Source organism: Lactuca saligna, chromosome 1 (genome assembly GCF_052625555.1).
Source record: "Lactuca saligna cultivar CGN05327 chromosome 1, ASM5262555v1, whole genome shotgun sequence".
NCBI classification, from domain to species: Eukaryota; Viridiplantae; Streptophyta; class Magnoliopsida; order Asterales; family Asteraceae; genus Lactuca; species Lactuca saligna.
This window is the reverse complement of record NC_136417.1, coordinates 174,375,278-174,447,366: the sequence shown is the minus strand read 5'-3', so window position 1 is coordinate 174,447,366 and position 72,089 is coordinate 174,375,278. Positions and strand designations below refer to the sequence as shown.

At 36.8% G+C, this 72,089-nt stretch overlaps 1 protein-coding gene and 1 long non-coding RNA gene across 7 annotated transcripts; both read left to right on the top strand.

The window, feature by feature from the left end:
• The first annotated feature begins 36,060 nt into the window (after positions 1–36,060).
• LOC145046281 (secretory carrier-associated membrane protein 3-like) lies at positions 36,061–41,306 on the top strand. The gene is made up of 13 exons (XM_078994576.1): positions 36,061–36,279; positions 37,793–37,858; positions 38,119–38,223; positions 38,746–38,808; positions 38,908–38,941; positions 39,055–39,177; positions 39,996–40,058; positions 40,164–40,257; positions 40,411–40,456; positions 40,538–40,605; positions 40,714–40,762; positions 40,914–40,979; positions 41,066–41,306. Exons 1-13 carry the CDS (start codon positions 36,220–36,222, stop codon positions 41,150–41,152), a joined length of 924 nt encoding a protein of 307 aa, XP_078850702.1. The 5' UTR covers positions 36,061–36,219; the 3' UTR covers positions 41,153–41,306.
• Positions 41,307–42,729: 1,423 nt separating this feature from the next.
• Positions 42,730–49,234, top strand: LOC145046269 (uncharacterized). 6 transcript variants are annotated; one of them, XR_013681985.1, is made up of 8 exons: positions 42,732–43,292; positions 43,428–43,466; positions 43,551–43,746; positions 43,860–43,956; positions 44,055–44,142; positions 44,215–44,885; positions 44,990–45,079; positions 45,487–49,234. It is a non-coding gene; the product is annotated as an uncharacterized LOC145046269 (long non-coding RNA). The 6 variants fall into 6 exon arrangements; XR_013681989.1 differs by having other exon boundaries at positions 42,733–43,292; positions 44,215–44,281; XR_013681987.1 differs by having other exon boundaries at positions 42,730–43,292; positions 43,860–43,961; positions 44,215–45,079.
• The last annotated feature ends 22,855 nt before the right edge of the window (positions 49,235–72,089 follow it).

Genomic DNA, 72,089 nt, shown 5'->3' with positions numbered 1-72,089 from the left:
ACTCCCAATATGGAAACATTTCCATACTTACCATATGACTGTTGGATAAGGTGTCTAAGTCCATAACTATTTCTGGTATGTACTTGACCCGACCCGGCATGGTCCATTTGGGTTGCATTGCACCATGCAATTGGATAGACTAAATGAGAGAAATAACATTTGGAGATTATTAATATATTATAAGTTCTAATATATTAATAATATTATTTGATTAGTTTGATCAAGAATTAATTTAAAATTAATTAAGTGATCAAAAGATAACTAATTAAATATATGGGTTGATTATGTAAATCATCCATATCTTGTATAGTGGGCTAAGAGGCTCCATGGATTATCAAGTTGGGTTCCACCCATATGATGCTCCATGGATGCTCCATGGGAGTTACATACCCATGGGTCATGGAAATGAAGAGTCATGACACATTAGGTTTTACATGGTGTAACCCTAGATGTCTCAACACTATATAAGGATCCCATTCTCCACCAAAATCGGCTACACATATGAAACAAGAGGGCTAGGCCGATTTCAAGAAGTGTGTATTCTCTCAAAATTCTTTCCAAGAGCATTTGGTGTTGTGTGAAACATTTGAGGCATCACACTTGGGGTGCTAGGCTCACAAGGTTTCAAGGATCATAAGCAACAACAAGGTAAGTTATTCTATCTATCATTCAAGTTAAAAAATTGTTCCCCATGTATGCTAGATAGGAATATAGCCTTGGAATTCAACTTTGCATGATAATTAGACAAACATAGATCCAAGGTTATTAGGGTTGCATGTACACTTAGGAAGTGTTAGAATGCTCAAAACCCATTAGTGGAATCAGAGCCTAGGCTTGTTTGTTTGTTATTTGTGCTAAAAAGTTGAAAAAAAGTCGAAAAAACTTGTTGTCTGATTGCTGGACTCGTCGAGTCCATGGGGGGACTCGTCGAGTTCACTTGTATCTTCAACCTACTTGTCGAGTAGGATCATGCACTCGGCGAGTAGGGTCGACAGAGTGCAGATTTTCGACTTTAGTTGCTGGAAATGGATTAGAAACATTACCCTAAACTATTTTGGTACTTGAAAACTTGTTTTAGATGGTGTAATGTCTTTGCTAATTCATTTACAACAACTGGTTATCAAAATTACAAAGCTTTAAGTGTAATTTTGATTTATGATAGTGTTCATATTCATGTTCTTGTTCTTATGATGTTTAGATGATGATAGGAATTGTTTGTAACCTATGTGGTAGATTAATTCTTGATCATAATGTGTTTTAATGGAGTCCATAACTTGTCCTCAAGTTATGGAAAACCAAAAGTCACTTGAATTAAAAACCATTAAAAGAACACAAGAGTTAGAAAAATAAAGAGTCTTCATTTTTATTACTCTATTAAACTCATAAGTTACAAGAAATGAAAAGTTTTGAAAGTTTACAAAACTTGCCCTCAAGTTTTGGAACAAGTAAAGTCTTGTTAAAACTTTAGTTCCAACCCCTAGAATTTCAAAAGTTAAAATTCAACCCTTATACTTATATTATTATAATTTAATAATTATATATATATATATATATATATATATATATATATATATGTATGTATGTATGTATAAGAACAAAGTCGTCTTACCGCTAGTACGCCTCATTCACGAAGCCGGTCTATAAGGTGGGTATAAGGTTGTTGCCTGTAAAATGGCAACTTAATGGGTGTCCACTCTCACCCACCGTTCGCTTGACTGGTGGAGGGTCGTTAGCCGAACGGGTAAGACAAGGACTTATAAATTCTCATTAAAAGTATGATGAATATAATAAAGTAACTAAATGTTTTATTAAATTCCCAATCTTAGTTACTTTAGGAAAAATGTGAATAAGGTGCTAATCCATGAAATTACACTTTACACTTTGTTTAAGTCGTTGGTAGAGCGTGTGTGGTTAACCGACACACTAACTTGGACTTAACAAGGTAGGTAAAGGGTAACTTAAGGCTTATTATAGTATCGGTGGAGCGTGTGTGGTTTACCGGCACATCGATTGAGTGATAAACTTTAAGGGTACCAAGTAATTTGCATGGTTACTTCACACCTCGTTTTGTGATCCTCAGTATCCCAGTCACAAAACTTGGAGGGCACACTCGAGATTGAAACATGCCTTTGAAAAGTTCATTGAATCTCAAAGAATCTAGGAATATCTAAGAACCAATCAAAAACCTAATATCTAATATTTCGGTTTTTGTGGTGGAAATTCGTGAATCGTTATTCACCTACCTTTCAAATATGTTATAGCTTGGATTACGGCATACCTCTTCTAAGTTATAATATATTGTGATTGGATCCTATCCTTAATATTACATTTGGGTGTTTTATTAAGGACTCTCTTAATATCTAAACTAATCTTGTCCTCTTCCTTCAGATGTCTTCAAACAATGTTGCTTCTGGCTCTAATCCAAATGGCTCCTTTACCCTTATGAACTTGTGTGGGAAAGTCACTTTTGATGGATCCAACTTCAATGAGTGGATCAGAAACATCAGGATGATTACCTACTACGAGGACAAAGAATATGTCCTTGACAAGGAGCTTAAGGAGATTGATGAGACCACTGCAACCCTTCAGGAGATCGCTGAATTTCAGGCACATGAAAGGGATGCTACGAAAGTGGCATGTATCATGATGGCCACTATGACAGCGGAACTCCAAAAGTCCTATGAGGATTTCTACCCTTATGAAATGCACCAAGATTTGATGGAAAGATACCATCAAAGAGCACGACAAGAGAGGTATGAAATCATCTGTTCCGTGATAACAACCATGATGAAGGACGGGGATTTCTTCACGAGCCACATGCATAAAATGCAAAGGTATGTGGATCGATTGCTGAAGCTTAATGTGAACTTCCTTGAGGAGCTTGCAATAGATATCATTTTGCGCTCCTTACCATCGTGCTATGATTAATACCGCATGACATATCACATGAATAAGGAAGAGGTCACACTCAGCAAACTTCAGGGACTTCTCAAGACTGCTGAATTAGGTCTTAAGGGGAATTCGGTTGTTAACACTCCTACTCCAAACTCCACTCCAATTTTGGCAATCGATAAAAGTCGAGGGAAGAAGAGAAAGAGTTCTTCGAAGGGTACCAAGGTTCGGACCCTTGATGGCTCTTCTTCAAGTGGAACCAAGAAAGGTTTCTTCACTCCTTCTTCTGACCCAAAAGAGGCTGAATGCTTCTATTGCCATGAAAAATCACATTGGAAGCGGAACTGCCCAAAATACCAGCAAGATGTGAAGGATGGGAAAGTTAAACCCAACCATGCAGGTATTTACACTATCATTTCTAATAACTCACCCCATTCTAAATCTTGGGTCCTTGATACTGGTGTGGTATTCACATTTGTTGTGACTTGCTGGGACTAAGAAGAAGTGAGACTGTGGAGCAAGGAAGAATAAACTTAATCATGGGAAATAGGAAAGTTACACCTATCACCAAGATTGGAGTTTATACTTTATCGCTAAGTAGTGGGTTAAATTTAGATTTGAATAAATGTTGTTATTCGCCAGAAATGGCAAGAAATATTATTTCCTTTCATGCATTGTATAAACAAGGTTTCACCTTTTCATTTGATAATGAAGCTGGTTCGATTAATGCTTTCTTTAATAATGTTCTTTATTTTAAAGCATTACCTTGTGATGGTGTGTATGAAGCGGTATCTGTTGTAGATAACTTAGGAAATAATGTTTTGTGTATTGATTCTCTTAATAATAATAACATGGATAAAAGCATCATTATGGCATTGTCGTCTTGGACATATAAGCAAGAAACACAAAGGCCAACTCCAAAAGGATGGAGTCTTGGAGTCGTTTGACCTAAAGTCAAATGATAGTTGCGAATCATGCTTACTTGGAAATATGACAAAGTCACCATTCACAGGCTCGTGTGAGAGGGGTGAAGTTTTGTTGGACATTGTACACACGGATGTGTGTGGACCATTCAAACATGCCACAAGGGATGCTAATCGTTATTATTTGACTTTTACTGATGATTACAGTAGATATGGATATGTCTACTTAATCAAGCATAAGTCAGAGACTTTCGAAAGGTTTAAGGAATTTAAAAAAGAAGTCGAGAATCAATTGGGCAGGAACATTAAGATGCTTCGATCCGATCGAGGTGGTGAGTATCTTAGTTCTGAGTTCCTTGACTATCTAAGGGAATGTGGGATTGTCTCACAATTGACACCTCCCAGGACACCGCAGCTGAATGGTGTGGCTGAGAGGCGTAATCGAACCTTGTTAGACATGGTTCGTTCCATGATGAGTCGAGCTTCGCTACCAATCTCATTCTGGGGATATGCCTTAGAGATTGCCGCCAATATCCTTAATCTAGTCCCTACAAAGAAAGTTGCCAAACTCCTCACGAGATGTGGACTGGTAAAGTACCCAAACTAGACCACATCAAGATTTAGGGTTGCGAGGATTTCGTAAGACGCGAGACTCATGATAAGCTTGAAGCTCGAAGCAAGAGGTGTATTTTCATCGGCTACCCACATCAATCCTTTGGTTACCTCTTCTACAGACCTAGTGATAATGTGGTCTTTATAGCAAGAAGAGGAGTCTTTCGAGAAAGAGAGTTTATAAGCCAAGGAGACAGTAGGAGGCAATTTGATCTTGAAGAAATTCAAGAGTCAAGTGGTGAAGGAACTTCAAACACTAGCCCTCAACTTGAGGAGGAAACTCATGTTGAGCCAATTGACGAATCTGTACCTCTGAGGCATTCCACGAGAGTTAGGAGTGCACCTGAGCATTACTATGGTTTCCATATTACTGCAAAAGGTGAGACACCTATTAGTGATGGGACATTAGTAGGTCAAGATGACCCTAACAGCTACGAGGAAGCCATGGCAGGCCCCGAGTCTGCTAAATGGAAAGAGGCTATGGATAGTGAGATACAATCCATGTATGACAATCAAGTTTGGAACTTGGTTGAGAATGTACCAGGTCGTAAGACAGTAGGGTGAAAATGGATCTTCAAGAAGAAGACCGACATGGATGGTAATGTACACACTTATAAGGCTCGACTGGTCGCAAAGGGCTTCTCTCAAATTCCTGGAGTGGATTATGATGAGACCTTTTCTCCAGTAGCCAAGATTAAATCTATTAGGGTTATGTTAGCCATAGTTGCATTTCATGACTACGAAATTTGGCAAATGGATGTCAAAACCGCTTTCCTTAATGGAAAGTTGGCTGAAGATGTTTACATGAGTCAGCCAGAAGGTTTTGTCAGCAACGAGTACCCTAATAGAGTGTGCAAGCACCTCGCAGATGGAATCTTTGCTTTGATGAAAAGGTCAAAGAATTTGGCTTTTCTAGGAGTGAAGATGAATATTGTGTGTATGTCAAGGCTAGTGGGAGTATAGTTAGCTTTTTGGTATTGCATGTGGATGACATACTACTCATAGGAAACGACATCCCAACCCTGCAGGAAGTAAAGTCCTAGCTTGGGAAGTGTTTCGCTATGAAGGACCTTGGTGAAGCTACCTATATTCTAGGGATAAGGATCTTGAGAGATCAGAGTAAAAGACTAATTGGACTTAGTCAGAGTACCTACTTGGATAAGGTGCTGAAGAGATTCAGCATGCAGGACTCCAAGAACGGAGAGTTACCCATCCAGAGTAACGCCAGATTGAGTAAGACACAAAGCCCTAGCACTGACGCTGAGATAGCATAAATGAGTCGAATACCTTATGCTTCGGCTGTAGGATCAATCATGTATGCTATGATGTGTACTCGACCTGATGTAGCCATTGCCCTGAGCATTGTTAGCAGGTTTCAGGGGAACCCTGGCAAGGCACACTGGACTGCGGTAAAGAATATCCTCAAGTACCTACGAAGGACCAAGGACTGGGTCCTTACCCTCGGTGGGAGTGATGACTTGAGAGTTGTAGGGTATAGTCATGCTAGCTTCCAGACTGATAGGGATAATTTCCGCTCTCACTCGGACTGGGTCTTTACCCTAAACGGAGGAGAAATTTCTTGGAAACGTTCCAAGCAAGAGATAGTGGCTGATTCAACTTGCGAATCAGAGTATATTGCAGCGAGTGAGGCGGCAAAGGAGGCTATATGGCTAAAGAACTTCATCGGAGACCTTGGAGTTGTACCAGCTATTAAAGAGCCAATGGAAATTTTCTGTGATAGTGAAAGTGTTATTGCCTTAGACAAGGAACAAAGGGATCACGGGAGATCCAGACACATCGACAGAAAATACCATTTTATCAGACATCGAATAGAAGAAGGACTCCTCGTGGCAAAGAGGGTATTATTGGATGAGAACCCAGAAGATCCCCTCATGAAGGGACTGACTCAGGTTAAGCATCTCCAGCATGCTCAGAGCATAAGGCTGAAGGATGATATTAGATTTAGTAGTTAGATAACCTCGAAATTTGTAAAGTGTAATTGACATTAGATGATGAATAAAAGGTGTTCTATTTATGAGTAAAGTGTTGCTATCTCCTATCAATCGTTTACTATATTTCTTTTGCATGTTTTGACTTCCAGAATAATGTTGTTTGGAATAACATATTATTCAAACGGTCATATGTCGGAAGTAGGTATGAATCAAGACTGTCATGATTGGTTGCAGAGGTCTAAGGTGTTGGACAAGGCTACAACAATCATCAGTGCTCATAAGTTCTGAGTATTGGACTCAACCCATGCTCACTGGAATCACTTCATGGAATTCTATCTCGAGTGATCGTGAGACGGTAATATCATATAAGTCTTCAAACCTAGAGATATGATTTGTTACTTACAAGTTGCTTATGCATTGATTGTACGAAAACGCATTGGTAACTCGATGTCATAAAACGTGCTTTTGTGTATAATTTAATGAGTGGTAGAAAAAACATATGAGTCAAAGTTTATCTGTTCCTTCTTGGATTAGAAGCTGATATATGGGCCCCTCGATGATTTTGTTTTGACCTATGTACCGGGCCCGGTCAGAACTAAGTTGATGTGTTCAATTAAGTTCTTTGTCAAACAAATCGGAAATCGGGAAACAAACTGTTGGACAATAAGTAAGACATTGTTCCATGTATTTGTCCGACAGATATCTAGAACAGAGGATTATATGATCACTTATCTTAAATGGCGTACCATCATCTTCTCAGTTCCGAGAAACCTTGAAAAGAGCTACGATTACCGATCGGTTCCTGAAGTCATACTTGCAGTAATAGTTATTAGACTTATCCAAGTGGGAGACTGTTGGATAAGGTGTCTAAGTCCATAACTATTTTTGGTATGTACTTGACCCGACCCGACATGGTCCATTTGGGTTGCATGGCACCATGCAATTGGATAGACTAAATGAGAGAAATAACATTTGGAGATTATTAATATATTATAAGTTCTAATATATTAATAATATTATTTGATTAGTTTGATCAAGAATTAATTTAGAATTAATTAAGTGATCAAAAGATAACTAATTAAATATATGGGTTGATTATGTAAATCATCTATATCTTGTATAGTGGGCTAAGAGGCTCCATGGATTATCAAGTTGGGTTCCACCCATAGGATGCTCCATGGGAGTTTCAAATCCATGGGTCATGGAAATGAAGAGTCATGACACACTAGGGTTTACATGGTGTAACCCTTGATGTCTCAACACTATATAAGGATCCCATTCTCCACCAAAATCGGCTACACATATGAAACAAGAGGGCTAGGCCAATTTCAAGAAGTGTGTATTCTCTCAAAAGTCTTTCCAAGAGCATTTGGTGTTGTGTGAAGCATTTGAGGCATCACACTTGGGGTGCTAGGCTCACAAGGTTTCAAGGATCATAAGCAACAACAAGGTAAGTTATTCTATCTATCATTCAAGTTAAAAAATTGTTCCCCATGTATGCTAGATAGGAATATAGCCTTGGAATTCAACTTTGCATGATAATTAGACAAACAAAGATCCAAGGTTATTAGGGTTGCATATACACTTAGGAAGTGTTAGAATGCTCAAAACCCTGCAATGACAACTTATTCTTAATAGAATCTTATCTATTCATAATAGTGTCGATATGCTCCATCCAATATCATACTTCCAACTACTCACAAGCGACCAATCCTCAACCAGCTTTGGATCGTCTTTTGATAGTTGTTTAATTGTCTTAGTCAAAACCGATTCTTGTCCTTTTCCCTCTAAATGTCCTGGACATTTGGAAAATTTAGAATGGTCAAATATTATAGCATTTGCAATTGATCCTATACCTTTAGCGTATGGGACATGATGCATAATGTCTTACATGAAGATTTAATACTTTATCAATCTTCTGCCATAATATTTTATGTGCTACGTTCTCATAATTCGAACTATGAAGAGGAATTCTGTAATCATAATCGAAATTTAAGAACACACTATGTATCTTTGACCAAAAAATATTAACATTCCACAACCTAAGCCTTTAGATTTGAAATGAAGCATAATATTCTCTCCCTTAATTATAGAAAAACAACTTTACGTCCTTACTACTTTGCAAAGTATGACTCTTGTTTTCTATAATTAATACTTCTAACTTGCAATACTTGAATTAATAATCATATAATCATAACATTTATGCTCCCACTATCATGATGATTATTATAAACATAACACTTAAGCTCCCACTAGCTTTGACATGTATTCAGATACAACTTAACTTATAGAAAAACAATACTTATTGAATTTCTTAAGTTCATGTTTCTAATACCTAATGCTATGATAATCCTTTATCAAGGCTTCTTGATCTCATACACCTTTATCCAAGATAGCTCATATGTTTCTCTAAACAATTTAGACTAATTGCCAAATCTCACAATTCGAATCATCAAAAAGGATACCGTAATCATAATCGAAATCGAGAATACAATTTTACAATCACTATCTTCTTAAAATCTTTCTTAGTGAAAGCATTTCCTCACATCCATCTTCATGAAGGAGAAAATCTTATGACACTTAGATTTTAATGGTTTATGTGTTCCTATCCATGTGAATTTGTCAAAAACAAAGTTTTCGACAAATCCAAACTCTTATGGACCGAACTTTTTCAATCTTGGACTCTTGCCTTATGGTAACACGGCTGCCCACCATGTCTTCCAGGTAGTTAAGCATCTCACCCTTTCTTATCAATGTACTTTTCATTGATCAATGTGCTTGCCTTTTATGCATTCAAATAAGAACTCATAGGGCTCACATGCATAATTAACGACACAGAAACATGATAATGTCAACACGATAGGTTGTAAACCTCAATTCGTGTGCTAGTGATGATTGATAAGGTTTATTCTTGATTTGTTCTTGAAACCTTTCAATATCATTAAGACTCCCACTGACTCCTTGACATATAAGATTCTCTTGTCAATAAACATTTCTCGACAAATAAATGTTCAAGAGTTAGTGTAGCTTTTATCAAAACACTTCACAAAATTGGTCCTAGTTGGTCTTTGTCTTCTCCAAGACATCACAACTTTTCACATTTGGTGAATGTTATAAACTTTCTTAAGACTTATCTCTCAATGTCACAATCTTAGCTCTAAGACTTGTTTTGGAATGAAGTATGATTGACTTCTTGATTTAACCATTTCTTCAATTCTTGATTCTTCTTCTTAGACATACAATTGTCCTAAGACTTACTTAGAGTATCAATTGAGATATGGTTCTTAATCATTAAGACTTATCATAAAACATAATAAAAGGTACTCTCCCTTCTTCTTAGAATAGAGAAACTTTTATCTTTCTTCCTACTTGATTCTTCTTATTCGTTCTGCTATTGATTTAAACTTTTACAATCAACTAAGAATTACACTTAATCTCATAAGTGTAATCATATTTACTTAACCTTAGTGAATCATGACGAATATCTTTGTTACTCTTGTGGTAGAGTTGATCAACACATAACCTTGTGTACTCGATCTCCTAGTCCTTCACTTGACACTTTGTCGACGAATTAATCTAATTTCCAACTATGAAACTTCTCATTCATCATGCAATATTTTTTGTATGATTCCAAGTCTCTATCCAATTGAAACTTGGGCGATGAGAAACTTTCCCTATTTGGTAAATTCTCGTCATTAAGAATCACATCCATTTGTTGTAGAAATATGCAAACACCAATTTTTCAAAACGATTTCATTGCAAGGAAATAAATAAATAAATGAGTCAAACTAAAAATTTATTTTATTCATAAAAGCAGCGGAAAACATTTGTCCTTATAATGAAAAATCAACTGAAAAACTATGTAGTCAAATATTCCTAACAACTCTATTATAACTCTCTAAGCTCAAAATCTAATCTTCAAATCCATGCGACCGAGATCCATTTCTTCATGATTAAATTTATCTTGCTCTTTCATCAAGCTTCCTCTCTTTTCACTGATCCTGCAAAACATTCAAATACAATCTTATCACATTATGTATTAAGAATCAATGAATAGGAACTTAATCGAGTTAAATAGTGGATTATATCTGAAGTACAACCATACTTTTTGACTCTCCCATCTTCTGGACTCTTTAGGCTCTTAGGGCAGACTTGTATCCAACGCCCTTTCTCTTGGCAGCAAACGCAGGTTGGTTCTCCTAGAACGTCCTTGGAAGCATGGTTGGTTGACTCTCCCAACAAATATGCTCCATTGCTTTGCCAAACCATTTCTGATTCAGCAGCAATGAGCATGTAAGTTAGGTCAATGAGGTTTGCGTCATGATCCATCATATAATACTTTCTTTTGAACTCATTATATGATTCAGGGAGTGACTGTAGAACCCAACCTATAGCCAACTCATAAGGGAATGATGCACCCAACATTTTCAGCCTATCAAAGTGTGATTTCATTCCTAGAATGTGGGCACACACGGGTTTACCATCTTCATGTTTCATTTCCAATAGGGCTTTAGTAACATTGAACCTTTCAATTCTTCGATCTAGTGGGTTAAGGAGAACAACGGGAGGAGGAGGGGGAAGTGAAGCATGATTTCTTGTTCCTCGATCGAATCGTGGAATATCATCTTCATGTGGAAAGCTTGTTCCACGGGATTTGGGAAGACCATAGTTGTTGAACTTTGACATCTACAAAATGGGAGAAAACATAAATTCAAGTTAGTTGATAGATTGAGTCCTTAATAAATCACCCAAATGAGATATTAAGGCTAGGACCCAGCACAATACGCTACAACCTAGAAAAGGGATGTCGTAATCTAGTTGCAGAATATTTGAAGGTAAGTGAATGACGATTCACTAATTTTCCACCATGAAAAACGAAAAAGAAATTTAAGTTTTAAATCTATGAAAACTCCTAGATAATTTGAGACTCATTGAACTTTTCAATGGCATGTTTAAATCTCGATATACCCCTCTAGTTTGTGACTGGGATACCGAGGATCACAAAGTGGGTGTGAATAACCATGCAAACTTACATGGTGCCCTTACATGTTACGGTCACCTATTCGATGTGCCGGTAACCACACACGCTCCACCGAACTATGACAAATATTGAGTCACCCTTTGCTACCTTTGCTTAGAACCATTTAGTGTGTCGGTAAACCACACACGCTCCACTAACGTCTTCGCAAGGGCACAAAGTGTAATTTCATGGAATTACACCAATTCACTTTTGCTTAAAGTAACTAAGAATGGGAATTTGTAAGAACATTTAGTTACTTTTGTACTTCATTATACTTATAATGGAAGGTTTTGTCCTATTCTACCCGTTCGGCTAACAACCCTCCACTAGTCAAGAGTGCGGTGGGTAAGAGTGGATACCCATTCAATCGCCATTTTATAGGCAATTTCCTTAAACATCCCTTATAGACCAGCTTCGTGAATGAGGCCTACTAACGGTAAGACTAACTTTTACTCATACATATATATAATGTTAGACTTTTAATGTTATATATAGTATAGGGTGTATTTTACACTTTTAAAAATACTAGGTGGTCTAATTTAATAATTATACTTTTAATTTTAATTAAATCGTACACCAAAACCTTATGGATTTAATAAATCTCTTTTAATTATACACTTTAATTAATTAATAAAACCATAAGGGTGTGATTTGAACTTTTCAAAACAATACTAGGGTTTTAGAATTTAACATTCCTAAATTAAACTTTTAATCAACTTTTAAATTGCAAAACTTAAGGGCAAGTTTTGAAACATTTCAAAACATTATGGTTTCAACTATTTAAATTTCAAAACAAAACTTTTGAGTTCAAATTTAAACTATAAAATCTAAAGGGGAAAAATTGAAGCTTTTCAAACTTTCTCTAGAATATTCTAGATCACATAATTCAAATAAGGCAATTAACTATTAATTGGTGGTTATCTAATTAGATCTAGTTCAAATTCTTGCAAGATAATGGTCAAATAATTTCCATAATTTAACATTTATCAAATAAGGTAACAATTATCTAATTAGATGACCAAAATCTTTTATTTTGGCAAGGATAATCATAAGGGATTAAAAAAATTCGAATTTAATTAATTTTAAACAATTATGGCAATTATCCTAAGTCAAAATAGGTAAAAATCCCGAAAATCCTCCTAACTGACGCTCGAACTCGCCGAGTTCCTCTATGGACTCGTCGAGTTGGAGCTACTCGCCGAGTCCACATTAGAACTCGCCGAGTTCATCAGTCAGGGGTCCAAAAAATCAATTTTGCAACAAGAATGAATATACTAGGCATCAATACAATAGAAACCAATCAAGGCTCTGATACCACTGATGGACTTTTAGCCATAAGAACATCCTATGTGCTCATACAAACCCTAATGCATGGAGCTAGGTTTCTCTATTGTACATGCAATTCATCCAAGACTATAAACCCTAGATCTAGCATATGATAATCAATATAACATATAAATTAGGGTTTAGATCATACCTTGATTGTTATGTAGCAATAACAATCTCAAATCCTTCTTGTATTGACTTTAGAAAGCTTAGAGTCACAAATATCACTCCTCTAATGGTTTACAAACACCAAGAGCAAGAGCATGAAGAAGAGAAGAGAAGGAGACACTAAAAAACGTGTAGAAACCCTAAGGATTCAGTTGCCCACGTTTTTTGGTACCCAAGGGGTCCTTAAATAGTGAGGCTATTAGGGTTATCTAACAAGGAAACCCTAATTTGGATGCTTAGGCCCTAAGCAACCCATGAACCCCTTACTTAAAGGCCTTTGGACGATTTCTAATGGGTTTTCCCATAGAATTCGTCCACCCCGTTTAATATGGAGTCCATTACCTCAATATTCAACTATTATACAATTAACAGTTCAAGTCCCTTAAGTTTAATTAATGTCTTTTAGCCACAAACTTAATTCTTATTAATTCTTGACTAATATTAATTAAACAATATGATTTCTCCTTTAATATATTATTCTCATAATATATTAATAAATCATATTTAATCCTTTCTCATCATAATTCATCCTATCAAGTTGCTTTGGTGAAGGCAACCCAAAAGGACCATGCACCATCGGGTCAAGTACATACCAAAATAGTTATGGACTTAGACACTAATCCAACATATACTATACACGTAACATATCATACAGAACAGAAACATAACAACATGCACTGGGTCCACAGCTTTACAAGCTGAACTACCCCATAAGCCCTCAGTACGAGTCTGGAATGCCTACCGGGCCCTCAACTCATATCTCGAATGCCATCGAGCCCTCAGTATGAGTCTGAAAGGCCTATCGGGCCCTCAACTCGTATCCGGAATGCTCCTGAGTCCCCAGTGTGACTCTGGAATGCCTACCGGGCCCTCAGCTCATATCTGGAATACTCCCGAGTCCTCAGTATGAGTCTGGAATGCCTTCCAGGCCCCTCAGCTTATATCTAGAATACTCCTAAGTCCTCAGCATGAGTCTGGAATGCCTTCCGGGCCCTCAGCTCATATCTGGAATACTCTAGGGTTTGTTGGCTACCGCACGGAGCAGTACAACCTCAACCCATCCCACATAACATGTCGACATGTACTAGATAAATGCATATACATGTAATCAATCAGTATCACAAGCAGTCCTACAGATCTACCTGACTAGCATATCAACTGGCATACATTACTAACTCAACTCAACATATCAATAACTACTAGGATATCAAATCCATTGGGTCGGCCTTGGTGCCTTAGACCCATTAGTATAGTGAGAATAACTCACCACGCAACTGCTGGCTGAAAAGATAGGATCACACTGCTCTAACCTCCGATATGAACCCCACCATTGATAATACCAAAAGACTGAACTCAATAAATACCAATAATTACCAAATTACCCCTGGAAGTCAACTGGTCAACTCTTGGTCAAAATCAAAGTCCTCAGTCAAAGTCAAACTTCTTGACTGGCTCTACTCGCCGAGTCAGCCCGCTGACTCGTCGAGTCCCTAGGCTTTGAAAGCTCCCATATCGCGACCCAACTTTCCGAGTCCCACAAACTCTGAGTCACTTCTTGCTCAACTCACCGACTCATCCCTCGACTCACTGATTCACCGCTCAACTAAAAAGGTTAGGACTTCGCGACCAGACTTGCCGAGTCCAAGGCAATCTTCAACAGACTCGCCGAGTTGTTCTTCCAACTCGTCGAGTCCCTACCTATCTTCATCCAACTCGCCGAGTACACCCATGTGACTCGCCGAGTACCTCTAGTTCTTAACCCATGCAGTGGCTTTTTAAGCCATTCTGGAGCTCCAGTCCATAGATATACCCTTCCATAAGCTATTCCTCACGTAAAGTTGCATGATATCAAGGAGATATAAACTCAAAACACACTAGGGCTTGGGTTTTATACAAAAGGGGCTTCACCAAGCATCCAAGGACTGAAACTTTATGAACTTAGGACTCAAAAGACGTTCAGATCTGAAGTTTCAGCTTCAGATATAGCTTCTATAACAATTCCCTTAACTAAGGAAAACCCTAGCCTCTACATATGAATGATTCTAGAAGAAAAAGGTCAAGGTAACAGCTTAATACCTCACAAACGTGCCCCAAACTGGAGTGGATTTTGGATCCACATGAAATCCTTGATGGTTGCCTCTTGTTTCTTCAAGTCTCCTCCACCAAATTCACTTCTCAAAGCTCCAAACACTCTCCAAGCTCTAACTCACGGCTATTAGGGTTTCTGGGACTCAAAGGGAGTGTAGAGGGGCTGAAGAGAGGGTATTATGTCCTTTATATAAATCACAAACTATAGATTAGGGTTTTTCTCTATCCAACACCAACTCGCCGAGTCACTCCTACGACTCACCGAGTTGGTCACTTAACAAATGACCAGATTCGCGACCCGACTCGCCGAGTCTACCCATTGACTCGCCGAGTCGGTCTTCCATATTTACACTAAGCACCCAGAACTTTGCTCTTCTGAACTTCGAGTGTTATAGGAACCGTGTTACATATACTATAACTTGGTTAAGATTACTCCTTCTAAATAATCTTCCATCAAAAACTTATTTTTGATGCTCATTGTCTCTAAATTGACTAGCCCGGATCTACGGGCATTACAGTTTCCTCACTGTTCTTATGGGTCAAAGGCACCAATGCCGACCCTTTTAGTTATGTATCCTGGTATATGGGATGTGTTGGATTAATGTCTAAGTCCATAACTATAATTGGTAAGACTTGACCCGACCCGGCATGGTCCATTTGGGTTGCATACCATCATGCACTTGGATAGACAATAATGAGAGAAATAAGACACTTATGGTTATTAATATATTATAAGTTCTAGTATATTAATAATAAGAATAATAAGATTATTTAATTAGTATTGATCAAGAATTAATCTAGGATTAATTAAGTGATCAAAAGAAGACTAATTAAATATATGGGTTGATTGTGTAAATCATCCATATTTATATAGTGGGCTAATGCTCCATGGATAATCAAGTTGGGCTAAAACCCATAGGATGGTCCATGGATGGTCCATGGTGTATTTGAACCCATGGATCCAAGGAAATGGAAAGCCATGACAATTAAGGATTTACCCTAATTCTAACACTATATAAAGATCTTATTCTTGACAAAAATCGGCCACTAGTATTATTCTAGAGAGGGCTAGCCAATTTCATGAAGTGTAGAACTCTCTCAAGTTATTCTAAGTGTTTTGATGATTGTGATTCCATTTGAGGATTCCACACTATTGGGGCTAGGCACTCAAGCTTCATGAAGACTTTCTACATCAAAGAGGTATGTATTCTATCTTGTTACACTCATTGTTTTGTATGCTAGATTAGGATAATACCTTGGATATTCTTATTGCATGTATAATAGAGAAAACATAGATCCAAGGTATTTAGGGTTGCATGTACACTTAGGAGTGTTAGAATGCTCAAAACCCAACAGTGGTATTAGAGCCTAGGCTTGTTTTCTTGTTATACTTGCAATAGAAGCTGAAAAATCAAGTTTTGATGCTGTCAGCCCAGCAGACTCGACGAGTCCAAGGCAAAATGCATCCAACTCGCCGAGTTTTGTTCATGCACTCGACGAGTTCGACCCCAGACAGCATATTTTCGAGGTTTTTGGCTAGAAATGGACTAGGAACATTACCCTACGTTGTTTTTGAACTTATAAACTTGTTTTTAATGTGGCAATGTTCATGCTAATCCATTTTTAAAGATAATTGTCAATAGATTCATGTTTTGTATTAGTTTAAGGTTTAGACTAATTACATGAAGAAGTTTGATATGAATTATCTTGTTCTTATGAGTTGCTTAGATTAATAGAAAAGTTAATTGAAATAGTTGTTTTCAATCCATTTTAATCTAAGAGTTGAGTATAAAATGTGTTTGTGTAACTTGTCCTCAAGTTACATGAAGAGTCACATTAAAGACTCATAAAACTCATAAAAGTTGGTAATGGTTACAAAATGAAGAGTCTTGTGTCATTGAATTTTTTTTTATGACTCCATAACTTGTCCTCAAGTTATGGAAATTCAAGAGTCACTTCATTAATAAATAAATAAATAAATAAAGTGTAACCTTAATTAATTCCATAAGTTATAAAATAAAGAAAAGTTAATTATTTTATTAGTTTAAAGTCTTCCATAAGTTATGGAACTTGAAGAGTTTTTTGGATTAAAACTACTTTAAACACATAAGTTATGGAATTAATTAGTTTTGAATAGTTTCAAAACTTGCCCTCAAGTTTTGGAATGTGAAAAGTTTTCTCTTATGAATACTTTAATTCCAAGTTAGCCCTTAGAATTTTAAAAGAGTTAAAATTCAACACTTATACTATTTATAATATTAATGGTTAATTATTATATATATGTATAAGAACAAGTCGTTTTACCGTTAGTAGGCCTCATTCACGAAGCCGGTCTATAAGGTGGGTATAAGGTTGTTGCCTATAAAATGGCGACTTAATGGGTGTACACTCTCACCCACCACTTGCTTGACTGGTGGAGGGTCGTTAGCCGAACGGGTAGGACAATGACTTTAAATTCTCCCTTCATTAAAAGTATTAATGATAAATACTAAAGTAACTAAAATCTTAATAATTCCCAATCTTAGTTACTTTAGGAAAAATGTGAATTTGGTGCTAGCCCATGGAATTCACACTTTGTACCTTACCAAGTCGTTGGTGGAGCGTATGTGGTTAACCGACACACTAACTTGGACTAGTAAGGACCACGAAGGGTGACTTAATGTTTGTCATAGATCAATGGAGCGTGTGTGGTTAACCGGCACATTGATTAGGTGATAATATTAAGGGTACCAAGTGAATTGGTATGGTTATTCACACCTTGTTTTGTGATCCTCGGCATCCCAGTCACAAAATTTGAGAGGGCACACTCGAGATTGAAACATGCCATTGAAAAGTTCAATGAATCTCAAAAGATCTAGGAATTTCAAATCCAATTAAAACCTAATAAATTATTTCGTTTATCTTGGTGGAAATTGGTGAATCGTCATTCACCTACCTTCAAATATTTTATAGCTTGGATTACGGCATCCCTCTTCTAAGTTATAAAATAGTTTGTTGGGTCCTAGCCTTAATATTTCATATTGGGTGTCATATTAGGGACTTTAAATCAACTATCTTGAATATCTCCCAAAACATGTCTGGTTTAGACATTTATGATCTTCCCAAATCTCTTGAAGATGATGTTCCTCAACATCATGCTTCACTTCCTCTATCTCCTCCAATTATTCTCCCTCACCCACAAGTTCTTGAAAAGTTTAAAGTCACTCGAGCCCTATTGGCAAGTTAAGGTCTTGGTGTGGTCACATCTTGGAGATGTAGTCACATATTGACAAGACGGGAGAGTTGGGTGTCAAAGTCTCGTGAAAGTTGGATGTTCAATCACTTTCTTAGTAACATAGCGGGTCACTTTGGGACTACTATGAGACAGACTATGACACGAGCCTTAATGATCTTATCTATTTGCTTTGTGCTGTGGAATCAGAAATGATTTGGAACACTAGTAAAGCAAATTTTGTTAGAAGATCAACTTCCCAAACCATAAATGGACATTGGCAATGGTAGCATTGGATATCTAGAAAAGCATTTCTCTTCCCAATGGAAAGGGATCGGCCATAGTCAACTCGGTTGACCAAATGGTAAAGAGAAAAACTAAGTCTGTGATAGTCCCGTGTACCATTATCAAAGGGTCCATATGTTTATATTGCCAAAGAAAGGGGCATTGGTTGCAAAGATGCCATAATTTACCTAAGGATGTTAAAGTCGATAAGATTGACTCTACTTCAGGTAAAGTCCACTGTCTAACTCTATTAAGTTTCTATTCTGAGATTCTTGATACATGATGTGACTAGGTCACATGGTGATGTTTTAAGAATCAAAGAAAAGGTAAAGAAACTTAAAGAAAGAATATGCTGAATCTGATCGCGTAGATGGATTTCTATCGCGTAGTTTGAAGATCGGATTCTTGAGCTACTTCTTAGGAGTTATAATATATTGCTTGTGAATAGATAACAACAAGTTTTTCATGTGGATTGTAAGGATAAGTTTTTCCGCAAAGTTTTAAAATAAAAGAAAAAAAAAGGGTTTTAATTTTATTTATTTTAAAAAATATCCTTACAATGGCATCTGTGGAAAATTGTTGCTTATATGTTTCCAGTAATAGCAATATTGGAAAGTGGATTTGATTCTTCATTTGTGGTAGTGTCTGAATTTACCAAATGAAGAAAGTTTTTCATCACCCAAGTTTCAATTGGACAGAGACTTGGAATCATACAAGTTGTATTGTATGATGAATGAGAATTTTTCATCTTTGAAAATTAAGACTAATTCTTTGATCACATGTATATGTGAGTCAATTGAAGGACTAAGGAATTAGGTACACTGGATGTGCGCTGGTCAAGGTCCACCACAAAGATTGATTTGTCATGATTTACTAAAGATTAGTAAATATGATTATACTTATAAGGTTAAGTATAATTCAGTAACATTGGAAAGGTTCCAATGTATGGCAGAGCGAATAAGAAGAATCAAATTAGGCAAAAGGATAAAAGTTTCTCAAATATGAAAATATGGGAGAGTACTTTAGTATCAGTTTTATGATCATCTTAATGATTTAGAAACCATATCACAAATTCATACTCTAAGGACGTCTTAGTGCATTGTTATGGCTAAGAAGAGAGGTCATGAATTGTTGGATTGGTTAAAATCAAGAAGATGAGTCATACTTCATTCCAAAACAATTCTTAGAGTCATACTCCAAGATTGTAACATTGAGTGACATAAAGTAAGGTTTAAAACACTTATCAAATGTAGTGTAAAATGTTTTCTACTCTTGTACATTTGAGATTGGTAAGTTGTGATGTCTTGGATGAGACAACGACCAACTAAGAACAATTGTGTGAAGTGTTAGTCTTGATAAGAATCCGCAATATCCCTTGAATATTTGTTTTTTCATGGAATGGTTCTTGACTGGGGAAACTTATATGTCAAGGGGACAGTGGGAGCCTTAAAGATCCTGAAAGAGTTTCAAGATTTAATCAAGAGTGAAACCTGTAATTTATCACTAGCACATGACTTAAGGTTTGCAACCTATCGTGTTGACATAATTCTTATTTCTGTACCTACTTCAAATAAGTTGGATTTGCATGTGAGTTATCAGAGTTCAACTTGGAAGCATTGGTGGGCCTTGTGCTACCAAGGTGACAAGAAACTAAGATTAAACAAGTTTAATCCATGTAAGGCTGAATTTGTCACTAACCTTATCTTGTGATTATGGTTTTGACAAATTCACATGGATAGGAACTCATACACTATAAAATCTAAGTGTCATAAGGTTTCTCTCCGATTCATGAAAATGATGGTGAGGAAACGCTTTCACTAAGTAGATTTTACGTAGATATCAATTGTGTTATTTGCATTTTCAAAAGTCATTAGTGGAGCGCGTGTGGTTAACCGGCACACTAACATGGACTTGTGAGAAATGGCAAATGCCTAAGCAATTGAGACTATGATTACGGTATCCCTTTTCATAGTTCTGAAAATTGTTTAGACACACATGTGAGCTATCTAAGAAAGGATGTATGAATCTAAATTTCAGAAGTCCAGCAGATTTCTGAAAATATGTCAGAGCTAGTGGGAGCATAAGTGTTATGCTGATAATCATCATGTTAGTGGGAGCATGATTATTATGATTAGTATTGCAAGCTAGCAATGTTAATTATAGAAAACAAAGTTTCAATCCGTGAAGTTGCAGGGGTTGAAAAGTTGTTTTGCTATAATTAAGGGAGAGGAAATTATACTTCATTTCAATTCTAAAGCTTAGATTGAGATTTTAATCATCTTTAGTCAAGAATATATATGAATTTTGTGTTGGAATGGTTCAACTTGAAAAAATTCTATATATATTGCATTTTCAAAATTCGATTATGATTACGGCATCCCTCTTCATAGTTAAATTTTGAAAACATGGCAAACAAAAAAATATTGTAGCAAAAGAATGGTTTAGTATCATGTCTTTATGTCAAACATCATGAATCGTGTCCCATATGCTTCGGATATAGGATCGATTTCACGTGCTATAATATTCATCCTTTCTAAATTTTCCAAATGCTTAAGGCATTTAGAAGGGAAAAGTCTAGAACTGGATATGACCAAAGTGATTAAGCAATTGTCGAGGACAATCTGAGGTTCGCCAAAGATTGGTTGCTCAGGGACATTTGGAAGTCTAGTGTTAATTTTGGTAGGACCATATTGACATTTTCTGAAAAGAGGTAACTCTTGTTCGGAAGTGATAGTCAAATGGGACTATGGAAATGTCTCCATAGGTGGAAGTTATTCAATCTATGTAAGATTAGGAAACTTAATGCAAGAAGGATGTTCCCAAGGAGCTGATCTCCTTTGGAATGCTCTGTAATGGTTTTTGTCAAGTCTTTCTGACTTCGTGCATAATCATTACAAGAGGATCAATGCATATAAGTTTAGAATCTAACAGATTTCAGTAAATGACATGAATTTGGAATTCTTGCATTTACAATAAGGATTTGGGATTGTGAAATGAGTATCATTGGAATCATGTTCAATTGATCTACATCACAATATAAGGATCATAGACAAACATAGTGTGCATACTTGGGGTATGGCATAACTATTGTTTAGAAAACAAAGTGTACATGCTAGGAGCATGGGACGACTGTTGTTTTATTCGAGTCTTAAGTTGATTATTTGAAACATTGAATAATGTGTAATCAATATGGTGATAAATAAAAAGTGGTTTTATTTATATTCAAAAGGGTTCTGAGACCATATTAGATTCGATTATTATTGTGTTTCACTTTGCATGTTTTGACTTCCAAAATAGCTAGGTTATTCTTTTGGAATGACTAAGTTATTTAAACACTCCACAGTCGTTCATATGTTGGAAGTAGGTATGAATCAAGACTGTCATGAATCGGGTTTGTAGATGGCTAAATGGGTTTAGTCATGGCAATGGTGCTACAACATTCATGAGTGCTCATAAGTTATGAGTATTGGAATAAACCCACGCTCACTTGTATCACTTCATGGAATTTATCTCGAGTGATCGTGAGACGATAATATCATATAAATCTTCAAACCTAGAGATATGAGTTGTTACCTATGAGTTGGTTGTGCATTGATTGCACGTAAACGCATCAGTAACTTGATGTTATAAAACGTGCCTTTGTGTACAATTCAACAAGTAGTAGAACAAGCATATGAGTCGAAGTTTATCTGTTCCTTCTAGAAATAGAAGCGATATCTGGGCCCCTCGATGATTTTGTTGTGACCTATGTACCGGCCGGTCAGAACTGAATTGATGTGTTCGATTAAGTTCTTTGTCAAACAAATCGAAAATCGGGAAACAAACTGCTGGACAATAAGTACGATGTTGTTCCATGTATTTGTCCGGCTGATATCATGAGAACAGAGGATTATATGATCCCTTATCTAATGGACAAGTCATTGACAAGATCAGAGTTCATCTACAAGGTCAGAGTTCGACAGAAGCTTTTGAGAGCTACGATTGCCGGTTGGTTCCTGAAGTCATACGCAATAATAGTTTTAGACTTATCCAAGTGGGAGACTGTTGGATTAATGTCTAAGTCCATAACTATAATTGGTAAGACTTGACCCGACCCGGCATGGTCCATTTGGGTTGCATACCATCATGCACTTGGATAGACAATAATGAGAGAAATAAGACACTTATGGTTATTAATATATTATAAGTTCTAGTATATTAATAATAAGAATAATAAGATTATTTAATTAGTATTGATCAAGAATTAATCTAGGATTAATTAAGTGATCAAAAGAAGACTAATTAAATATATGGGTTGATTGTGTAAATCATCCATATTTATATAGTGGGCTAATGCTCCATGGATAATCAAGTTGGGCTAAAACCCATAGGATGGTCCATGGATGGTCCATGGTGTATTTGAACCCATGGATCCAAGGAAATGGAAAGCCATGACAATTAAGGATTTACCCTAATTCTAACACTATATAAAGATCTTATTCTTGACAAAAATCGGCCACTAGTATTATTCTAGAGAGGGCTAGCCAATTTCATGAAGTGTAGAACTCTCTCAAGTTATTCTAAGTGTTTTGATGATTGTGATTCCATTTGAGGATTCCACACTATTGGGGCTAGGCACTCAAGCTTCATGAAGACTTTCTACATCAAAGAGGTATGTATTCTATCTTGTTACACTCATTGTTTTGTATGCTAGATTAGGATAATACCTTGGATATTCTTATTGCATGTATAATAGAGAAAACATAGATCCAAGGTATTTAGGGTTGCATGTACACTTAGGAGTGTTAGAATGCTCAAAACCCAACAGTGGTATTGCTATACAATAGTGATCTGTAGATCTGCATGATAGTTTGTTAACTAGTTATATGATTATCTGATATTGGATATATTTTATTTGTTATATGCATGTCGACATGGTATGGTAGGGGTTGAGATTGTATGCTTTGTGTTGTAAGTTAAAAGATCGAGACATTCTAACCATAAGGTTGTCGTCCAGGGCATTCAACCGGAAGGTCGTGGGTCGGGTGTAATCGAACCAGGAGGTTGTTGACCCATTATGTATTAGGCATTCCAACCGTAAGGTTATGGGCCATGGCATTCCAACCATAAGGTTGTGGACACGGGTAACCAGTCCAAGAGCTTGTGGACCCGTTATCTGATTGATTATATGTTTGTGTGATGGTACTTCATGGCAAGGCGAAAGCGTGATCGTACACATCTTCCTATTTTGTCACTGGATTTTGGGGAAAAACTCTAATTTGAAATAATACTTTGAAAACAATGGATAATTTGTAAACAATTATGATGAATGGTTGAGTTTTGAAAACTTTAAATTTTTGTAATTTTTGAGTGTTACAAAAGTGAATATTATTAAGAAGTATTTGAGGTTTTCAGAGAGCTACTAAAACAGAATTGTTGACTAAGTTTCCATATGGACGTTATTACTATATCATCTTATTTTTGTAACATGTACATGTCATTCTGCTTACTTTTTGCATGTATTATGACATCGAGTTTTTTTTTTTTTTTTAGATCTAATTTTGAGTCCCGATTTCATTTATGGGACCCATAGAGATTGGCAACATGAAGTGACCACTTGGAATAATCTGTTCTCTACCTGATATGGTAAGTATGCTTTAGACATTTTCATTTCCTTCTTAAAATATGAGATCGTATAAAGTATAATGGAATTGAGGAAGGAACGAAATGTTTCATTATGCTAGAATGAAAAAAAGTAGTTTTTTTTGTTTATGATGGAATGGATCGGAGTATAAATCGATTTTTGTTTATGTAATTTGTAATAACATAAATACTTTAGTAAACTCATAACACTAACCAAAAATTATATATTTTTTGGAGTAAGGGATGATTATTGAAAAAGATAGTTACACTCGGGGACGAAATCTGTGAGGAAAAAAAATATTTGTGATCAAAACAGTAATATTAGCAAGGTGACGACCTTATGACTCATAATAATAATGTATTCATATTTTCTTTCCAATAACAACAATATACTTCAAAACTATTATATCAGCAAAATGATGGCTTTCTGACTCATAATAGCAATGTATTCATATTTTATTTCCAATAAGAACAATATAGTTGCCATAATGTTTTAAAAACTACCAATAAAGTCAATATCATACTTATATTTTTAATAGCAACATACTTGAGATAAAAGTTTAAAAAGTTACCAACAGGATCAAATATGATTTCTCAATTCAATATGCCTTCACGTTTCTAATTGTTAAAGTTAAGAGGGGGTTATACAATACTTATTTGTTTTTATTGTTGATTACATTGGTTCTGCAGTCAATGGGGAAACTCCAAGGAAAGTGACAAAGGTCAATGGCTTTATTCGAATGGTAGTCAAGTCGTATCCTCATTTTGGTATGTATATAATCGTTTCTTTCTAGGTTTCTGCGGTGAAAGACCAATTCATGCTTTCATTCATCTTGGAGCATACGATCATTGTTGACACTGCTTGAGTTTTATTAAGTTATTTTTGAGTTCATACTGTTTATGCTTCAGGCTAGGGTTTGTTTCATTATTTCGTTTGCTTAATTTGTTTCGAGATTGAACTTAGCATATGATTGAACGAATTCTATGTATTTTATAGTTACTATGTTGATTTAAGTTTCGGGTTCTGATTGAGTTTCTACAACTACGTTTATTGAAATAATCAATACAAGTGTGTATGTGATTTTAATGTGTGTCTCTCATTAATCACACCGTTGATACTTATACATCAGAAATCCGTTTGGATCAGATTACAGATAATCCTATCAGATTACAAAACAAACTAGAGATAAGAATTACATTCAAATACATAATAGCTAGATAAGAAGATAACGTTGATACACTTCAACATTTATACATGTGTAAATTGCAATAAACAGCAACATACATTCATTAGAGTAGTTGCCAAAACCTTGTACTTAGTAACTTTAACAAATAAAATTGTTAGATTTCTATAAATATTTTGGAAAGTTCAGTGGTTTCTATAAGTGTAAAATGCATGATAATGTACTTCCATTGTTTGTTTATATAGGATCCTATTGTCAAAAATCTACCCACTTGTATAATAATTATTTTGTTTTGATGACATTGATATAAGTTTGTAAATGTGTCAAAGGGTAAATGTCACTAAATAGTAATCAAGTCTGAATGTCTAATGATTGTTCTACCTTTGAACCCCGAACGTTTTTGGAAGGGTTTGAACTTTCAACTACTCAACATTCATTTTTTTCAGTATTTATGTAGTTAGGTGATTTTTAACTTGTTACCTGTTGGAGTATGACATGACTTAGAGTGTTGCTGACGTGAACTAATGATGTGTTCAGCATATTTGAAACAGTTTTATTAAATAATATCAAAGTTTCAGTGTTGTTCTTCCATTGTTATGAAATTTGTACCATAATTAGTGGACATTAATAAAGTGGCATAACAATTGTTATATAAAAGTTTGGTTTAGATAAAACGCGTACCCATAAACAGGGGCGGAGCTAGGATTTTGGAATAACGGGGGCAAGATATCTTCTTGATTTTTTGTTAGGAGAGAACCCGTCTAGTTTGTGTGCAATTTTTTGAGTTTATTCACTAAATATTCATTCATAATATTGCATAAAGTAATAAAAAGTTAAACAAATAGCACACGAATGAAGTAAACAAATATTTATAATTCATTAGCAGAGTAACCACCAAACAGTTTACGGATGAAGGATCAAATCTTTATAAACTTAGGTTAAATATACAAGTGAAAATAATTAACAAATATTTAAAAATAAGGCTAAGGCTATTCCTATATGCCTATATCTAAGTGCAGTTAATATGAAATGATAATATAATGTTAGTAAAGCACATCCTTAAGCAGCACCACGTGAAGGCTAAGGCTATTCCTATATGCCTATATCTAAGTGCAGAAAATTAATAACAAAAAATAAAAAATAAAGTTAATAAAAGGACAATCTAATACTTTAGTGGCATACCTGCATTATTAATGTTAGGAATATCAGAGATTGAGAGAGAGAAACTCACAGCGATGCTGTTGAGACTTGACTCTTGAGAGAATAAGCCGTAAAGTAGAGGTGGACGATGATCGATGATGGCAGAATGGTGACCGACAAGGCAGGAGAGGACGAGATCTGAAAGATTTAGGGATCAGAACAAAGCACGTAGGCATCTTCGAGAGGTTGAGCGGTGGAGGAGATGGAAAAAGGGTGAATCTTATATGGTGAAATCAAAGACGTGAATCACGGTACCGACAATCAAACACGATTTATGGCAATTTTCTCTAGGTTATATTTTTTAAATAGATTTATGAAGTTGTATATTTTGTTATGATTTAATTTCTTTAATTATTTTGATGATTTTTTAGACTTTTCGGCTAGGATTTTGAATTTTTGTGATAGATTTAAGAGTTTATAATAGATTGGGTTTGATTTTCTTTAACAGATTCTCTAAATAAAAATAAAATTTATCAGTTTTTCTATTATTATGGACTCATCTTCAAAAACTACGGGTTTCCTCTTTCTTTTTTCTGATGGAAGCGGGCATAAAAGAGTTTAGATTGTATTGGGGGGGAGGGGGCTGAACACCCTCATGCCTCTGTACTGGCTCCGTCACTGCCCATAAACCAATGCATGTAACCAAAACCCCCAAAAATGTGCCAATGTTGCATAAATAATGCCCCAAATATACGTAAAATGATGTTTACCATTTCAACACGGTAAAACACATTACAAAGTTTCATAACAACGAAACAAAAAATTAAAAATTTTCATAAGTATGGAACCAATTATAAAGCATGGTTACTATTTAATACGTTGAACCCTTTTCTAAGTACAATGCTTCAACAAGAATATAAATAAAGTTACAATGCTATAAATGAAAGAAGTAAAATTAGGATACTAATATGCTATAATAAATAAACAAATGAAAGTACGTTGCTTTTTCTTGCAATTAACTTTTTATAACAATTCTTGAAAGTTAAATTGTTATCATTGTTTTAGTAATAATGATTCTTATACATATTCAGGGAGAACAAGCAGGAGGAAAAGTAGCCGGAAAATCAAACTTTAGTGGAGGCCCGTTTTACACGATTGTAAGGCCCGATTTTTTTTTTTTGGTGTATGGAATATCGGCAATTAAAAAATATTTGAGAAAATAAAGGAAATTGAAGGAATAAATAAATGAGGGAAAACTTGTAAAACGTTAGGACTTGGTGTGGAAAGTCTCATTTTCTTGATTTTATGTGTTAAGTCTTTCTTTCTGTATTAAGTCAGTAAGAAACATCCATATACAACTTACGAGATTAAGTTGTGTCCTTTTTAAGTTAAAAAATGAAAAAGAAATTAAGTTTGTTGGTTGGGTTTTGCAGAGTGTTCCTTCGGCTACAAACTCTAGGCTTTCACCTCTTCCCCACGAGCCTGTGGATTTCTATGATCGTACTGCACCGGTTGACATTCCACTTGATTCAAATGCAGTAAGCTTAGCTTTAGCTATTATGAAATATGAATCCATTTTGTTACACATGAAATGACATATTGTCCTATGTTTAATGTGTATTTTACATGACATGACATGGTGTATTGTGTTTGGTATGTGGATGACATGACATATTTGTGTTTGGTGTGTATTTGACATGACATGGTGTATTGTATTTGGTATGTGGATGACATGACATATTTGTGTTTGATGTTTATTTGACATGACATGACATGACATGGTGTATTGTGTTTGGTATGTGGATGACATGATATATTTATGTTTGGTTTGTATTTGATATGACATGATATGACAAGTTGTATTGTGTTTGGAGTGTATTTGACATGTCATGACAGGTTGTACACTCTTGGGTTAATGTAGATTACAACTTTAATTAGATATCTAAGGCTAAAAATTATTTTATCAAAATTTTACTTTTTACGTTACGCGGTGTCGTGCCGGTTTTGCCGTAAAACTTCGACGGGTCATAACTCTTCGTTATAACTCGGATTTCGGTGTTCTTTATATGTACGGAACCCTTGTTACATATACTATAACTTGGTTAATATTACTCCTTCTAAATAATCTTCCATCAAAAACTTATTTTTGATGCTCATTGTCTCTAAATTGACTAGCCCAGATCTACGGGCGTTACAGTTTCCTCACTGTTCTTATGGGTCGAAGGCACCAATACCGACCCTTTTAGTTATGTATCATGGTATATAGGATGTTACTATATAATAGTGATTTGTAGATCTGCATGATAGTTTGTTAACTGGTTATATGATTATCTGTTGTTGGATATATGTTATTTGTTATGTACATGTCGACATGGTATGGTGGGGGTTGAGACTGTATTGATTTGTGCTGTAAGTCAACAGACCGAGACATTCTAACCATAAGGTTGTGGTCCAAGGCATTCAACTGGAAGGTTGTGGTCGGGGGTAATCGAAGCAGGAGTTTGTTGACCCATTATGTATTAGGCATTCCAACCGTAAGGTTATGGGCCATGGCATTCCAACCATAAGGTTGTGGCCAGGAGTAACCCATATAGGAGCTTGTAGACCCGTTATCTGATTGATTATATGTTTGTGTGATGGTACTTCATGGGAAGGCGAAAGCGTGATCGTACACATCTTCCTATTTTGTCACTGGATCTTGGGGAAAACTATGATTTGAAATAATACTTTTAAAACAATGAATATTTTGTAAAAAAATGTTGATGAATGATTGAGTTTTGAAAACTTTAATTTTTTTGTGTTTTTTGAGTGTTACAAAAGTGAAGATTATTAAGAAGTATTTGAGGTTTTCAGAGAGCTACTAAAACAAAATTATTGACAAAGTTTCCATAGGGACGTGACTACTATATCATCTTATTTTTGTAACATGTACATGTCATTCTGCTTACTTTTTGCATGTATTATGACATTGAGTTTTTAATTTTCTTTTTAGATCTAATTTTTAGTCCTGGTTTCATTTGTGGGACCCATAGAGTTGGCAACATGAAGTTACCACTTGGAATAATTAGTTCTCCACCTGATATGGTAAGTGTGCTTTATACATTTTCATTTCCTTCTTAAAATATGAGGTAGTATAAAGTATGATGGAATTAAGGAAGGAACAAAATCTTCATTATATTAGAATGAAAAAAAAGTAGTTGGTTTTGTTTCTGATGGAATGGATTGGAGTATAAATCGATTTTTATGTAACATCCCAAGTCCAGGAGTGCAAGTTCGGGGTTCAAAGTGTAAATTTGAAGGGCAACTCGGCGAGTCCATGGGCTGACTCGGCGAGTAGGGTCGCGACTCAGGTCGCATGTTAAGTGGCCAACTCGGCGAGTCCAAGGCTGGACTCGGCGAGTAGGCGCTGTGCGAAGAAAACCCTAATTTCGGGGGATGAGCCCTATATAAAGGACATTATACCCTCTCCCCAGCCTCCTTACCTTGCTTTGAAGTCCAGAAAACCCTAGAAGCGTGATTGTGAAGGATTTGAGTGCATTTGAGCCTTGGAGAAGTGATTTGGAGGAAGATTGTAACAACCGAAAAATACAACCAATTTAAATTTTTCAAAAACAACCCGATTTCATTAAATTGTTTACAAAAGGTTTTCAATACAAATCATTTAGAGTATTCCCAGAATCACATTGCTACAAAATCATGAGGAGCGGTACGATCACGCCTTCGCCTTGCCACAGTCTCCTGAAGAACCTGAAAAACATTAAACCACAACTGTAAGCCCGAAAGCTTAGTGAGATACCCCCAAAATACCAACCACATATACGCCCTTCCAGGCTGCGACCTTCCGGTCCAAAACATATTGCCTTCCGGCCCATAACATATAAAACATACATAACATAACAGAACATAGAACAGTCATGCATATCGGGTCTACTGTGTGATTGGTCCGCCGTATCGGGCCTTCAGTCCACCGGATCCATCCTCCGAGTCTAGTCATGTCCTTCGAGTCTACAGTGTGGTTGGTCCGCCCGCACTGGGCCTTCAACTCACCTGGTCCACTCTCTGAGTCTACAGTATGACTGGTCCGCCCGCATCGGGCCTTCAGTCGGCCTGGTCCACTCTCCGAGCCTCGGCACGTCTGGTCCGCCCGCGTGGGGCCTACAGCATATCCGGACCGCTCGCTGGGCCTTCGGAACAACCGGTCCGCCCTGAGTATCTTGGCCTACAGCACAAAGCAGGACCGCCTCAACCCATCTCCAATCCAAACAACCATGTACACATAAACATATAATCATATAACAGTTCACATTCAAACAAGCCGATCTAGCAGATCACATAGCATAACATACTCTAAGCAGGATACCGACCTAACAGGTCATTAACATAGCATCTCCCTATCTCTCAGGATACCAATCTCAATCAGGTTATTAACGTATACCGTCCTAACTCTCAGGATGCAAGCATATCACAACAATAAAATAATAACAACTACCCGGATCTCAATCCGATAAGGCCGGCCTTGGTGCCTTAGACCCTGTTGATATAGTGAGGATAACTCACCTCGAAACTGTCGGCTGAAAGGATAAGATCCTGCTGCTCCAACCCTGACACGAACTCCTCCACTGAACACCGAAACATTCAATTCAATAAATACCCTTAATTACCAAAATACCCCTAGAAGACAACTGGTCAACCTTGGACAAAGTCAAAGTCAACCCCTGACTGACCCTACTCGCCGAGTCAACCCGATGACTCGCCGAGTCCCTATGCTCAGAACTTCCCTCCATCAGCGACCCAACTCGCCGAGTCACCCCAAGACTCGCCGAGTCCAACAACTCTGAGTCCACTCGCACCCAACTCACCGAGTCATCCCTTGACTCACCGATTCTCGACTCAACCAGGAAATATTGGGACTCTTCGACAAGACTCGCCGAGTCCAAGAACAGACTCGCCGAGTCTAAGGCTATCTTCAACCTACTCGCCGAGTCGTTCTTCCAACTCGCCGAGTTGTTCTTCCAACTCGCTGAGTTCCAGGCCATCTTCAAGCAACTCGTCGAGTCTACCCATGTGACTCGCCGAGTATCACCGGTCTGAATCAATTCAGCAGCACTCCAGGCCATGCAATTGATGCAAAACATAGATCCAACCTCCTACAATCCATCCATCACGTAAAGTGGCAAACTTTACGTGAATCCAAAGAGATCTAGGCCTTATTCACCTTAGAACTAAGGTTTGGGACATGATAGCTCCATTAACAACACAAGAACAAGGGCTTTAATGCTCTTAAGATCTTCTCCACTCCAGATCTGAGGTAGCAACCTCAGATCCATCCTTCAAACTCAAGATGCCACACAACTAAGCTTCCCACACAACCCCAAAATGAGAATCTAAGAGAACACAGCCCAAGAACGAAATATTACCTCCAAAGAATGCCCCAACAACAATGAAACTCGAATCCAAGCAAAGCCCCTTGATCCAAGCCTCTTCTCCTTCAAGATTTCTTCAACAACACCTCTCCAAGCTCCAATTTGCTCAACAATGGGGTTCCTCCACGAAATTAGGGTTTCTGGGACTCAAGGGGGATCAAGGAGGCTATGGAGGAAACATAATGATCTTTATATAGGGCTCATTCCCTGGATTTAGGGTTTTCTTCACCCAACACCTACTCGCCGAGTCCATCTTTGGACTCGTTGAGTAGGTCACTTGTCACGCGACCAAAGTCGCGACTCTACTCGCCGAGTCCATCCATGGACTCGCCGAGTCGCCCTTCAAGATTTACACTTTTAGCCCTTCAACACTACTCTTGCTATTCCGGGATGTTACAAAGATCTTGGAGAGTTAGGAGGCTTGGAGCAAGGGGCTTTGCTTAGATTCGAATTTCCCTGCTGATTGGGGCTTCCTTTTGAGGTATTATCTCGTTTTTGGGCTGCTATTCATCTAGATTCATCATTTTTAGGATGTGTGGGAAGTTTGGCTTGTGGTATTTAGAGTTTGAAGGATAGATCTGAGGTTGCCACCTCAGATCTGGAATGGAGAAGGTCTAGAGTGCATTAATGTCCCTGTTCTTGAGTGTTTGGTGAAGCTATCTTATCCCAAACCCTAGCCCTAGAGTGTAAAATGCCTAGATCTCTTTGGATTCACGTAAAGTTTGCCACTTTACGTGATGGATGGGTTGTATAATGGTAGATATATGTTTTGAATCATCTGCATGGCCTGAAAAGCTTCTGCATGGGTTAAGATCTAGAGGCACTCGGCGAGTCACAAAGGTGTACTCGGCGAGTTGCTTGAAGATGGACTGAAACTCGGCGAGTTGGACGAACAACTCGGCAAGTAGGTTGAAGATGGCCTTGGACTCGGCGAGTCTGGTCATGAGGTCCAAACTTCTTCTGGTGAAGCTAAGAATCGGTGAGTCAAGGGATGACTCAGTGAGTTGAGATGGGTCCTTTTCAGAGATGGGGGACTCGACGAGTCAGCGGGCTGACTCGGTGAGTAGAGTCAGCCAAAAGGTTGACTTTGACTTTGACTTTGACCAAGAGATGACCAGTTGACTTCTAAGGGCATTTTGGTAATTGTTGGCTTTTGTTTTGAGTTCAGTGTTGGTGCTAGCCAGTGGTGGAGATCGTGTCAGTGGTCGGAGCATCTCGGTCTTACCTTTCCAGTCAGCAGTTGCGAGGTGAGTTATCCTCACTATATCAATAGGGTCTAAGGCACCAAGGTCGGCCCTTTATCGGATTGTAATCCGGGTATTATTGTTATGTTGCTGTTTACTATGTTTGCATCCTGGTAGTTAGGATGGTATTCGTTAGAGACCTGGTTAAGGTCGGTATCCTGGTAAATAGGGTGATGTTATGCTAATGATTAGTTAGGTCGGTATTCTGCTTAGAGTATGTTGTGTTACATGATCTGCTAGATCGGTTTGATTGATTGTGAATTGTTATATGATTGTATGTTTATGTGCACATGATTGTTTGACTGGGGGTTGGGTTGAGGCGGGACCTGCTTTGTGCTGTAGGCCAACATACCCAGGGCGGACCGGTTATTCCAAAGGCCCAGCGAGCGGTCCGGATAGGCTGTAGGCCCCACGAGGGCGGACCAGACGTGTCGAGGCTCGGAGAGTGGACCAGGCTGACTGAAGGCCCGATGCGGGCGGACCAGTCATACTGTAGACTCGGAGAGTGGACCAGGCTGACTGAAGGCCCAATGCGGGCGGCCAGTCATACTGTAGACTCAGAGAGTGGACCACGTGGGTTGAAGGCCCCGTGCGGGCGGACCAACCACACTGCAGACTCGATGTATATGGCTAGACGCGGAGGGTGGACCAGGTGGATTGTTGGTCGATGCGGCGGACCAGTCACACAGTAGACCCGATATGCATGGCTGTTCTGTGATTCGATATGATATAGCATGTTGTGTGTATGGTATATGTGGTTGGTATTTTGGCGCTAACTCACTAAGCTATCGGGCTTACAGTTGTGATTTAATGTTTTTCAAGTTCTTCAGGAGACCGTGGCAAGTCAAAGGCGTGATCGTACCGCTCCTCGAGTTTGTGTTTTATGATATGGTTTTGGGAATACTCTGATAATAAATGTATTGAAAACCTTTTTGTAATAACATGATTAAAATGAGTTGTTTTTGAAAAGTTAAAATTTGTTGAAATTTTTGGTCGTTACATTTTGTTTATGTAATTTTTAATAACATAAATACTTTACTAAACTCATAACACTAACCAAAAATTATATATTTTTTGGAGTAAGGGACAATTATTGAAAAAGATAGTTACACTTGGGGACAAAATTTGCAAGGTAAAAAAATATTTGGGATCTAAACTGTTATATTAAAAAAGTGACGATTTTATGACTCATAATAGTAATGTATTCATATTTTATTTCCAGTAACAACAATATACATAAAAACTGTTATATCAGCAAAATGACGACTTTCTAACTCATAATAGCAATGTTTTCATATTTTCTTTCCAATAATAACAATATAGTTGCCATAATGTTTTACAAACTACCAATAAAGTCAATATCATACTTATATTTTTAATAGCAACATACTTGAGATAAAAGTTTAAAAGGTTACCAACAGGATCAAATATGATTTCTCGATTCAATATGCCTTCACGTTTCTAATTGTTAAAATTAAGAGGGGGTTATACCATTCTTATTTGTTTTTATTGCTGATTACATTGGTTCTGCAGTCAATGGCGAAACTACAGGGAAAGCGACAAAGGTCAATGGCTTTATTCGAATGGTAGTCAAGTCGTATCCTCATTTTGGTATGTATACAATTGTTTCTTTCTAGGTTTTTGCGGTGAAAGACAAATACAAGCTTTCATTCATCATGGAGCATATGATCTTTGTTGACACTCCTTGAATTTTATTAATTCTATTGTCAATATCTATTATTTTGGAGATTACATAGTGGTTTATACATTTTGTTGATGTATTTTTATGTCAAATTTGTATCTAAAGTTTAATATTCAAAGTTCTACTTATTTTAGTTAAAAAAAACTTTTTAATTATGAAATAACACACCGAACAAAAACAACGTTTCTTTCAATTGTACACAAGTACCAACATTTACATAGAACTCATTTGTAAATGACATTTTTTTGCTCTCGATGTAATGACTTTCTATTCAATGCATAAAAAAACAATCTTTTGCTTTAAATTTCTGGCCATTCAAATCCGCACCAATGGTGTGGGTGACCTTTATCTATTTATCTTTGATAGACCATATAGAAGTTTATAGATAAAAAACGCCACTAAGACGTGCTACAGTTAGTTGATAAGCTAGTTTATTTTTCGAGTTTTTTTATGTTGTGTTTGACAAGCCAAAAAGTAGCTTATAAGCTAACTTTTTAAAAACCTACTTAGACTAGCTTTTTAAGAGTTTTTTTTTTTTTTTTTTTTTTTTTGAATTTTCCAAATATACTCCTTAATTAATTATAGAAACAAATACTCTTAAATGTCATTTATGTAATTTTATATATTTCTGCTAGTTTTAGCAAACATTATTTTTTATCAGTTAGCTTTTCAGTTATTAGCTAGTTTTTTATTTAACAACTAATTTTCAGCTATCAGTTAGTTTTTCGACTGACAACTAGCTTTTCAGCTAGTATGACAAACATAGTCTAAATATTAATTAAAACCAAAACTTATTTGAGTCATTTATTTAAAAACAACATCAACTATAAATATATAATTTTATTCTATACTGTACGATAGAAATTCACATAATTTAGTTGGTATATAAATTCATTGTTATTGTATACCCGTCAACACCAATATGGTATTATTGATAGAAATATGAGATTTAATTACTATTTTGAGTGTAACATAAATATGTTGCATTTTTCTATTTATTTTATTTCCATTTTATTTTTATATTAAGTCATTTTATAAGTAAATAAATAAAATTACAAAAGTCCAAACAAAAACATATATATATATATATATATATATATATATATATATATATATATATATATATATATATATATATATATATATATATATATAATTTTTAAAAAAGGCATTAAGTTATTAAATTTGGTTTATACCAAAATAAAATTAAAAGAAAAAAAAATGAAGAAAACAAAGAGAAGTTTCTTGGACTGAGAGACAACAAGATGTCGTCTATTTCAAAGTTCACCCATTCACATTTTCGTACAAGTTCATAAGCTTTTTTAAATTTACTCAAACCAGGTTTCAATCTTGAATCTAACAAACAATTCTGCGAATTACCTGTTGCTTCATAATCCAATTTCTCCACAAATTGGGTTCTGATACTGATGGCTGGTCGTTTTGATCCTAATCCCTTTGACGAAGGAGATGAAGTGAATCCATTTGCTGTAAGTCGTACATCTTATTCGAATCAACTTATTGCGTCTCATCCAACGCTTGATTCAATGTTGTTTCCTTGAGTTTTGTTAAGTAATTTTTGAGTTCATACTGTTTATGCTTCAGGCTAGGGTTTGTTTCATTATTTCGTTTGCTTAATTTGTTTCGAGATTGAACTTAGGTTATGATTGAGCGAATTCTATTTATTTTATAGTTACTGTGTTGATTTAAGTTTCTGGTTCTGATTTAGTTTCTGCAACTACTTGCTTCGTTTATTGAAATAATCGATACAAGTGTGTATGCGATTTTAATGTGTGTCCCTCATTAATCACAACGTTGATACTTATATACATCAGAGATCCGTTTGGATCAGATTACAGATAATCCTATCAGATTACAAAACAAACTAGAGATAAGAATTACATTCAAATACATAATAGCTAGATAAGAAGATAACGCTGATACACTTCAACATTTATACATGTGTAAATTGCAATAAATAGCAACATACATTCATTAGAGTAGTTGCCATTTGCTAAAAACCTGTACTTAGTAACTTTAACAAATAAAAACTGTTAGATTTCTATAAATATTTTGGAAAGTTGAGTGGTTTCTATAAGTGTTAAATGCATGAATCATGATAATGTACTTCCATTTATTTGTTTATATAACATCCTATTGTCAAAAATCTACCCACTTGTATAAAAATTATTTTGTTTTTTTTGATGACATTGATATAAGTTTGTAAATGTTTCAAAGGGTAAATGTCACTAAATAGTAATCAAGTCTGAATGTCTGATGATTGTTCTACCTTTGAAGCCCGAACTTTTTTGAAAGGGTTTGAACTTTCAACTACTCAACATTCATTTTTGTTCAGTATTTATGTAGTTAGGTGATTTTTAACTTGTTACCTGTTGGAGTATGACATGACTTAGAGTGTTGCTGGCGTGGACTAATGATGTGTTCAGCATCTTTGAAACAGTTTTATTAAATAATATCAAAGTTTCAGTGTTGTTCTTCCATTGTTATGAAATTTTGTACCATAATTAGTGGACATTAATAAAGTGGCATAACAACTGTTATATAAAAGTTTGGTTTAGATAAAACACGTACCCATAAACCAATGCATTTAACCAAAACCCCCTAAATTTGTGCCAATGTTGCATAAATAATGCACCAAATATACGTAAAATGATGTTTACCTGTTCAACAGGGTAAAACACATTACAAAATTTCATAACAATGAAACAAAAAATTAAAAAATTTCGTAAGTATGGAACAAATTATAAAGCATGGTTACTATTTAATACATTGAACCCTTTTCCAAGTACAATGCTTCAACAAGAATATAAGTAAAGTTACAATGCTATAAATGAAAGAAGTGAAATTACGATGCTAATATGCTTTAATAAATAAACAAATGAAAGTATGTTGCTATTTCTTTTCAATTAGCTTTTTATAACAATTCTTGAAAGTTGAATTGTTATCATTGTTTTAGTAATAATGATTCTTATACATATTCAGGGAGAACAAGCTGGAGGAAAAGGAGCCGGAAAGTCAAACTATGGTGGAGGCCCGTTTTACACGACTGTAAGACCTAATTTTTTTTAATTTTTTTTTGCATTAAGTGGTGTATGGAATATCAGTGATTAAAAAATATTTGAGAAAATGAAGGAAATGGAAGGAATAAATAAACGTTGAAAGTCTCCTTTTCTCGACTTTTTGTGTTAAATCTTTCTTTCTGTATTAAGTCGGTAAGTAACATCGATATACAACTTACGAGATTAAGTTGTGTCCTTTTTAAATTTAAAAATGAAAAAGAAACTAAGTTTGTTGGTTGGGTTTTGCAGAGTGTTCCTTCTGCTACAAACTCTAGGCTTTCGCCTCTTCCCCACGAGCCTGTGGATTTCTATGATCGTACTGCGCCGGTTGACATTCCACTTGATTCAGCTGCAGTAAGCTCAACTTTAGATTTTATGAATTCACTTGTTACACATGAAATGACATCTTGTACTGTGTTTGGTTTGTATTTGACATGACATGACATGTTGTACTGTGTTTGGTATGTAGTTGACATGACATATTTGTGTTTGGTGTGTATTTGACATGACATGATATGACAAGTTGTACTGTGTTTGGAGTGTATTTGACATGTCATGGCAGGTTGTATAATATTGTACTTGACATGACATGACAGGTTGTACTATGTTTCATGTGTATTTGACATGACATGATATGACATGTTATACTGTAATGTTTGGTGTGTATTGGACTATGACATGGATTGATGTAGTGCAATTTCTTGTCCCAACCAAAAAAGGTAGGACATGGACTCACTCTCGATCTCATTGTTTGTGCAAAAGACGTGAATGCCCTTCGTATCTTCATGGTCGAAAATAGCCCTAGAAAGCTTGTATGCATGTAATCGACTAATTGTTGCTCCTAACTCTTACCCTCTATGGAAATATGTGTTGAAGGATCTGAAGAAGAAAGAGAGAGAACTACAAAGTAGGGAAGCTGATTTGAGGAAGAGGGAAGAGGTACTTTTTAATTTCTGTACATTTGATTTAGGGTTAAATGCGTAATTATGCAAACAATGTTTCATATTTTATTCTGTTTAATTATTCATTCCATTGTAGATAGTAAAACGCAAAGAGGAGGCAGCTGCTCGAGGTACTATATGCTCTTTATATCATTCCATAAAAGGAGTAGTTATGCAACCTTTTCAACAAATTGTTATTTAAATTAAGGGTAAAATAGTCATTTGAGTAATATTGTTGTTTCAGCTGGTATTGTTCTTGAGGAGAAGAATTGGCCACCTTTTTTCCCAATTATTCATCATGATATAGCAAATGAGATACCAATTCATCTACAGAAATTACAATATGTTGCATTCACAACATACTTGGGTATGTTTTTATTTATTTGCTCATACTTTTTGGAAAAATGATTTTTTTTTTTTAATATTTCAGAAGAGCCAAAAAGAAACACACATATATAGTTTTTAACTTTTTCTTGAATTACAATGTCCCCCTTAAGTAAAAAAGAAACATCACATCAAAAAGCACATGTTCTTTCTTTAAAATAATAAAGTAACATATTCTTTTTGTGATTATTATACTATTTTACTCAAACGTAACAGTTATAATATGTAAATTTATTGTAACTTAACTTCTAATACTATTTTATGTTATGAAAAACCTACTAAAATAAAAGTGACAATTTTTAAACATATAATAAAAACCGTAATATAAAATGTTCAATATTTGGGAAGATGATTGTACACTTGAGGAAATGGAAGAAATAAAAAAATAAGGGCAAATTTGTAAAACCATGTTGGGCTTAACTCATTTCTTTGACTTTCTTTATTAAGTTGTTCTTTTTACATTAAGTCAAAAAGAGACATGCATATATAGTTTTCATTGGATTACAATGTCCCCCACTATATAAAAAAAAAAAAACATTACATCAAAAAGTATGCCTTCAGTCTTCTAAAGTTTTAATAACAAAATAACATATTCTTTTTTTATTATAACATACGTAATACTTAATTTTTCTAATAATATTTTATGCTATGAAAACTTGCTAAATAAAAGTGACAATTTTCAAGCGTATAATAAAAATTTTAAAATGTCATATTAAACATTGGACTCATTTTCAAATTCTTGATGAAAACTTACTAAAATTGAAGTGAGAAATAATGTTACAATAATTTATCACCAAACAGGATTAGTTCTTTGCCTTGTTTGGAACATTGTGGCTACAACAACAGCATGGATCAAAGGAGAAGGTTTGTGTATATTAATTACTTTTTTTTTTTTTTTTTAATTTCCTAACTAAAACATTTGTTAGAGATTTATTGTAATTCTAATTTTTATTTTCTTTTTTACTTCAGATCCAAAGATTTGGTTTCTTGCTCTTATCTACTTCATATCAGGGGTCCCGGGCGCCTATGTGTTGTGGTATCGCCCACTTTATCGTGCTTTTAGGTCAATTCTCTCTCTTCATCTTCTTTATCAAATAAGGGCAAATTCGTAAAAGTCACAATTTAATGTGGGAAAAAAACATCTCATTTTCATGTTTTTTTTTTTAAAATTAACTTAAAGAAACAATCTTAACAAACCACACCTTCTCGTTTGCAGGAGCGAAAGTGCGTTCAAGTTCACTTGGTTTTTCCTATTTTACTTGGTAAGTCATTTTAGTTTTTTCTTCAGGGGCATTATGGTCTTTTTACATTTTTCCATCAACTTCTTCATGTTCTTTCTCCAGATTCACATAGCTTTCGTCATCTTTGCCGCTGTTGCTCCTCCGGTTGTCTTCAAAGGAAAATCTCTCGCGTAATCGCCTTATCTTCCTATTTTTAATATAATAATAACCAATAACAATATTACTAATATACCCTTTTGTAATCTTCATTTATAATTTTTTTTCCCTTTTGAAAACAGTGGTATCCTACCAGCTGTTGATCTTGTAGGCAAACATGCTTTGGTTGGGGTAAGTTTCTTGATGCAAGAAATAACAACATACTTTTAATTTTGTTTATTATTATTATTATTATTATTATTATTATTATTACGTTTTACTTAGATAAATTAAAGTAGGATGCTATTTTCCATTGTACTAATTACATCTATTTTTTGTTTAGATCTTCTACTTTGTTGGATTCGGTTTATTCTGTCTAGAATCTCTGCTCAGCATCTGGGTTATCCAGGTCAGATTTCTCATCGCTTTTCCCATTTTGCCCTTGCGGAAAAAAAAAGGTTTGAAACTTAAAAGGGTATATATGTCATTGTGCAGCAAGTATACATGTATTTCCGAGGCAGTGGGAAGGCTGCTGAGTTAAGAAATGAAGCTGCTAGAACTGCTGTACGAGCAGCAATATGACCATATCGCCCCTATCATTTCAACAGTATTTTTTTTTTTTTTTGGATTAATGTCAAGTCTTGTTGTTTGCTTTTTGAAAAAGTATAGAAAGATGGTGGTAGATTTGTCTCTGTAAATCTTTTAATTGTTTACAAGTGATGGTGATTCTTGTTTATTGGCATTCTAATTCTGAGGATTACTTTTACATTCACTAAATTTTCTATTTCAGATTATTGTTATAAAATTGTTTCAATTTTACAAATCACCATTGCTTTAAAAAAATATATATACTATAAGGTTAGTAACTTGGATGTTTTGTTTCAGTGAACAAAATGTTCGAGTTGCTTACCTTTTGTTAGTATTTTATTACAGAAATATATATATATATATATATATATATATATATATATATATATATATATATATATATATATATATAAGAGGAAAATAGTTTGGTGCCATTAATGATATTAACTCTTCTATTAATATATTATGGTCCTATGTTTTTACTTTTATATTTTGTCTTTCTTTATCAACCATATTGCTAAAATTTTACAGAAAACATGTAATTTACTAAGAAAATAATACAACTTGGAAAACATGTTTTAATTTTCTATAAAATCTATATACATATGATAATTATTTTAAAACAAAATTACCTGAATGGTACCTAAGGTTTACAAAAAGTCAAAGTTACAAAGTAAGTTACATCTTTGTAGGAAGATTTAAGCTCTAACTTGTTGATTTTGATGAATTAAACGGGTTTAACAGCTATCATGTTGGATATTTAGGTGTTAGATTGTTGCTGAATTTTAACGTGTTAGATTATAATTTAGAACTCGTTTCCTCGTGACATTGTATTGGTTTTAATTTTTAACTAGTAAGTTACTACCCCTGTTTTCAAGGGGACTAAGTTTGTGTAACGTTGAAAGTGTAAGAAGCAAACTGTAAATATATAAAAGTCATGTGGCAAAAGTGTTAAACCAAAATAGTGTAAGGACGAAATAGGGGAATATATTATAAGGGCTTGAGAGCGTAATTTGCAACTTTTCTATTAGCTGGGGACTATTTTTGCAATTCTTTTAAACATATTACATGTGTAATTTTTGTAATTTATTTTCTACGTATGGGTCAAACCTGCAAACATACAACAATCTTAAACATATGGACTATTTTTGTAAAAATAATTTCACATGAACGTTTTTCTATATATTAAAAAATTACACGGACTAAATCTATCAAAATCCAAAACCTTTGTAGTAGAAGATCGGTCGGTAGGCGAAAGCGGCCCGAAACCATTGTTAGGAAAGTTCTGTTTCCAAAAAAATACTAAAAATGTTTGTGGCGAAACTCCTAAAATGAAAAAAAAATGTATGGCATACAAACTTTCTAATTAATATATATTGTAGGTGATAATGGTTAAATGCTTGTTCATGTAACTACGTTGAATTTGACACGAATTATGTATATCCATTATATATACTATTAATCCCTAAAAGAGTGATGAACATAAAAGTTTTGGAATTTAGATTTCTACCACATATTTCTCTCCGTTTTATACATTTGCCACAACAATTTTTTAATGCTACACTTACCTTCTTCGTTATCATATCTTTTGTCATCCTTATCTTCTTACCGCCTTGCCGACCTTTAGACGAATAGTATTTGTTGCAGTTACCGATTCCCACCTTGCCTCCTCCTCTTCCAGTAGTTTTCCTTTCGCTTCTATAACTATCTTCCCTGACCTGACCTGCACAAAACTTTTCGTTCTCTCTTCGCTGCTCCGTTGGTCCCTTCGTACGAAGAAGGTGGATCTACAAGGTTTGTGGTGGTTTTTGTCAACATGGCTTATCTTCCACTCGCCACCATCGCCTTCCAATGGGATGGCATGCCTTCTCCTGCTTTCCTTTTATCTCTATTTCTTCTCAATTCCTTCTTACTTCCGTCCGTCTAATTTCGTTTCTCATCGCTCTGCAAAATATGGAATACCGCCATACGGATTGCCACTTCACTACCTCTTTCTTACCCAATAACAAAATCCGGTGTTTGAAATCTGACCATATCGTTCTGAGCTTCGATTAGTTGCTGATGGAACGTCGTCTTCAAAGCTTGCTACAAAAGACCTGACGGACCCGACAGTGGAGCTTGTATCGTATACTTTGTAGGTACCTTCCTCTGATAACTTCTTATAAATTCACTAATTTTCTTTTCTTAAAACCTAATTACGCTCTATTTCCACTTTTTCCACTTAATTTGAAGATATTGAACATGTTGAATTTGGATTTTGTTTTCGCAGGATTTGCAAAAAGAAGGTTTGAGAAAGAAAGCAGATCATGTAAGCCTCGTCATGCCTTCCCCCTCTTCTGTATTGTTATTTTTAACCTTTCTTGATATAAAGAAATACATTTTTGAATTATAGGCCATCTATGTTGTAAAGAAGCGATAATTGGAATGTCTAAACAAGAACTGATACATTGTTCAAAGAATTTGTTATTACTTGTAATTGTATTTCGTTATGTACACCACGTGTTCGATAAAATGCCCAACTCAAGTTTTTTTTAAACATGAGGTGATTAGGAGAGCCAATGTGTTGTAAGACGCTGCCAAATATGGAGGTACCATTGCTTTTTCCTCCTTTCCTCTTCTTTGTATATGTTTTGATTTCAGTGAACTGTATTATTTGAGATAATCATCGAATTGTTGTTTAATTTCTCTTTTAAAAAAGTAGTGTTAGGTAGATTTGGCCAGACTCCCCCTATGTTGTTGTGTGGTGAGCGGAACAAAAAAATAGGACATGGCAGTGGTGGTGAACACTGGAGAAAATTGTAAGGTCTCCATGTCAATTTAAGATTCCTACATACCTATGTTTCTGGTGAAGCTTAATTAAGTGTCTATTAATTTTGATATCTTTGATATTTTACAGGCATAAAATAGCCCCCTTAATGGTGGGATGCAGGAGAGAGGGTATAGAATCTCTCGCACATTTTACAATCTCCATTTTTGCTAATAAGGTTATGTATTGACTTATATCACATGTAATTCATTTCCTACTTTTCTTCTTCTTTAATTTCATTTTGTTTCAGGTGTATGTCGACTACATGAGTAGCTCCGACAACGAAGAGCTGGATCAGATTTTCACCTGAAACCAAGGTTTTAAAATACGGAATCGGGCCTCAAGGCGTTTACCCCTCGCCTCACGAGGCGTAAGCCTCGAGGCGGAATAAAATAATAATAATAATATATTATATTAATCATAAAAAACATACTAAAGTCCAATTTCAAACATAAAAGTCTTACTTAATGTCATCATCCCAAAAATAAAAAGATACTAAAATTCATAAGTCTTCAAATCATGCCAAATTAGTAAAACCAAACGCATAATAGTCTTCAAATCAAGCCAAATCAACAATAACGAAAAATAAGGAGTGACGAGAAGAGAAAAGAAAGAAGAAACGAGAGAATAAGGAGTGATGGCCGGAGAAAAATTAGGTCAAGTAAAGATATCACATGATTTCTAAGGTCAAAAAGTCCAAAAAAAAAAAACCCCAGAACGCCTCTTACGCCTCGCCTCGGAACGCCCCGCCTCGGACCGCTTTTCACCGCCTCACACGACTGAGGCGTGCGCCTCATTCTCCCCCTAAGAAGCGTAGCCTCAGAATCGTTTTTCGTCCGCCTCGCCTCGAGGCGTACGCCTCAAATGATTTTTAAAACCTTGCCTGAAACTATCAAATCCTGACTTCTTTTCATAACGGAAGTTAGTCTTAATCATTTCATTTCTTTCTCTCATCTTTTTCGCGAATAGGGTTTTTGAAATGATTTGGAGTTTTTACTTTTTTTTTTTTTTTTTTTGTGTTGAAGAAGCAAAAGCTTCTCACTTGTATAGTTATAAACATGGTTTTAAAGGGTTTGCGCCTTAGTTAAATGACGATCAAGCCCTTCAAATTTCGAGTAAGTTCAAGAAATTTTTACCCTCTTACTGTTTTATTCGAATTCCTAATTTTTATTGTCAGGTATTGAATTTGCGCAGCCTGACAAGCCCTATATAAGTTATAACATGACATGTTTGCTACTAGACCTACCAAATACAACTGATGCTTACTGTTTTCTTTAGGGCAGTTTGATCATTTCCATATGTCTCCTAAGGTTGCAGCAAATTCAGTGACATATACGATGAAGATTTTTTTATAAAAACATTATTCAACATTTTTTTTTTCATAAAATTCAAAAATGTGAAATTTTAGAGGTTCTTTTTGAAGAAGAAAGTAATTGTATCTTTGTTATCAAAGAAGAGAGAACTTCATGAAGTTTAAAGCTCCAAGAAAATTTACTAAACAATTGCTGGTTGTTAATGCCAGGGATTACAAGATGCCTGATAATGATGTCGAGTAATTCCCAGTCACCTCCGGAATGAGTGTTTCCAGCAGTGGATCTTTGACAACTCCATTGTCAGAAGCATCCAGGAGTGGAATGGTGCAACCATTGGTTTCTCCTTTAAGTAGTAGAATGGTATTACCACAAGTTGCCAAAACCAGTGAAAGTGTTGGTGGTGGGGAGAGTAGTGAGGGTGGTGGTGTGACAGGGAGGGTGTTTTATCACCTTCTGGAGTTCCTGGAATACAATGGCGACCTGGAATTGGAAATCCATTCCAAAGTCAACATGAAGGGGTATGTTTTACTCTGTTTTGTCCATATGTGATTGCCATGCCTAATATGATGGAATCGATGTGGGAATGGAATGGCTCATTCCATTGGAAGTATTCATAAAGGAATATTCCATATTTTGTCACCAAAAAAAAAGGAAAATAGTTGCATAATTCATATAAAAAAAACTTTATATTTTATAAAAGGATAAAAAAAAAAGTATATGAGACATTGTGTATATAATAAATATTTAAACCTCAACCAAACGATTTCTAGTCCAGTAATATCAGGTGTTGTCGTTTCTTTTTAAGGATAAGGTTAAAGTCCCGTTATGACCATAGGTAAAAATTAAGAGTGTTAGTTTATGAGTAAAATAATATATATTTGCCGGTTCAAAATAAATAAATAAATAATTTAAACCTCAAACAAAATAAGGAACGTGCCCTTATGACTTAATAGATCGAGTGTCAGTTAATATCCGAGGACATTTAAGCTTGTCTCTTGTAAGTAAATACTAAATACTAATTTATTCTTCTTAAACAAATATCATGTTTGCAATTAACATTTATTTTCATTTTAATATTTTGACTAATAATAATAAGTCCTACCACTCCAGACTTCAGTTAATACTTGTTAATTCCCCACGCGGAGGGATATAATTATAATTTCATTAAATATCACATGGTTCTTATATTACCAAATTTGGCTCCCCTTTTTTCTTTTTGCTCCAACTCCACTAGCTTTTTAATTTGGTAGATGGTACCAAAAAGTCTGAAAGATAAGTGATAACCCGTGTATTGTAAATGATTCAATCTACCTTATATATCCATAAAATGTTTAAGAAAAATAAAAATGATTTGTAAAAGATGTCTAATTTTAAAACATGTCTTAAAAATCTTATATTATTATTATTGAATATTTTAATAACTTTTAGTTGGAATATTTCTCTTAAATACCCTAAATTTTATTTTAGCTATGAAATATTAAATCAAATGTTTTGTCATTGATTTAAAGGTTAGGAGGAGTGGTGATACTTCTAAGACCATGCTAAAACATATCACATCATACATTTTATTTGCCACCTAAGTTTTTCTTAAAAAACACAAACAAAAATGAAGAAGAACCAATGAGAACCATTTGTTTTTTAGAAAAAAAAAACAAATACAAAAAGAAATGGACCAATAACAACTTTCATTTTTCTGTTGCTCCCTTTCTCTTCACGCTAAGCAAATAACGAAACGAGTTTTTCTTGACACCTCCTTTAGCACATGCTAGGGGGTGTAACATATACGTTTTGAAATCGTGTTTTGTAATGAATACAATTGTGAAATACTATATGAAATTGAGTGTTGAGTTCTAACAGATGGTTTTTACTAGAAATGAAGTAAAACTATGTTTAGAATCACTCAGAAAATATTGGAAGTCTTATGAGATTCCAATTAAAAGCCAAATAGTGAAAGTTAGCGAAAATATAAAATTTTAAATAAGTAAAATTTTATTATTTGATGTTGTATAGAATCTCGTTAGAAACTTGTAGGCGAAAACATCGTCGAAATCCGAGTTATAACGAAGAAGTTATGACCAACCGAAGATCCGCAACAAAACCGACATGGCGCCGAATGACGTAAAAAGTGAGTTTTTAATAAACTACTTTTTAGCCTTAGTAATCTAAATAAAAGTCGTAGTATTCGTTAAACCGAAAAAATCGATAAAAAGAACGCCAAAATCTGACTTCGTATGAGAAAGTTATAATTTTCCGAAGTTTCAACTTAGCGTAGACAACTAAAAACTCGAATTTTAGATCGAGCGATATTTGACCGATACATCCTTACCGAGAATTGAAGGTCTCGTCATTTGTAGTACAACGGTAAAAAGTCCGACGAAAACAGATGTCGGATGAAGAAGTTATGAATTTTTAACGGATTTTCCTGTCCCGGTCTGTTAAAAATAATAATATTAAAAATAAAGTCAAAATTAGCCGACGAAGTCTAAACCAAAATTGTAGAGCGTAATTTTAGCTACGCGTGCATATAAAGAACGTCAAAAACGGAGCTCGTATGCGAAAGTTATGGATTTTAGAAGTTCGGGGCTCAAAATTCGAGAATTTTCGCATGAACAATACCGACACGAAGCAGCTACGTCACCTCGTACAAAGCTACTGCGTCACCGGAGACGTGGACAAATCCGAAGCCGACGCGTGTCGCGAGTTCATTCGCCAAGGCCGAGGTCCAGCAGGAACGAGACACGTCTCGCATCGGTGGCCAGTCCGATGCGAGACACGTCTCGCCTACCAGCCTCGCATCCGAGCCACCCTGTCCGAGCCTCGCATGCGCGCCAACTCCCCTCCTCTCGCTTCGTGGCCTTCGCTTCTCCTGCTGCGTGCCCCTCGCTGCAGATGCCACCGAGCTGCTTCGTTGCTTGGTTCCTTCCCAGCCGACTTCGGCCTCGGTCCTATATAAAGGGAGGCTGCGAACCTTGCCGACTAACTTTGGAAATTTGCCACTTTTAGCCCCTCTTTTCATATTTTCTTCATTTTGACTTTCCCCGAAGCCCCGGTATCAATTTTAGCACCCGAGACCCCTGAGAAGCCCGAAAATTTTATCTTTTCGGTTTTGAAGCCCTACCTTTGTAGAGCCCGATTTTCAATTAAGCTCTCGATTTTCAACATAGAAAGACATATTTAAAGCCGAAGTGCTGTCCAAATTACTATTTTAACCCCCAGTTAACTTAAAGTGAGTTCAATATATAGGAACAATTGTATGTTATGTGTTATATGTGCTATGTGCTTTTCAGTGGTATTATTTTGAGTTATTTTCTCGTGTGATTTTATTCTCTATGTTTATAGCAATTGTAATACCTTTGACCATGTGATCAGTGAAAGGACTTAGATTCACATTGGTACTGGTACGTAGCCTCTGGCCATGTAGAGCATGTCTCCATAAGAGAATGACTTCTATTCTATAGCATTAACAAATGGTTAGACAGGACTATAAGCCTGAAATCTAACAAGATGTTAATCAGAATTTGCATGTCTTCTATGCCATTTGGGCCAAAGTATTATTGATGTATAGCAAGCATTGAAAAGTATATCTTTGAATAAAGTCTTTGATTGATATAAATGTTTGTCACATGATCTCACATATGTCTTGTTACTCTTTTTTGCCTTTGCCACACTGAAGTATATATATGGCATAACGTTATATTGTATCTATTATTGAATTCACTAAGCGTCACCGCTTACCCTATCAATGTTTAACAATTACAGGTGATAAGTAACTAGTATGTTCACATACTATTGAAAGATTTAGAATAGTTTGTAATAGTACTTTTGTACTACAGTTTATGTTTGTATAAATTACAATATCCTAGGTAGTTATGTAATATATATAACACTTTGTAATAGACGGTTTGTATCCAATAGTTTGTAATTCCCTTTATCAATGTAAAATATTGCTTTTATGAATATGCAAATAGCATGTTTTTGAGTAATGATATTGTGAAGTATGAAAGTTTGGGTCTTTCAAAAATACGAAAGTTGTGGTCTTTCAGGGGGTGTTTGCGTTGTGCTAGCGAGGGTCTTAGTGACCTCCACTCCCATTAACCTAACTGCACGAACAACTATCCATCTATATGAATGAATTGATGTTTTGACATTTTACTGTTTCTCGTAATCATTACTTTTTATTACATGAATAAGGTTGAGTGTAAACATTTTATTTCAAGATATATATATATATATATATATATATATATATATATATATATATATATATATATATATATATATATTTCGATTTATACCCCTTTTAAATATGTATGCAAGTTATATATCATTTATTTTATTTATTTATTTTATTTTGACATCTTAATTTAATTTAACTTATAGCTTTTAATAATTAGTATATGTTCTATCTTTAACATATTGATAGCATTATTATTGGGAAAAAAATCATTAAATAAATTAATTGACAAATTAAGATAGATTGAACGTAAAATTGCCACTGTTGAGTTTTTAAAAAACAATCATGTTGTAAATAAATTAATTGACAAATTAAGATATATTGAATGGAAAATTGCCGCTGTTGAATTTTATGCGATAGAAAAATTAAAGGTTATTCTAAATACTCGAATCCAATTCCATTTACACGACAAATTGATTTACTTGACATACTACAGTTAACACTTTAGCCACTTTTAATATATTAAATTAATTTTACCTTGTCAAAATCATTTATATATATATAAACTATTTGCTAAATTTAACAAAAACAATTTTTTTATTTATTTATAGAGATCTTAATAATTAATTATCAGACATTATAACCGTAGAATTGTTACAATTACTGTGTGTTGCAAATTGAGAAATGTAAGAATTTAGGCGAGCAACATAAAAAGTTTCTCATCCAGCAGACCGTGATGATCTGTTGTGATGCCAAAATGGCAAAATAGTAGGCATTGGATATGGTCCATGTAAATCAACATTCACATAATGATCACCTCTAACAAGAGCAATAACAACAACTCTATGAGTTGAGATGTCTTGGGACCAGGCCACAATGGAAAACATGTTGATGGACTATCTTTGCTTAGAAAAATAACTATTACACTATACTTGTTAGCAATGAGAAAGCTTGTGACCGGCATACTCAACCAATGATCTTTTGGTGCGAAATGTGATCCATTGAAATTCAATGAGTGATGTATGGTGTTTAAATCGTAATCAAAAATTTGTGCGTACTCAGCTGGGTGTGCTAAAAACTCATTCTGTAAATCTAAGCGGATTTGACGCCAATTATCTTCACTATAAGTGAGACACACAACTATTGCACGAAATCCACAATTTCTATCTCCCCTCACGTTTTGTATGTTTGTGACATATGTATGAAATTCATACGAAATTTCATTCATAAGTGGATTTGAATTACTTGTTCTTGGTTGAAGTACAAGTTATGCATCAATTGTTCTTGATTAAAGGTTGAGTTGAACATTGGAGGTTATTGGAACGAGTACGTACTGTGCCTATCCGGTTCCTGGTTTAGATAAAAAAAATTAGACAATATATAATCAGGCGTATAAGTAAAATACTACGTCTAGACGGATATTGAGTTGGTGGCGCTTGAGTCGGTTGATCTTGAGGTGGTGGATCTTGAGTTGGTGGGTCCTGGTTTAAATCGATATGAGTTTTCTTGAAAAGTTTCTTCTTTAAGGAGGGGCGCCCATGAGTAGTTTTGTGAGTAGCAGGTTCAGATGTTGAAGTTGTTGAGAACGTGATTAAGTTTAGTAACTTCCTTGATAAACTTAACTTAATAGGTCTTGATTGTTTTTCGTAATGAGCATTAAACATTTTTAGATCAACTGCACAATCCAAATTGTCATCTTCTAATGATTTGCATTCTATTAAATCAAGTTTCTTCCAAAATTTATCGACTGAATGAAGCGGCACACAATGACCTTTTTTTAAAAAATATAGCTTGTTCATGCGCACATGGCAACCTATAATTTGTACGTACTTGATATCCACAATTTTCATAAACAAATCCAAACTCTTTGGACACAATGGTTTTAGATGTGGTATTTCGTAGTACCGATGTACAATCAAAATTTTTATGCGCAAGACGCTTTTATACTTGTGTATTGTGACTCAACAACATCATCAATACGCTTCAATGATTTTGCAGTTTCTGATCGCGATGTTTCGACATATCTTTCTAACTTGTCATGTTGACTTTCAGCTCTATTAGTTGTGTGGTTGCTAAAGTTAAGAAACTTATCAGTCCATGCAGACACGAACTTTTCTTTGTGCGGTGTCAACCATGTTTTGTTTAGATAAACTGTAACATCCGGATTTCCAGGTATCATATTGTAATTGTTTATTTTGAATTATGAGGAGGGACTTGGCGAGTTAACGCTTAGACACGCCGAGTAGGATCGCGATTGTTGACTAGATTAATGAACGGACTCAACGAGTCGATGGGTGGACTCGACGAGTCCGTGCTGAAGTCAAAAGCCCTAAATCTCAGGGCATGTGCCTTATTTAAGGGACCTTATAGCCCTCATTTGCGGCTACCAATCCAGAGAGAAACCCTAGAGAGATTGAGCAAGTAGTGTGTGAGAGAGAGAGAGAGCTATTTTGATCCCTTTTTGTTGTGGTTTTGCAAAGAAGAAGGTGGTTCTAGCAAGAGAAGGTCAAGGGGATTGTGATTTTGTGGTTTTCAAGCTTGGGTCTTCATTGTTGAGGTACTTAATCGACCCCTTCTTTTGTTTTGTACAAATCCTTGAATCTAGGGTTTTCTATACCCCTTTATTGGCTTGAATTGATGCATATGTTGTCCCTCTTAGTGTTAGACTCTGGATCTGGACCTTTAGAGGTCCAGAGAGCATTATCTATCCAACTTTATGTTGTCCCATGGAGGAAATGAACCTAGGATGCCATTTTAGAAGCCATTTCACCAAAAGAAGCTTTAGATGCGTTGCATGAGTGTCAAGATTTGACCTTTACGTGATTATTGGACATGGGGAAGTCAGATATATAGGTTAGAGAAGCAGATCTGACCTCAGAAGGTCGATTGGGTGATTTTCGTGGAAGAAACTCATCGAGTCCATAAGGGGACTCGACGAGTTGAGTCGGGTTGCCCCACGACTCATGACTGGATATAGCCCATCGAGTGGAAGGTTCACTCGACGAGTCGAGTGAGGTTTAGAAAGATCCATAGTACATGCTTGGACTCACCGAGTCACCTATGTGCACTCGACGAGTTTGGTCAAAGTTTGACCGTTGACTTTTGTTGACTTTAGGGTTGGGTCAACACTTGGAATTTTGAACCATTAGAAGGGTAAAATGGTCTTTTAGCCTTCTAAGAGAAAATTGGAACGAGCTAGTCTAGCCTGGAGATCCGTTATTTATTTGAGATGATTGCTTATATGTTTAGGCGGGGTTAGGTCATTGTTACGAGGTTCAGGGATACCGAGCACGTGAGTTGCTAAACAGCATACGAGGTGAGTCTTCTCACTATACTTTACCTAGAGTGGTAACTATGTGTGACCGGAAGGTCTTATATGTTATGCGGAGTATGTGATATGTATGTGATGCGCTATGTTATGAGTACCATGATATGGACCGGAAGGTCAACAGTGTATGGACCAGAAGGTCAAGATGATGAGGACCGGAAGGTCTACCAGAGTTGGGACGGAATTCCCCTGAGACACATGGATCGGAAGATCCCATAGAGTTATGGCCATGAGTGGCGAATGTGTTGTATGTGGTATTTTGGGGAACTCACTAAGCATTTATGCTTATAGTGTTATGTGTTATGTGTTTCAGGTACTAGCGATGATCGCGGGAAGGCGCTGACATGATCCGCACACACTGGCAGAAGATTTAATTTATGATCTTGGGATATGTTTTTATCGTGATGACATTTGTTAAACTTGAGAATTTGAGAATTTTGAATGATTTTTATGTTATTTGAAAAATGAAAATTTGTTTTGAAAATTCATGTTGTTATAAGTTGGTATCCGAGCCTTAGTTTGAGGGATTTGGATGCACCTTCGGGCGTATCTGAACTCAAACCGAGGATTTGAAAAAGTTTTCACACAAGAAACAATTTTTCTAAAAAGTAAAAGAAGTTGAGAAAGCGGAAAGAAGCAGTGTGTACGATCAGTCAGCGCCCGAACGGTGATTTCCCAAAATACCCTTACGTTATGTGTTATGAGATATGGTATGATATGTTATGCATGCTAGAGTAGGCTAGGTATTCATATTAGGACTAGAGTGGCCTGATCTGTGATGCCTTAGCCTGGGAGATTACTGCTGCTATGAGATGCTTGAGAGTGAATAGGTAGCAGTGAGGAGCTTAGGAGAGGCCTACCGAAGGGTAGCCGGTGCTTAGTGAGAAGTAGAGTAATTGTGATTTGGGATCCTAGGAGGATGACTTGGAATGAATGTTGATGCGGTGTGGAAGGTAGTATATGGCCCGTACTACTGGAAGCACCGGATCAGTGCGCAGTCTAAGTAAGAATCCTTAGGGTACTAAGGAACGAGTAGGGTTGGGTTGTCGAGTGTGAGTACACTCGAGCAAGTCTCTAATATTTTTATGTTGTATTTCAGAGACATCATGGTTGCGACACGCCACAGACCAGAGACCAGCGGTGTGAGTGACGAGGAGATTCGTCAGATGATTCACGAGGAGGTGGCTGCGGCTATCCACGCAGAGATACCGGAGATGTTTGGGTCTATCAAGACCACTTTGATTGAGACGTTTGACGAGAGATACGCAGCGGTTATTGAGGTTGCGGCTGCTGCAACTATTGCAGCTGTGGTTGTTGCTAGACCTCAGGGGGTGACTCGATGCTGTTCCGGGAGTTCAACAATGCGAAGCCACCGGAGTTTAATGGGACACAAGATCCTATTGTTACGATGAGATGGATTTCTGATATCGAGGGATGCTTCTACACTTGTTTGTGTCCGGAGCATTTGAGGGTTCGGTTTGCACTAAACCAACTTTGCTTGGGAGCGAAGGACTGGTGGAAGTTTGTGACGACGAACTTCACTCTTGCAGAGATTTCTGAGGTGACCTGGGAGAGGTTCACCACCATGTTCAGAGACGAGTACGTTCCCCCGATAGAGAGGGAGCGGTTGGCACAAGAGTTTTTGTCCCTCAGGCAAGGGACGGAGTCAGTTACTGTGATCACACGGATGTTCCATGAGAGGGCGTCTTTTTTCCTTGAGCACGTGTCGTCTGAGCAGGAACGCATGAGCCGGTATTTGAGCATTTTGAGGAGGGACATCTGGTAGTTCATGGCGAACTCGACTTACCGGACATTTGCTGAGCTCCAGGAAAATACCCAGAAGAGGGAGATTGAGCTGGAGACTCAGGCCAGGGAGGAGGGTGAGTCTCATGGGAGGGATAGGCGGCCGGTACAGTCTCAGACGACAGCCAAGCAGGCTAAGCCCGCCGATTCGAGATCTGGAGGCAAGAAGAGCCGCACCTGTGGGAAGTGCGGCAAGGGACATGATGGAGTCTGTCGGTCGGGTGCTTGCTACAAATGTGGCGAAGAGGGGCATATAGCCGAGGAATACCCCAAGGGATTTATGGTTTGCTTTCATTGCAACCAGACGGGCCATTGGAAGGCCGAGTGCCCGCACCTGCTACATGGATCAGCGCAGGGACCTGCCCCTGCTACTACACGAGCCATTGAGGGTCATCCAGTGAAGGCCGAAGCACCGAAGGCACGAGGGAGAGCCTTCCAGTTGACAGCGAAGGAGGTCCACGTAGCGCCCGACGTCGTGGCTGGTATGTATTCTTTCATTTATTTATGCCGAGTTGAGATATTGTGCTTATTTTATGATATGCGTAGTTACTTTTCTTGTGAATTATGTGCCTGCTTTGGTGTTATTTGACTCAGGTGCGAGTCGATCATTTGTGTCGTTAGTGTTTAGTCAGCACATCAGTATTCGACGAGAGGCATTGAGTCGACCTCTACGAGTTTCCATAGCTAACGAGCGAGGGGTGTATGCTACTCATGTGATTCGAGGATGTATATTGGAGATCTTCGGCATTGAGTTTCCGATAAATCTGGTCCCGATTGCAATGGGGCACGTTTACGTTATAGTAGGCATGCATTGGTTGAGCCGATTCGGGGCGGTTATAGACTGCGAGCGGCAGATAGTGACGATAAGAGACCCTAGTGGGGGAGTGTTGACTATATGGTGAGGGTACATGATGTGGGTCAGCATTCTGTTTGGCTGCTAGAGTGAGGCAGAGTCTGCGGCATGTCTGCATCGGGTTTGTAGCTTATGTGATGGATACACGAGTGACCGCGAAGAGGCCGAGTTTGATTGATGATGTTCCAATAGTGCGTGAGTTCCCGGATGTTTTTCCCAAGGAGTTTCTGGGAGTGCCTCCCGAGAGGCAGGTGGAGTTCCGCATCAATTTGGTTCCGGGGGCAGCGCCTTATCCCCTTGCGCCGCCAGAGATGCATGAGTTATCCTCGCAGCTTCAGGAGGTGCTTGGAAAGGGGTTTATTAGACTGAGTAGCCTGCCATGGGGAGTGCCAATTCTTTTTGTCAAGAAAAAGGATGGTTCACACTGGATGTGCATTGATTACCGGGAGTTAAACAAGTTGACGGTCAAGAACCGTTATCCATTACCGAGGATTGATGATCTGTTTGATCAGTTTCAGGGAGCGTCTTGGTTCTCCAAGATAGATTTGAGGTCTGGATATCATCAGATGAGAGTGATGGATGAGGATATCCAGAAGACAACATTCAAGACTCGTTATAGGTATTACAAGTTCGTGGTGATGCCTTTTGGGCTCACCAATGCACCGGCAACGTTCAAGGATCTCATGAACAGGGTTTGCAGGCCGATGTTGGATCAGTTGGTGATCGTGTTTATCGACAATATTCTGGTATATTCGATGTCTAGAGAGCAGCATGAGGAGCATCTGAGAGAGATTCTTGGAGTATTGAGGTCGGAGAGGCTTTTCGCAAAATTCTCCAAGCGTGATTTCTGGTTACAAGAGGTCCAGTTCTTGGGAGACTTCGTTATCCAGAATGGGATATTGATCGATCCGGCCAAGATTGAGGCGGTTATGAGATGGGAGGTGCCGAAATCCCCTACCGAGATCAGAAGTTTTCTGGGGTTGGCCGGCTACTATCGGAGATTTATCAGGGATTTCTCCAAGATTGTCGTTCCTCTCATCAGAGATTTAGTTGGGGTCCAGAGTAGCAGGCCTCATTTGAGACGCTTCATCAGAGATTATGCGAAACCCCGGTATTAGCCCTCCCGGAAGGGATGGAGGATTTTGTGGTGTATTATGACGCATCAATATATGGGTTGGGCGCGGTGCTTATGCAGAGAGGGTACGTGATAACGTACTCATTAAGGCAGTTGAACCTCACGAGGTGATATATCCCACCCACGATTTGGAGTTAGGGGTCGTGGTGTTCGCCCTCAAGATATGGCATCATTATTTGTATGGGGTTCGGTGTATCATATACATGAACCACAAGAGCTTGGAATATTTGATGGATCAGCCCAACCTGAATATGTGCCAGAGGAGATGGTTGGATGTGGTAAAGGATTATGATTGTGAGATCCTCTACCATCCGGGCAAGGCTAACGTTGTAGCCGATGCCCTGAGCCGTATGGCGAAAATTGCCCCGATACGAGACATTTGTATGAGGATGACGGTGATGACTCTAATGTTGGATACCATTCGAGAGGCCCAAGTAGAGGCCGTGAGATCAGAGAACCGCAAGAGAGAGCGAGTGATTGGGCAGGTATCAGAGTTTGTTACCGATAGCCGAGGACTTATGACTTTTCAGGGTCGGATTTGGGTGCCGTTTTCGGGTGGGGAACATACCATCCTAATGGAAGAGGCGCATAGATCGAGGTTCTCGATCCATCCCGGGGCCACTAAGATGTATTTAGACCTGAGAAGAGACTATTGGTGGCCCTATATGAAGAAGGATGTTGCATGGTTTGTTGAGAGGTGCTTGACTTGTCGCAGGGATAAGGTCGAGCACCAGCATCTGCATGGCAAGTTGCAGCCACTTGAGGTTCCCCAGTGGAAGTGGGAACATATTTCTATGGATTTCATCACCAAATTGTCGAGGACAGAGAGGGGTGTTGACGTAATTTGGGTGATCATTGACCGGCTGATGAAGAGTGCTCACTTCTTTGCTATCAGTGAGAGCTCTTCCGCAGAGAGGCTAGCAGAGATTTATGTGAGAGAGGTGGTGTCGCGGCATGGTGTACCGATGTACGTTTCACTTCCAGGTTCTGGAAGAAGTTTCATGAGTAGTTGGGTACAAGATTGCATTTCAGTACCGCATACCACCCACAGACGGACGGACATAGTGAGTGGACAATTCAGACGCTCGAGGACATGCTTCGAGCATGTAAGTTGGACTTCAGAGGAAGTTGGGACACGTACCTACCATTGGCTGAGTTTTCCTATAACAACAAGCACCATTCGAGCATTGGTATGCCTCCCTTCGAGTTGTTGTATGGGAGGAGGTGTCAGACTCCCATCTGTTGGGGAGAGGTAGGGCAACGAGTGATAGGTAGCACTGAGATAGTGCTTCAGACGACTGAGAAGATACAACACGTTAGGCAGAGATTCCTTACAGCCCAGAGTCGCCAGAAGATTTATGCAGATAGGCGACGATCCGAGCTTGAGTTTCAGGTTAGAGACTTCGTACTTCTGAAGGTGTCTCCTTGGAAAGGAGTGATCCGATTCAGGAGGAGGGGCAAGCTGGGGCCCCGGTACATTGGTCCTTTCAGGGTGACCACAAGGGTGGGTAGGGTAGCATATTGTTTAGAGCTACCTACAGAGTTGGGCTAGATACATGATACGTTCCACGTGTCTCAGTTGAGGAAGTGCATAGCTAACGAGTCGGCAGTGGTACCATTGGAGGATATTCAGGTGGATGCGATCCTGAATTATGTTGAGAGGCCAAATACGGTGGTGGATCGGAAGATAAATGTTATGAGGAACAAGGAGGTGCCCCTGGTTCAAGTCCAGTGACAACATCGGAAAGGATCTGAACTGAATTGGGAGCACAAGGCAGAGATGTGGGAGCAACACCCTGAGTTGTTTGCAGAATGAGACTTTGAGGGCGAAGTCTGATTTTAGTGGGGGAGAATTGTAACATCCGGATTTCCAGGTATCACATTTTAATTGTTTATTTTGAATTCTGAGGAGGGACTCGACGAGTTGACGCTTAGACTCGTCGGGTAGGATTGCGATTGCTGACTAGATTAATGAACGGACTCGACGATTCTGCGTTGAAGTCATAAACCCTAAATCTCCGGGCCTGTGCCCTATTTAAGGGACCTTATAGCCCTCATTTGTGGCTACTAGTCCAGAGAGAGAAACCCTAAAGAGCTTGAGTGAGTTGTGTGTGTGTGTATGTGTGTGTGTGTGAGAGAGAGAGAGAGAGAGAGCTATTTTGATCCCTTTTTGTTGTGGTTTTGAAAAGAAGAAGGTGGTTCCCGAAAGAGAAGGTCAAGGGGATTTTGATTCTGTGGTTTTCAAGCTTGGGTCTTCATTATTGACATAGAAAATCGACCCTTTCTTCTATTTTGTACAAATCCTTGAATCTAGGGTTTTCTATACCCCTTTATTGGCCTAAATTGATGCATATGTTGTCCCTCTTAGTGTTAGACTCTGGATTTGGACCTTTAGAGGTCCAGAGAGCATTATCTATCCAACTTTACGTTGTCCCTCTTAGTGTTAGACTCTGGATTTGGACCTTTAGAGGTCCATAGAGCATTATCTATCCAGCTTTACGTTGTCCCATGGAGGAAATGAACCTAGGATGCCATTTTAGAAGCCATTTCACCAAAAGAAGCTTTGGATGCGTTGCATGAGTGTCAAGATTTGACCTTTACGTGATTACTGGACATGGGGAAGTCAAATATATAGGTTAGAAAAACAGATCTGCCTTAGAAGGTCGATTGGGTGATTGTCATGGAAGAAACTCACCGAGTCCATAAGGGGACTCAACGAATTGAGTCGGGTTGCCCCGCGACTCGTGACCGGATGTAGCCCGTCGAGTGGAAGGTTCACTCGACGAGTCGAGTGAGGTTTAGAAAGATCCAGAGTACACACTTGGACTCGCCGAGTCACCTATGTGCACTCGACGAGTTTGGTCAAAGTTTAACCGTTGACTTTTAGGGTTGGGTCAACACTTAGAATTTTGGACCTTAAAAGGGTAAAATGGTCTTTTAGCCTTCTCTCTCCCTATGTCGAAGTTTTTCGTCTGCATTGTAGATAGTTTTGAGAGTAGATACGTTTTTCGGATTTAAGTTTTTTAGTGCAGATAATATATCGTTTGGTTTGAAAATTTTTTTCAACAAATCTTCCACTATTCGACATTCATTTTCAATTATCTGTCGTGGATAATAATGACCTTCTAAATATGATGACGGCTCATGGTTATGAAATTCACATATCATTTTTATCTTCCAAGAATTATCTACTGACGAATATTTACCATGTAAGCTAAATGGACAATTAATTTTTTTTTGTCCTTGTCTTTTTTTTGGGAAATTTGTGTACTTTTGTATGTACCTCCATGGTCACATTGAAATACAACATTAAAGTTTTGTTTATAATTTTTTATGACGATGACATAACCTAAAGTATTTTCTATATTTTGTACCAAATCCATCAATTCTTGAAGAGAATTGAACACCTAACAATTATATTATTATCAGTAGCTAACAAATCCACTCGATGCTAACATTAATGTAACAATATACTAATGAATTTATACCTTATCCATTTTGAATGGTGATGTGTCATCGAAGAAATAATTACTTTCATTCAAACTATTATTTTCATCTGCTTTATTTATGTCCGTTGGATGGATTTCCGTTCCGAATGGCGATTTGTTGTCGAAAAAATAGGTACTTTCATTCAAGCTAATTATTTTCATCTACTTCATTTGTCTCCATTGGATGAATATCATCTCTCTAAACATAACACGAACATAACACAACGAAAAACATACATTTAACATAAAAAACAATAAAAAAATAAGAAATGTTAAGTACAAATACCTCATAATATGTGTCACCCATCCATTCTTCCCAACTTGCCATTTAATAAAATCTATATTTATAACAAATATCATATGTTTGCTTTTAACGAAAGTTGTTTGACATTGCAAGTCGCTTTCAGTTTAACAAATAAGAAATATCAATCCTCTCTATATATAATCATCTCTCTCTCTTTCTCTCTCTCTCTCTCTCTCTCTATATATATATATATATATATATATATTAAGAATTTGAAACCAAATTTTCATTTTTATCCCTTCTATTTTTGTTAATGTTTCATAGTTTATATTTCTTATTGTAACATCCGGATTCCTAGGTATATTATTCTAATATTTTATTTTTGGAATCTGTGAAGGAAATCAGCGAGTTGATGCTTAGACTCGCCGAGTAGGGTCGCGGATTATCATCCGGGTTCACGTTTGGACTCGGAGAGTCCATGAGTGGACTCAGTGAGTCCACGCTGTTTAATGAAACCCTAATCCTCCGGGGTTGGAGCCTATTTAAGGGCACTCATAGCCTCCCATAGCAGCTACCAGTCCCTTGAGAGAACCCTTAGTGAGATAGAACGTTTGGGAGGAAGGAGAAGCCATATTTGATCTTTCTATCTTTGGTTTAGCAAGAAGAAGGTGATCAAGAGCAAGAGGAGACTGAAGGAGGTGTGATTCTAGTGGTTTCTGAGTCCAGAGGCTTCAACTTGAGGTATTTATTTGGACCTTCTTCAGTCTTGGTATTGATTCTTAGAGTTAGGGTTTTCTAACCTCTTTTGAGGATGATTATGTGGAGCAATTGGTCCCTTCTCGATTTTATGCTCTGGATCTAGACTCAATGAGGTCCAGAGACCTTAACCCTTGGAGCTTTATGAATTATCTTGGGAGTCATGAGCTTAGAATGTCATTTTTGGGGCTAAATCACCAAATGAAACCATATAGATGATATATGAGTGTCAAGGTCTGGACTTTACGTGATTATTAAGCTTGGGAAGGCCAGATCTATGGATTAGAGGAACAGATCTGACCTTAGGAGGTCAATGGAGTTTGTGCATGGCATGTACTCGCCGAGTTGTTCTTGAGACTCGGTGAGTTGAGTCGGGGTGGCCCTGCGATTCTTACCTGGGGACTCGTCGAGTAAAGGGAGGGACTCGACGTGTTAAATGAGACTAAAGAGTTAAGTGGACACAGGTGGACTTGCCAAGTTGTCCAAGTACACTCGCCGAGTCGGGTCAAAGTTTAACCGTTGACTTTGGTTGACTTTTAGGGTTTGGTCAACAATGAGGGCCTTTGAGCCAAAGGAGGGGTAGAATCATCTTTTACCCTTCTGAGGGTGCTTAGAGAGAGTAGAGTCTAGTTCTGAGAGTTATATTTATAAGAGTATTACTTTATGTGTTTAGGCGGAGGCTAGATCGTATTTCTACCGAGTTAGTGATTTACCGGGACATCTGAGGTGAGTCTTCTCACTATACTTTACCTGGAGTGGTAATTAAAGTTATGTGCCAGAGTTATCGTATGCTATTATATGATGTGTTATATTGCATTGTTTCTATGTGGTTTATATCATGTGTATATAAGAGTATATCAGAGTTAGAACCGAAAGGTTCATAGAGTTAGGATAGAGGGTCCACAGAGTTAGGGCCCACGGGCCCATATAGTTATAGCCTTAAGTGGCTAGTATGTGTTATGTATGGTATTTTAGGGAACTCACTAAGCTTTACACTTACAGTGTTATGTGTTATGTGTTTCAGGTACCAGTGATGATTGCGGGAAGGCGTCGACATGACTCGTACACACGCATGGATTTTTATGTATTTGATCTTGGGAAATATTTTTGTGAACCAAAGTATTGATACAATGAGATTTTGTTTTTAAATGTGTTTGGTAAAATGTGTTTAAAAATGTGAAAATTTGTTTTAAATTTTACGGTGTTACACTTATTTAACAAATTAACTTTTCTTTTATTAATATTAAAAAATACTTAATAATACTCATTATTACTCTCTTGTATATGTATTCATGAGATCATTTTATTATACCACTTTTATGATTAAATTATATGTTTCTATTTGTTAGTTTTCAAAATTAATAAAGTTTCAAGGGTTTAAGATATAAATTAAAAAAAAAATCTAGAGTCTTTTTTAAAACTACAACGTAAATTGAAGGTATAAAATTGTAATATTACTTATCGATAAAATTGATTGGCACTGATTGGCACATATTTTAAAACTATAATTGAAATGATACATGTCAGTTGTCATTTTAATATATTAAATTGAATAGATGATTAATTTACTTAATTTTAATTAAATAATGTTTTTAGCAATGGGTTAGAAAAATTATAAATGGTTGATCAATATGACTTTTAAAAAGAATAAAATATATTATTAATGTTTTGATGAAAAATAAATTTACTGGAAATGGTTAGAATACGTACCTTAACATTTTAATTGATATTATTTTGAATATATATTTTTAAGATTTTTAGTATTTATTTTTATATGTGTATTTTACATAAAGTTGTTGAAATTAAAAAAAAAGTAGAAAGGTTTGTTTTGTAACTTACAATTAATTGAAAGGGAATAAAATGAAAAATATAAAACAATTGAAAATACGGAATTATGATGATGGGATTAATTGTCTAATGATTGCTTATACACTAATAAATTCGTGCTAATAGGAGCACCCTATATAATTTTATAATGCAAAAGAAAAGGTGAAAGGAAAGATGGTCAATATGGTCAATATTCATGTCAAAAATTATTATTAGGTCATTTTTTAATTTTCCTCAAAACGAGGGGCATCTTATAAAGAGCCTCATATATACAACTCTATCTCGAAGAAAGACTCAAACCAGTAACCACCACTACAAAAATAAAGCCCAAACACTCATTCTGGAATTCCATCACGCCGCTGTGAGATACTAGCTAGTTCATATGGTCGAAGTAAGGAGATCAGCCGCGATGAAGCACATAAATGGTGTCCAATGTGCTAATCTACGTCTGATTCCGATGAGAGGTCAAGTGAAGATAGCGATTGTGTTAGTCTGTGGCAGCCTTCTTCTTCTCTAATGGCCGATCGTAATCTTAAGATCTTTGCATCACCCAACTCCTCGAACTTAATTTTTAGAAAAAGGAAGGAGAGATCATTTTTGACATAGTTAGATGGAAGATTTCTATCATTTGTATTTGTATGTATGTAACTTGTATTAATGGATGATCATGATCTCTTTGTTCGAATCTTGTTAATATCTGATGATCCATTTGCGTTTGGTTTCTTTCGTTCCAATCTTATTTTATTTATTCTATGGTACTAATGATACAACTTCCGGATCAAACACAATCAAATATGTTTAAACTTTACAATTATAAAAAATAATTACATCATTTTATTCAACAAAGTTTCAGTTTTGTTCCATTGTTATGAGTGAGCAATAAGAGAGTGGCATAACAACTGTTTCATATAAGTTTAAGATAGACATCATTTACATATATAATTACCTCAATGCACGTAGCCAAAACTCCTAAATTTATGCCAACATTAGGGGTGTAAGTGAGCCGAACTACTCGTGAGCTACTCAGGATCGACTCGTTAAAAGCTCGACTCGAATTAAACGAGCCTGAACCGAGCTCGAGCCTAAATATGAGGCTCGTTTATTAAACGAGATCGAGCCGAGCTTCAGTTACTGGGCTCGCGAGCCTAAACGATCATATATATATATATATATATATATATATATATATATATATATATATATATATATATATACACACACACACACAACACAAACACATACACATACATACATTCATACAAACACAAACACACACACACACACACATGGAGGCTCGATTAGGCTTGCGAGCCCACTGAATTGTTCACGAGCCGAGCCCGAGCTTCATTTTAAGGCTCGAATCGAGCTCGATCTTTCTCAAAATTAAACGAGCCGAGCTCGAGCTTGGTCAGGCTCAGGCTCGGGCTCGGCTCGGCTCGTTTACACCCCTAGCTAACATTGTATAAAAAAATGCTCATATATATATATATATATATATATATATATATATATATATATATATATATATATATATATATATAATGATGTTTACGGGATGGTTTTACTATGGTGCTTCGACGGGGTGATTTTACTATGGTACCTATAGAGGCACCGGCAACTTTTGGTTTTTCCGAACGCAGTGCAAAAATTTGTGATTTGTTTTCTATTATCGTGACACTAACCAAATTTCTGGTGCCATACCTACTACGAAATCATGCACCCGCCGTAATACTATTCAACTTAATACAACCTGGTAAAACACATTACAATTTTTTTAAGAATGAAACAAATAAATTTTTTTTTCTTAAATGTGTTACAAACATTAGAGTTCAGTGGTTAAACAACCTAAAAAATAGTTCAAAGAAGTAACAAATTGTAGCAGTTCGCGCTGCTACCACTCCTGCTACACCAATACCAGCTGCACCAGCACCTGCAAAGCTATATGTAGGGTTTTTCCCAAAATGTGATAAATGTAATTTCCACCATAACGGCTCATGCCGAGATCTGCAGTGTACCAACTGTAACCGGAGAGGGCACACCGCCTGGTATTGCTGAACACCGCCACACCAAAACAACCAACCCAACAACGTCGGGGCAAGTCAATCATGCTATGGGTGCGAAGAGACTGACCACTTCAAAAGAAATTGTCCCAAGGCCAACAATTGCAATGCAGTGGGAACAAGCAGAGTCCTAACGATGGGACATGAGGAGGCTGTAAGGGATCCGACGGTAGTCACAGGTACGTTCCTCCTTAACAATATCTATGCATGCATCTTATTTGATAGTGGGGTGGAACGAAGTTTGGTGAGTCATAAATTTAAACACTTACTCAATCAAAGTCCCTAAAAGTTAAATGAAACCTTCAAGGTGGAAATGGCTAACGGGAAAACTGAAACAACAATTGACGTATTTCTAGGGTGCACGTTAACTCTAAATAATCACTCATTCCGAATCAACTTAATTTCGGTTACTATTAGAAGCTTTGATGTGATCATCGGGATGGATTGATTAAGCCCCAACATGCCGATATTATGTGCTACAAGAAGGTAGTTCGCCTTCACCTACCCAATAATGAAACCCTGATTATTTACGGCGATACACCTGGTACAAACCCCCGTCTCATCTCGTACATCAAGGCACAAAAGTGCTTGCATAAAAAGAACCATGCCTTCTTGGCCCATGTGGTGGATAAAAAGAAGGAAGAAAAGAGCATCAAAGACATCCCGGAGGTGTGCGATTTTACAGATGTGTTTCCTGAAGATCTCCCGGGAATACCCCCTGAACGACAGGTCGAATTTCGGATTTACCTGGTACCCGGAGCCACGCCAATTGCCAAATCACCATATAGATTGGCTCCTGCAGAAATGCAAGAACTCTCCAGCCAATTGAGCGAGTTACTAGATAAAGGGTTCATAAGACCAAGCTTCTCTCATTAGGGAGCTCCGGTTTTGTTTGTCAAAAAGAAAGATGGTTCCTTTCGCATGTGAATCGATTATCGTGAACTCAACAAGCTCACCATTAAGAATCGATGATGATCTATTTAACCAGATACAAGGAGCCAGTTACTTCTCGAAGATAGATCTAAGGTCCGGATACCACTAACTGCGAGTCCAAGAAGAAGATGTCCTCAAAACCGCCTTCTGAACTCGTTACGGGCATTATGAATTTGTGGTAATGCCTTTCAGTCTAACGAATGCTCTTGCAACATTTATGGACCTGATAAACCGAGTCCGTCGACCCTATCTGGATAACTTTGTGATTGTGTTCATTGATGATATACTCGTTTATTCATGAAGCAAAGAAGAACACAACCAACATTTGCGCAGGTTTTGGAGACACTTAAAGCGGAGAAGCTGTATGCAAAATTATCCAAGTGAGAGTTTTGGATCCGCAGAGTAGATTTTCTGGGACACGTGGTCAGTGAAGAGGGAATACATGCGGACCCATCCAAGATCAAAGCAATTGAGGGTTGGGCAATGCCGAGAACCCTGACGGAGATCATACAATTCTTAGGCCGCACAGGTTATTACAGGAGGTTTATACAAACTTTCTCCAAGATTTCCAAGCCACTCACCGCTCTAACCCAAAAGGGTGTACCCTTCACTTGGGGGACGAAACACGAGGCTGCCTTTTAAATCCTGAAACAAGCCCTCTGTAGTGCTCCGGTGTTGTCTCTTCTAGAGGGAACAAAAGATTTCATAGTGTATTGCGACACATCCAATGTTCTAAAAGGCGCACCATGGTGTGAGGCGTGGTTTCGCTGTTACGAAAAGCCACATAACGTTACTGTTAGGTGTGGCGTGTGGCAAGGCATGTTATGGCACGTGTTTTTTCATTTAATACATGTTTTTTGCTCTTTGTTATGTCTTTTCTAATCGAAGATACAAGTATTGTGTTTTTTATTAGCTTTTTGTTATTAGTTATTGATCTAACACTTCTAAAAAGTAGTTATACTTAATATAATTGTATATTTATGTGGTAATATAATTTTAAATTAATACAAAATCGCCGCCTTACATCACGCCTTGAAAAACTCCATAGCTCACCATGGCTCGTTAATCTTGAGGCTTGGGCTTGCCGCCACGCCACGCTTCATGCCATTTGTCATACCCCAAAACCTGAATGACGGAATCGTTCGAGGTGGAGGACGTCATGTATAATATCACAACAATGCAAAGTAGTAAACAAGCAACAACATCATCCATTGCATTAATAATATAATTTCATACAAGTGTTTCTGTCAAGTCTCTATCTTCTCAAAAAAACCTAGCACCGGTACCTGTCTACTGGTGACCTGAGAATACAAGTTATTTTGAAAGCGAGTATCAGCTTTAAAGTTGGTGAGATCATAAGTATATTAGTGTGTGAGTTTGTAAGATGTAATGTATAAGTTTTGTAAAGTTTGTATTTGTTTGAACAATCCTAGAAAACCCTATGTTTCCTACTAAGAGTAGCCTTCTACCAAGGCATCTAGTAAGTGAGTGTATGTCTCTTGAAAGAGTGTGTATTTTCTCAAATCCGACTATCATTAACCAAAAATATAGTTTTTAAATTACTGTGCATCATGTGAAAGTTCACGAAGTGAATGTAATGGGAGAAATATTATAGTATTGTAGTATTGTATTAAGTAACTATTACTGTACTAACTACCTTAAACCAATTGTTATTTAAAGTACCATGTGATCGGCCTGTACCCTTCTACCGACTCAATAGTAAAACGACGATGTAAGACGCCGTAAGAAATGACATTTGGCACCCGTAGACTTGCAAGTCCCACTGTAGCGAGCAACAAGGTGTAGGTAGTCAATCCAGTATAGATCTATACGCAAACTCATACACTCCCAAATTAAGGAGATTCTGGATACAGAAATGGTCATGTCAGGTAGTGCCATGACCCGTTTAATGGCTCACATAACTGAATGTAATGCATATGTAATGTATGTGCAAGCTGTATTGTGTGTTCTTCCTCTGTCTAGCCTGTATGTTTGTTTCTCATCACTATGTATTATGTTTGTTTCTCATCACTATGTATTATGTTTGTTTCTCATCACTATGTATTATGTTTGTTTCTCATCACTATGTATTATTTTTGTTTCTCATCACTATAAGTTATGACTCATGTATGAACTGACTTTTTGTATGATTCATTGTTCTAGTATTAGTATTAGTAAAACCCTAAACTACGCCTATTGTAGTTTACTAGTAATATAACTTGTACGTATGAACATGGGAGTATACCCCTGCTACCCAGGGTATTGAATTGATTGGAAGAAACCTTTATGACTATATATGTACACATGATATATAACTAATAGTTAAATGACCTTCGGATGGATACCCGATATCCTACAAGACCACATCCCAACGGGGAAAAGGAAATAAGGCGGGTTAGCCTTCCTAAGTCCTTCAAACATTACTTATATAACTATACATATCTAGGCATGCAATTGAAAATATAAAAGTATAAAAGAAGTTTCGTAAAAGCATTTGATATGTAAAAGAGTTTTTAAGACAGTTTGAAGTAAAACAGTTTAGTAAAACAGTTTGAAAGTAAGAGATTCACTTGTTGATAGTTATTAATCACATGTGATTGAGATAATAACTATCATAACTTTACTTGTATCCCCCCCCCCATAAAAGCATTTATAAACATTTAAAAACATTTAAAAGGTTAATTAAGGGGTATGAACTCACATGTAGTGAGTGGTACGGATGAACTGAAGATGTAGGATTGCTAAGTGTCAAATGAAGTCTTGAACACACTCTATGATCCTAGTTAACATATAATATAACATATATGTATCAAATTAGTCTTTAAACAACTAATAAACAAAGTTAAGACACCCTAGGATATGCTAAACACCTTATACAAGTGTTATAAGTCCCAAGGATTACATCTAAGTGTTGTAGGGAAAGGCTAGTGTGTTTGGGGTTCAAGGAAAACTCCATTAGGGAGTTTACGGTTTTGTGGTCACAAACAAAAGATTTTATGGTCGTAAACTCTTGATTTTACTTCCGTAAGCTCACACACTTTTGACCATTTGTTGATTGAAGCCTTAAAAGTCCCTAGAAGCTTTTCTACTTGAAGTATGTGACTAAGGAAGGAACTAGGGCACCATTTCACTCCTATTTGGAGTTTATGGTTCTTAAACCATTTTACTTTGAGTTTAATACCTTAAAATCATAAGGTTTATGGTATTTTGGGGGTTTTCAAGTCCTTAGCTCATCAAAGAATGGAACCATGTTAGTTACTAAGGCATAGGAAGGAAATTGGGTCATTTATACATGCTTTGGGGTGTTTACGGTTTTGGGAGCTCCCCAAAACGTAAACACATATAAATGGGAGATTTTTGTGCCTTTTTATGTGATAAACACATCAAGGAAGGATCTAGACATGTCCCCAAGGCATTGTGAAGGACTAAGGCACCCTAAGGCACCCTTTGGCACCTTTACTTGATGTTTACGGTTTTAGGAGCTTCCTAAATCGTGAAATCCTTGTTTTTGGTGTTCTTGGGAAATTTCCTTGATGTAAAGATGTATAACAAGCTTTATAAGACTCTAGGATAGAGGTACTTACTATATGGAAGCTTGAAATGAGCTAAAAGTCCAAGAACACTAGTGTGTGTTCTTGGTGTTTTGGAAATCTAATCAAAACATGAAATTTGATGGATTAAAAGATGTATAATCACTAGTTGTTATGATATAACAACAAATCAAGCCAAGAAGTACTTACGTTCTTGGGAAATCGGGTGAAAGACGGGATAGTAGTTGAGAGTGTTTGGAGTTTGCTCTCGAGATTGCAAGTAAGAAATGAGGTATTTTGGGGAGTAAACTCATGCTTAAGGCATGAGTTTACGATTTTGGAAGAATTTACGGCCCAAACATAAAAGTTTGGCCGTGAATTCCTTAACTACATGGTAATTGCGGTTTCAGAATTTCAAGACTCGAGACGACACTTCCTTTCACCCGTTCGTTTAAAGATTAATTATTAAAATAATCAAACGAACTTTACATTTTCTAAAAACAAATAGAAATGAACTTGACTTATAAATTGAATTGATTGACTTTAGGGTTTGACCGAATGAAAATTTCGAGTTGTCACACCATTTAGAACCTTAGACACATCCAATCAGGGGTTAGGTTGTGTACTTATGCATCATGGAAAAGTTATAGCCTATGTGTCAAGACAGATAAAAACCCATAAAGTGAACTATACCAATCACGATCTTGAGTTAGGAGTTGTGGTCTTCACTCTAAAGATTTTGAGGCACTACCTCTACGGGACGAAGTGCACCATTTTCACAGACCACAAAAGCCTCCAGCATATCCTAAACCAGAAAGAACTAAACATGAGGCATCAGTGATGGTTTGAGCTGCTAAATGACTATGAATATGAGATCCGGTATATCTAGGCAAGGCCAATGTGGTGGTCGATGCCCTAAGCAGATAAGAATACTCAGGCCGCTGAGTGAGAACACTAACAATGACCATCCATTCCCACTTGTCTTCACAAATCAAGGAGGCTCAGCTAGAAGCCTTGAAACCAGAAAACATCACAAACGAAGCCTTGCGTGGAATGGATAAGTAACATCCCGAGATTTGGCAGGTATTCCCGAACCCTCTTGTATCGTTACCTTGTCAATTATAATCCTTAGGGTTGGAAGTGAAGAGCCAAGATAAGTTTAAGGGCTAATTTTGCAAACTTGGGTTCTACCATCCGGATTCCCAGGTATATTATTTTACTTATTTATTTTTGGGGTTTATTGAGCAACTCGACGAGTTGGTGCTACAACTCACCGAGTAGAGTCGGGTGTGGCCACATGGGATTAATGATCTACTCGACAAGTCCGAGAATCGACTCGCCGAGTAGGCGTTGTGTGAGGAAATCCTAGATCCCTGGGTTTGGGGCCTATATAAGGACACTTATAGCCTCATTTTCGACTCCTCGTCTACCTCCCTTCCCTGAGAGAAACCTTAATTGCCCCCTTGAGCTTTTGAGAGAGTATTGAGCCATTATTTGAGATATTTGGTGCATTTTTGATAGAGAAGAGGAGGATTTCAAGCAAGGATCGTGAAGAGGCTGTTAGATCTGTTGCTAAACATCCAGAAGCTTCTATTTAAGGTATAAAGTTCGTATCTTTTTCCTTAGTATGGGTAGATATCATGATGTTAGAGTTTACGGCTTCTTTTCCATCTTATTTTGGGACATGGAATGTTTTGAGCACCTTTTTAGAAATGGACATCAGATCTGGACCTTGTGAGGTCTTTAGAGTCGATTGCGCCTACATAAGAGTACACTAAGTACATTGCGCCTACATAAGAGTACACTAAGTGTTACATGGACCATGAGGGAGTACATTGCGCCTACATAAGAGTACACTAAGTGTACTAAGGCTCGCCTTAGTATGCTGGGTGTACGCTTGTGTACGTTGGGCATACTAATGTGTGACATCCCTATTTTCACGGCCAGAAAAGACCGATTTTGTTTATTCTTTATAAAAATCAGAGTACCTCTTTTAATAAAAATGTTGCGGAATTTGTTCCCAGTAAAACATGATAAATACGTTATCAAAGCATTTCTGAAGAAATGTATTTTTATTCATTTTAAAACATTTGGGATGTCATTGTCAATACAGAAACATAAGCATAAACAGAACTTACATTCATTATTACTAGTGATTTATATCTCCTTAATCTCTCAGTGTAATGTAACTTCATATCAACACATGTGATATAAATAAGCTGAGTGGGTCAGCTTGGGAAATTTGGTGAGTACATAGGGTTTTCAACCCACTATAGTATAATTATTATGTTTAAACATTCAAGCAATCAACCCAATTACCCATCCCCATTATCTTCTTTACTCTTTAGGATCTATCCTAAGAGTCATCTATCTTGCATTCATTTATTCCGAGGTCCCTTGCTTCTAGGGTTATAGGACTGGCACTAAATCCATAGCTGCCAATACTTGTTCATAAAGCACTAATTCCATAGCTGCAATAGTTTATTCATCGGGTACTAAATCCATAACTACCAGTGTTTATCTAATAGGTACTAAGTCCATAGCTACCACTTCCTAATAGGTACTAAGTCCATAGCTATCAGTGTTTATCTAGTAGGTACTAAGTCCATAGCTACCAATTCCTAACAGGTACTAAGTCCATAGCTACCAGTGCTTATCTAGTAGGTACTAAGTCCATAGCT

Excerpts from the sequence above, each read along its gene's own strand:
- LOC145046281 (XM_078994576.1), top strand. The coding sequence starts at position 36,220 with ATGGCTGGTCGTTTTGATCCTAATCCCTTTGACGAAGGAGATGAAGTG. Across the intron at positions 38,224-38,745 it reads TTCCACTTGATTCAGCTGCA|GATCTGAAGAAGAAAGAGAG; the intron begins GTAAGCTCAACT and ends TATGTGTTGAAG. Across the intron at positions 40,606-40,713 it reads TTCAAAGGAAAATCTCTCGC|TGGTATCCTACCAGCTGTTG; the intron begins GTAATCGCCTTA and ends TTTTGAAAACAG.